Source organism: Globicephala melas, chromosome 20 (assembly GCF_963455315.2).
Source record: "Globicephala melas chromosome 20, mGloMel1.2, whole genome shotgun sequence".
Lineage (NCBI taxonomy): Eukaryota > Metazoa > Chordata > Mammalia > Artiodactyla > Delphinidae > Globicephala > Globicephala melas.
The window spans coordinates 43,806,040-43,858,827 of record NC_083333.1 but is presented as its reverse complement, the minus strand read 5'-3'; the positions used below and the strand labels follow the sequence as shown (position 1 = coordinate 43,858,827).

The 52,788-nt window shown below is 52.5% G+C and overlaps 4 protein-coding genes and 1 long non-coding RNA gene across 5 annotated transcripts; 4 read left to right on the top strand and 1 right to left on the bottom strand.

Annotated features, from left to right (window-relative positions):
* Window positions 1–6,114: 6,114 nt before the first annotated feature.
* On the top strand, window positions 6,115–7,697 carry HOXB4 (homeobox B4). Its single transcript, XM_030839736.2, has 2 exons — window positions 6,115–6,571; window positions 7,399–7,697. Exons 1-2 carry the CDS (start codon window positions 6,115–6,117, stop codon window positions 7,695–7,697), a joined length of 756 nt encoding a protein of 251 aa, XP_030695596.1.
* A 24,336-nt stretch (window positions 7,698–32,033) lies between these two features.
* Window positions 32,034–34,163, top strand: HOXB3 (homeobox B3). Its single transcript, XM_030839734.2, has 2 exons — window positions 32,034–32,481; window positions 33,340–34,163. Exons 1-2 carry the CDS (start codon window positions 32,034–32,036, stop codon window positions 34,161–34,163), a joined length of 1,272 nt encoding a protein of 423 aa, XP_030695594.1.
* Window positions 33,556–37,899, bottom strand: LOC138842469 (uncharacterized). The gene is made up of 5 exons (XR_011377071.1): window positions 37,867–37,899; window positions 36,087–36,165; window positions 34,571–34,629; window positions 34,107–34,157; window positions 33,556–33,568 (listed from the first exon to the last, which is right to left on the bottom strand). It is a non-coding gene; the product is annotated as an uncharacterized lncRNA (long non-coding RNA).
* Window positions 37,900–39,638: 1,739 nt separating this feature from the next.
* Window positions 39,639–41,496, top strand: HOXB2 (homeobox B2). Its single transcript, XM_030839735.3, has 2 exons — window positions 39,639–40,017; window positions 40,787–41,496. Exons 1-2 carry the CDS (start codon window positions 39,639–39,641, stop codon window positions 41,467–41,469), a joined length of 1,062 nt encoding a protein of 353 aa, XP_030695595.1. The 3' UTR covers window positions 41,470–41,496.
* A 9,745-nt stretch (window positions 41,497–51,241) lies between these two features.
* On the top strand, window positions 51,242–52,574 carry HOXB1 (homeobox B1). The gene is made up of 2 exons (XM_030840008.2): window positions 51,242–51,809; window positions 52,246–52,574. The coding sequence occupies exons 1-2, from the start codon at window positions 51,242–51,244 to the stop codon at window positions 52,572–52,574; spliced, it is 897 nt and encodes a 298-aa protein (XP_030695868.1).
* Window positions 52,575–52,788: the final 214 nt, after the last annotated feature.

The following is a 52,788-nucleotide window of genomic DNA, read 5'->3' as shown; positions in this document are numbered from 1 at the left end:
CAGGGATTACCCCCAGACGGGGTCCAGGCAGTTGGAGTCCAGTAACCATGGGCCAGGACTGGACGGAGTTTAAAAACTCCCATCCCTCTTTCCCAATTGCTTGGGTTTAAGCACTTGGATATTGAAAGAAGGTTAGCTTGTTAATTCTCTCACTCTCTCCCAAACCTACACTTGTATGTTCTTCCAGAATCCCTCTCTTCCTATTTCAAGGAGGGAGGGGAAATGAGAAGGAAAAATACTGGATGGACTCACAGAGATCTTTTTAACTGGCAACCTTAAATGAACCTTGAATCCGTGCATTAAGCTTAGCTCATAAGTAAAATGCTTAGAGAGACTAATTATAACACCAGGGCATATGCTTATTTGGGGTCTTTACGTGACGGTTTGTTGCCTTATGAGATGTCATCATATTCTCTTCTAAGCATTTAATATAGGAGGTACTCTCTGGGTGTTTGTCCGCCAGAAAAAAAGAGGACCTGGGAGTTTTTATAAAGATGCATTTTGAAATATGGCCAGAAGAGACCACAGTTTAATGTCAAATTTCAAATCAATTTGACCCCAATATTTTTAAAAAATTAAACCAATTGGGTGTGGGTCCTCATTTCTGCTTGGCCTTCAGGCAAGTTTTTCTGGGGAGTCAGGCCATAGGGAATTCCTAGGGTCTGGAGGAGGTAGAGGTCAAAACCTGAACTGGAGAATCTATCTCTTTCTGTTCCTCCTCAGTCTCTTTTCCCTCCATTACAGGACAGTATGTTAGCAAGTTGATAGTTTTGTGGAATAGACTGGAGCAGCCCAAGGTCCTGGGCTGGAGGGGCCTCAGAATGAGAAAGAGGAGTCCTCTGCCATCCCAGGCCAAGCTGGGTACCTTGGGATGCTCTCTTCCGGCCTCCCCGCACTAGGGAGATACCCCCTTGCAGACACTCCCCCTAGACTTGAACTGGGTGGAGGGGAGTCACCTGATCTACTTCTGCTGGTGCCTTGGAGGCTGGAGAAAGGGGGAAATGTGTTGCTGGCCCATCACCTATTTCTGATCCTGGAGGGACAAACCAAAGAAAATCTCTTGAGTATTTTTAACACCTCTCTGATTTCCTCCTCAACCTCCTTGTGGTGGTGCTGGGGGCAGGCAAAGGAGTTACTGTACAGATGAAAAGTAGTTTTAAATAAAAATGCAGATGGGGAGGATACTGTTTGATTTTTAAAGGACAACTAAAGCCTCTGAAAGCCAGTGCCCCAGCTTTGACCAGTGCAGTCCAGCCCTTCTCTCAGAATTCTATCTTCCCCAAACATGCTGGCCTGTGAACCAAATCTCAGCACCAGGAGGTAGAGGGGTCATTCCTGGGGCCCTGGAGCCTCTAAAGTTTTGGCAGAAATGGGGGTCTCTCTGGCATTGAGGGGTAGAACAAAGCAGATGCAGTGTGCAGTTGGGTGGGAATACAGGCGTTGTCAGTACAGCCATTTATAGGGGAGGAAGGAGGGAAGGGGGCTCTGGCTGAGGCCTGCTCTCTGGGACCCAGATCCCCACATTTCCACTTCTCCAGGTGCCAGCCTCCATCACAGGCCGCAAAGGGAACCCCCGCGGAGTTCTACCCTTTCCCTCTTGACCCCCGAACGAGAGCTGACAAAAAATATAGGAATGATGGAATATCAAAGAAGAGGCGGGGCCGGGCTGAGTTCTATCCGAATGGGACTTTTTGGGGGTGGGGGTGGGGGGAAGGGGAGAGAAGTTTCTGGCAAAAAGAGCTGGAGAGGATGAGCTGAATCAAATTCCTTGCTCTGTCATTTTTCTCCCAAGTAATGACCTGCGCAAAATTCAATATGACCGAGCGAACTGCGCGAGCGTATTATAGTAACTGCCTGCTCGTGGGGGAGGCCCGAGAGGGGTGAACCGCAGGTCACGGCGTCTAAAAATTATTAAAATGTTCGAGAGCCTGGTGACGCGCCTAGCTGTTTAACAAAGACTGCCAAAGTATGAGATTAATACGAAAACTTGCGCTTCAAAAACAAAAACACACCAAAAAAAAAAAAAAAAGTCTTGTTCCGGCCGCCAAGGGGGCCCGGAGCTCCTCTGCCCGCCGCCGCGGTTCGGTTTTCCGAACACACAATAGTGGACGAGAGCGAGCTCGTCGGGGGCCGCGCGGGCCCGCGGGCGGGTTGGCGGCCTGGAGGGCGCGGGGAGCGGCCCGGTGAGTACTCCCGCCCGCGCTCCTCCGCGCCGCTGGCGGTGCGGGCCTCCTGGCCTCAGGGTCTCTCTCCCTCGCTCAGTCCCTCCCTCCCCGCCGACAAAAAGTAGCCGATGCGGCGCGGGCTGGGCACGCCCGGGACCGCGGAGGGGCTGAGCAGCGAGAGGTCACTCCAGCAACCTGTAGCTGCAGGGAAAAGGCGGCCGGCGGGCCAGCGAGCCACCGGGAGCGCCGGAGAGGTGGCTCTGAACGCGGGTGGAGCCTTGGTTCTTACTATTATGCGTATCAATGTTAGTGCTCTTCGGGGGTGGAGGGAGAGGCAGCTTCCTGCTCTGAACCCCGTCTTGGAAGTCGCAGATAAACCGAGTCCTCCACCCATCGCGGTGGGACTGGCTGGGGTGGGGGGTGCGGCGCCTCGGTGGGATGGGCAGGTGGCGGCTCTCAGCGCCCAGCGCTCTGTCCCCAGAATCAGCCACACACAGCCCCGCGGGCTCTGCTTCCCATCCCTCTCTTTTGGGGTGCTTGGGGCACCTGGACCGCATCTCTTGAGAAAGTGTAGAGCAGCAGAGAGGCCCCGGTGGCCAGCGCATTGGCCCTCCCCAAATTCCGAAAAGCGTTCGAGTTGGACGGGTTTCAGGGAGGCGAGTTGAGAAGGACAGGAGGTATGGGGTGGGGGAGGGGCCTGGCCAGCTGGAAGGGGTCGTGGAGCCCCTCACTAAAGTGGCCCTTGACAAGACTTGGAAAAGCCCCTGCTTGACGCTGGGGGGCTGTTGGGGGTCCTATCCACACATTTTGTCTGTGGATCCAGGGTCAGGTGCCAGTCTCCCTGGGTGCCTAAATGGGGTTCTGAGATTATTTATTGGACCCTCTCCTGGCAAAGATAACTACAATATTAGTGTGTGTGTGTGTGTGTGTGTGTGTGTGTGATTTTTCAAATATAGGTGAGTCCAGCCTGGCTGGGAGAGTGTTGGTGTTAGAAAGTTAGAAATCGGGCCCAGAAGCCAACCTTGGTAATCTAGATTTGGGATAGAAAATCAGAGGGTCTCTGGGCTTAGTTGCTGGTAGGTGGAAACTCTCCTCCTATCCACCTGCAAGGGTCCCAGGACTAGGGATGGGCAGAGACCTTTAGAGCATGGTGGTTAGAGGGTTGCTTTTTGTTTTGTTGATGTACTTGTTAAAGAAATTGATATTATTCTGATTTGTTCACTAGGGATGCAAGTATTCTTCAGACCTAGAGAGATGAATGGGGAGTCTGGGTGCAGAAGAGGCTTCTGTGAACCCTTCTCCTCACCCTGTGAAGGCCCTCAGCTTTCACAGTCTAGGACGCAGTTCCCTTCAGCTCCATCCTCAGTCTCCCAGCTTAGTAAATTCAGTGGTTACTGGCAGCCTCAGGAAGTCCCTTCAGAAATTCCAGATCCCCCAGGTTTCCCAGATCCCCATTTTGGTTCCACTGCCAGCAAGCCTAGCAGGTGGCTGAATGAGCAAGTTTAAACTGAGAGAGCCTGCCCAGAGCTAGGGAGGTGGGGGAAATGGGGTTCCTCCTCACACTTTACCTATTATCCCCCTTTTCTGGCCCCAGGAGGTATGGGAGGTTGGGAGGGGCCGGAATATCATCTGGCTGCATGTTTTATGGTTCCTCATTGCCCTTCATTCGGAAATGAAACGCCTTTGATCTTTTTCTCAGGTTGTAAACGGAATTGCCCATCATTAAATATCCGGGGCCCCATCTGCTTGGTCTCCCAGCATTTTTCTTTACAGCTGTTTCTCTCTCTTTTTACCATTGAATTTTTCTCAAAGGACTTTTATGACCCCCCCTTCACACCCAGCCGCCTCTCCCTCTTCCTTTTGCTGAGAGGCGCCTTGGAAAATATCTAGATATTCGTTTGATCGAAAACTAAAGGCTGCAAGGAGCACGGAGTTGCCGATTGGGGTTTTGTTTCTTTTTTTAAAAAAAAAAAAAGTCCTGGGGGGAGGGGAGGGGCGCGAGGGCACCCAGAAGGGCCTGATTCTGACTACGCTGCAGCCTCAGGATGACCCTTCCTCCTTTTGTGCTTAGCTAATGTTTACATCTCATAATTCATGCGCCGCCGAGTTGCGCAGCGGCCCCGAGGTTCGCGTCCCTTTGCGGGACCGGCAGCTTCTATTTCTCTCTAATAGAAGAGGAAGAGAGTTGAAAACCTTGTAATCCCAGGAATGGAACCGCAGTGACTTTTCCTGCTCCCAGACCTCAGAACTTGGAACAAAACGAAATCAAATCGAAGCACTCAAACTACACTCCAAAAGAAGGACGCGTGGAAAGTAGGAGAACTGGAAAATTTCTGGGCCAAGAAGATCTATCTGTCTTCTGTATATACCCTGTAGATCCGAATTTGTGTAAGGAATTTTGTGGTCACAAATTCGTATCTAGGGGAATATGTAGTTGACATAAACACTCCGCTCATTTTTTTCTTCCTGAAGAAAAAAATATTTTTTTTTCCTAAATGAGGACCATCCAGTGACTGACCACACGAAGACTCCTTCCTTCTTCTTTCTCTTTCTTTTTCTCCCTCAACTGCTTAGAGATGGAGGAATCATCTACCTGAAATCTCCCCCTGCCTGCCCTTGGGAGCCTTGGTCCTTTTTCACTTCACTTAAAAGGTTAATATTGTTGCTGATGTTTTTATTTTATCCTCTCCCTCCAGCCCACCTATTCCCTATTTTGGGCTTAGGGAGGCTTCACTGAAAATCCGGTAAAAATGACTTGTCTTCAGTGTGCGAAGGCAAAGTAAATTTGCTTTTCAAACGGATGCAGAGGTCGCCTTTCCGTTTGGGTTCAGAACAAGATGCCCTGGAAACACACGATTACCAAGGGGTGTTATTGTGCGGGGATCACCCGTCTCCTATCCTCAGCATCACAAGGATGTGAGATTTCTGCTCGCTGCGCGGGCGGCCGCATTAGCGGCAATTACAACGTCTCGACGCCCGGTTAGCGTTGCTCCGGTGCTTTTGGAATTAGCAAATTTCTATTCAGCGTGCTCTCAAAAGTTGGAGGTTTTTTACTCTAGTGCTCATGTTTAGTGTGGGAAACCAAGTCGTTTCTCCCGGCTTGGGCCGCGTGGGGTACGGGGAGGAGTGGATAGGAGAGGGAAACAGACGGACTGACTGACACAGCCAAACTAATAGCGCAGCTAAATGCGATTTGGAAGGCGAGGTCTCCCCGAATTAGTGCATGAATTTCCTATCGATCCGCCCGCGGTTCCATTCATCTCTGACAAGTCCCTCCGTGCACCCGCCTGGTTGCTCCGATGCCTCCCCTCTCACTCCCTACCCCTCCCCGTGCGGCTGCAGAGAAAAGGCCCACGCTCAGTGCCTCTCCCCCGTGTGGGTTCCCCTCTCAGGCGGAGCCCCTAGTCCGTCCCTCACTTAACTCCCCCGCACAGACGCCGGGTAAAGGGGCTCCCCCTCGCCACGTCGTGAGGAGGGGCTGGGGCCCTAAGGAAGGCCTGGGGGGAGGTGAGTCAGGACAGGAGGGGCCACACCCGAAGCCCCAGCTTCTGAGGGGATCCAGGGATTGCGCTCCGCCCAGCGCCCCAACAGGCCCTTGGGTGGCAACCTGCTCACTCGCTCTCCATCTCCCTCCCTCCCTCTCCCCAATCCGGGTGAGGAGAAGCGAGGAGGCGGTCGCCCCGCAGGAGCCCTATGTAAATCCTGGTGTTGGGTGGGGAGGGGGGGGGAAGAGAAGAAGGGGAAATAAACCTCTTTGGCTGGAGTAGGGTCCGGGTGAGCAGATTTCCTTATCCGGGAATCGCAGGCGGGGCGGCCATTGGCTCCGAGGATCACGTGGGCCCCTAACTTTGTTCACTTGACAGTAAGTAGGAGGGCTTTCGGAAACAGGAAAACGAGTCAGGGGTCGGAATAAATTTTAGTATATTTTGTGGACAATTCCCAGAAATTAATGGCTATGAGTTCTTTTTTGATCAACTCAAACTATGTCGACCCCAAGTTCCCTCCGTGCGAGGAATATTCACAGAGCGATTACCTACCCAGCGACCACTCGCCGGGGTACTACGCCGGCGGCCAGAGGCGAGAGAGCAGCTTCCAGCCGGAGGCGGGCTTCGGGCGGCGCTCCGCGTGCACCGTGCAGCGCTACGCGGCCTGCCGGGACCCTGGGCCCCCGCCGCCTCCGCCGCCGCCCCCGCCGCCCCCGCCACCGCCCGGGCTGTCCCCTCGGGCTCCCGCTCCGCCGCCCTCTGGGGCCCTCCTCCCGGAGCCCGGCCAGCGCTGCGAGGCGGTCAGCAGCAGCCCCCCGCCGCCTCCCTGCGCTCAGAACCCCCTGCACCCCAGCCCGTCCCACTCCGCGTGCAAAGAGCCCATCGTCTACCCCTGGATGCGCAAAGTTCACGTGAGCACGGGTGAGTGCGTGGGCACCCCTTCCCCCTCCCACCCCCGGCGCTTTACACCAAAGGGACCTCGAGGCATTGGGGGGGGGGAGCTAGGGGAAGCCAATTGTCCCCGCTATAAACTCGCCATTGCCGGAGATTTACGGTCGCCTGTTTTCAGAGCCACATAATTACATCCCCCATAAATTTTTATGGCCTGGTGGGCCCCGCGCCTTTGAAGTCGGTTCCCCATCCTCTTTGCCATTCTCACCAGCGACTTTTTCGCCAGGGAGATGCAGTCTCAGTGAAATTGGAAATTGGGGAGGGGTGTAAGGGGGGGAGGAGAAGGGGGGAGGAGGTAATCTGTATTTAAGCTGAGAGTTGAGTCAACTCCCTGTATTTTTTTTTTCCTTTCTTTCCTCTAGTCTGGCTCCTTGGCTTGAGAAGTGGGCAAAAGTTTTTACTGGGGGCAGGCACTGCTTGGAATCTGAGCACAGAGGGTGGGAACTAACAGAAGAAAGGTTTAATGAAGCCCCCTCCCTCTTTCACCCCTCATTCTCCCATCCCGGGCCCCAGGCCACGTGCGGGGAGAGAGGAGCGATTAAAACCTTGTGAAGATTCCTCACTCCCCCCGGACACCCAAACAACAACGTCGTGACCACACAATCCTCCAAAACTTAGAGGTCTCTTTCTCTTCCTGGGGTCCCGCTTTCTCTTTCATCCCCACCCCCTCTGGAGGAAGAAGAGGTGGCGGGAGAGGGAGGGAGGGAGATACTGTGTTAGCTGGAAGAAAGGGCTCTCCCTCCTCCCTTTCGGGGCAATAAAACTTTCTCTTTCTCCCTCTCTTTGTGTGTGTCCAGTAAATCCCAATTACGCCGGCGGGGAGCCCAAGCGCTCTCGGACCGCCTACACTCGCCAGCAGGTCTTGGAGCTGGAGAAAGAATTTCACTACAACCGCTACCTGACGCGGCGCCGGAGGGTGGAGATCGCCCACGCTCTCTGCCTCTCTGAACGCCAGATTAAGATTTGGTTCCAGAACCGGCGAATGAAGTGGAAAAAAGACCACAAGTTGCCCAACACCAAGATCCGCTCGGGTGGCACCGCAGGCGCAGCCGGAGGGCCCCCTGGCCGGCCCAACGGAGGCCCCCCCGCGCTCTAGTGTCCCCCACGTGGGAGCCGCGAACCTCGGGGCGGGGGTGGGTTGCGAGTGCGGGGGGGGGGCGGTTGGGGGAGACGCGGGAGGGGACCCTGAGGCCTGGGTCCGAAAAAGCCTACCTGCTCTCCCCCCACTTTGTCTATTTACACGAATAAATGCAGAGGAGGGGGGAGGGGAAGCTTTATTTATAGAAATGACAATATGGAGCCAGGCGAGGCCCCCCAGAAGCAAGGTTCAAGTCTCTTGCTTTCTTCCTTAAAAAAAAGAAGAAGGAAGAAAGAAAAAGACAGAAAGAGAAATAGGAGGAGGCTGCACTCCTCATTTTCAGCTTTGGTGAAGATGGATCCACGTTTCATCTTTAATCACGCCAGGCCCAGGCCCATCTGTCTTGTTTACTCTGCCGAGGAGAGGACGGGCCTCGGTGGCGACCATTACCTCGACACCCCGCTAACAAATGAGGCCCGGCTCGGCCGCCGCCGCCGCCGCCTCTGCTGCTGCCGCTGCTGGAAGACAGTCTGGATATTTTTTCTTTGTCCCCATTCCTGAAACCCAGCGAAAGCATCCTCTGACTGCCAGATAGCGCAGTGTTTTGGCCACGGTAACAAACACACGCACACAACCTCTCTCCCCCTCCGTGCCCGTTCACGGGGACGCTGGCGGCTCACCCCCTTCCACTGCGGGGCTGGGGTAGGGACCACAGGAAGGGGACAAGTGGAGGCGGGCGGGGGGATGCGTGCCTCGGCTACGCAGAAGCAGGGCAGGGAAATTGAGTCCAAGAGAAGGAGAGGACCCAGAGACCAGGAGGGCCTTCCTCTGGGAGGTCAAGCCGTGCCTGCAGGGGTGAGGGGCCAGTTGCGTTCTGGGAGCCGGCCACAACCCTCTGGCCAATCTGGAGTTGTACAGTGGAGGCCTGTTCTAGACTGAAAGTGAATGTGAAACTAGGAAATAAAATGCCCTTCCCACCTGGGAGATGAGGTGACAGAGACCTCTCCCATAGTTTATCATTGTTGCATTGATTATTATTATTATTAATTATTTTATGTCATGTGCGTCCTCTCTCCTATGCTCTTTCTGACATTCCAAACCAGGACCCTTCTTAGTTCTGGGGCTGCCTGAGTCTAGAACCCTTTGTTGGCGTGAAAATGTGTGTCCTGTACAGAGTGACAATAGAAATAAATGTTTGGTTTCTTGTGACCAGCACGGCGTGTTTTTGTTGAAACCTTGATGTAAAGATGCAGATAAATGCCTCCCAGAGTATGTTGTAGGCACCCCAGTCCATTCGACTGCACGTTTATGTGGTTGAGGAATTTTTTCAAAGGATCCGATGGGAATTTGTATCTCAGAGGACTCCAAATTGTGGTGGCTGGTTTGTTTTCCTTTTGGGGTGGGTGTGTTTTGTTTGGGGCTTTTAATTTTTCCCCTCTAGTCCAAAAATGGATTGAAAGGACTGGGAGGGCTGACTCCAATCCCTAATGGGGGGAAAATGTTTCATTGTAGAACACAAGAGGCTTAAGTATGACAAAGGCTTTCAAATAGTGATTTATTTGTCATAAGCAAATAAAATGCGGTTAAAGCTGTCTCCTTCTAGACAGACGGCTCTTTGCTTATTAAAGTTCCGAGAGAGGATTCTGAGCGGCCGGCCTCTTTCCTCCCGCGTAAGAAGGTATCGTTTTCCTCTGAGGTGTTTAAGGCTTTAATGAGTCTAATTTTTTTGCACAGATGTTTCTGGGTGTTTTCAGGTTTTCAGAGTATTTTTATATTACAAAGGAGCTAGCCAGTGCCATAGCTCAAACTCTGACAAGCAAATAGATAATCAAGAAGACAAATGGCCTCTTTTGTGAAGCCCTGCTCCTGTATTAATTTTCATTTTCTTTCTCATAGAAAGTATCGAAAGTATGACTGGGGACCAAATAGCTTTCTGTCTCTGAGGTCCCAGTCACCCCTAGAATGGAGTGGGGGAAGGGAGGGGTGCAGGTGACCCTCAGAAGCGCTGTCAGGCTTGGGCCGCTTTGGGGCTGAGCCCAAGAGAAGTTCTAAGGTCTGGGGGCTCCGGCCTCGGGGCTCTGGTCCGGTGGTGGCTCCGGGTACAGCCATCTCGCCTCCCACAAGCTCAGGGCTCGGTAGAGCAGATGCATTTAAAAGTCATTTTTCGGTCCCATCTCCCTTCAGAAAATAAATATAACCAATTCCACCAGCGCGTTTTACTGTGATTTCTTTTGCATTCTTCCGGTGTGCAGCTCCCGGGCGTCTGAGGCTGTGTAGGGCCCGGGAGAGACTGGGCCGGGGTCCACCGCGCGGGAAGGGGCGTTTGAACCGCTCGTTTCAATGCTGCGGGGAGACTCGTAGCAAATCACCCGGACCTGGAGGTTGAGAGTGGCGAGCTTTGTTTTCGGTGGAATCGCGGTGTGATGTTTAGCTGCCAAGGGGTGCGGCGGCCCTTCCCTTCTAGAGGGGAAAATAGTTCTTAAAAAGCATATGCCCCCCCCATGTCTCTATAGAACCAAATCAAAGCTGCTCTTAGGAAGGTATGAATAGAATAAAAAAGATTTCTATGGAGCTTAAAGTTCACAGCCATTCTGTGTAGACAAGAGCTAAGAAAAATGTGAGAATTATACAGAAAACCATTAATCACTTCTTTAAATACGTATCCTCTCTCCTTTGTTATTATTCAACAGCAAATCTCCGCAGACCGGCTGTTGGGGGAAAAAAGTGTTAGCCGCCACTCCCGGATCTGCAAGGGGGAAAAAATTTGGAACCATAAAGCTGAAAACTTTTTTCTCTCAGTTTGGAAGAAGCCGTTCGTCATGAATGGGATCCGCGGAGTTCAGGCGAGAGGAGGCGAGAGGCTCAAAGGTAACAAAGCCCCCGCCTGGGCTGGCTTTTTTTTTTTTTTTTTAATCGTTTTATGAGCTCTTTTTACTAGGGAAAGAAGAAACACTCTCTCGCCTCCTTCTTTTTCTTTTTCAACTATCTTTGCGGGGTTTTTATGGTGGACGGTTGGTCAGGTTTGATGCCTTTTATGATGACAGATGCTTGGGTCAGGGACTGACACCTGGAGAGTGTTTGAATTGATTGGGACTGAGGTGTTAGGCACCAGAAAAACCCCAGAAAAGGTTGTTTATGAGGCAGCTCAGAAGCGCTTTCTGGTTTTAGAAAATGCAGGAGGGCCTTGGGAGCCCCAGCGTGTGTGTGTGTGTGTGTGTGTGTGTGTGTGTGTGTGTGTGTGTAGCGAGGTGAGGTGCACATGTGGCCCATGGGTTCCGTGACTCTGCTTGTCTACACTGGGGGCTGGTGTCCTACAGGTCTGTTTACCAGTGAGCAGTTGTCACTGCCACCTCCTGGAAAAATGGAATGCCCCAACCTCAGAGCGGGGTATAGGTGGATGTCTTCAGTTTTTCTTTTTGTGTCTAGGTTGGGATTCTAGACAAATATTTGCAACTCTCTGGAGCAGGAAACTGTTCTGTTCACAGGCAAGGTTCGTTGATGCCGGAATCTTCCTCTTCTTCCACTCGGCTCCCTTCCTTCTTCCTGGAGGCTCAGAGTTTAGTTTGGTTTCCTTTTGCTCTCTTGGTCTGGGGGCTCTGTTCTCCCCTCTGGGGCCCCGCTTCTGAAGGTGAGGGAGCCGGTGAGCTCTGCCTCAGACCAGAATGTGCTGGCCTTTTTTCCCTGGGGCTCACTGAGGCTTTGGAAGTAGGAGGCTGGCAGGAGAGAGAGTTCATGGAGAGGCCACGTTTTCTAGGCGATTAGCTCAGTATTAGAACCACAAAATGACCTCGGAAGCCCCTTGACCTCTCTGAGACTGGACATTGTGTTGGCTCTTGCCTCCTGCCCAGAAGGGAAAGTCACACCTCCACAGGGAGGGGTCCTTGGGCTGTTGTATGTCCCATCTTCTCCACCCCCCACCAGCCCCCACAACCCCTTCTTTGCTATCTTGAAATTGCTGGATTGTTTTTCTGTTACTGTCCATTGGGGAGAAAAGGAACAAAAAAATTTTTTAGCTCGTGTGGGGGAGGGAAGTAGGGTGCTGGTCTCTCTCTGTGCAGAGCTCCTTCCCTCAGGCAGACTCACCCTGCCATCCATGTCCAGTTCATCCCTCCCTCTTTCCTGTTTTGTTGGAGGGAGCTGAGGGAAGAAAGACAAAGGGAGGCAGATATGAGAGGTCCAGGGGCTTCAGAGGGCTAGGGAGACAAACCCCTGGGTCCTAAGGAGACACAGGGCCCCCATTGTGGTTACTGTCTCTCGAGGTCTGTTATCCAAATCCACAAAATCTTAACCCATTTTCTGAAGTCCCGTTGTTTAGGAAGCTATTTCTATAATCACTCTCACCCCTTCCCCACTCCCCAATCCCACCCCAGCTACTCACAGAGCCCAAGGAGTACCTCCCCACCAGAGGAGCAAGAGAGATGGGACAAGGGTCAGTGCAGGCTGTTCTGACCATCGCCAGGGACAGCTGTGCCATGTTAACCAAAGTTTCCAGCAACTTTCGAGAGATGTGCGGAGGATTTGCTAAGAAGTGAACTCTGAACACAGAGCCTTTTCAAATCTATATTCTACTTGCTGTATCTTAAAAATCTACACCAGCAGCCATCCTCTTAGGAGGGGAGAGAGACAAAGAGAGAGACAGATAGACACACAGACAGACAGACTCCAGCTGGGAAGAAGGAAGTGTTCCCTTGAGTTAAGACTAGGAGAGAAAGAAACTTGCTGGGATGTATGTGGGGTGTTGGTTTGCGTTTTGTAAATTGTCTCCTATGTCTTGGGGACTGTCTCAGGCAAGAAGTAACTGGTGTTGGTTGGTATCCTCTCCTTTGTCCCTGGGAGGTTTAATAAATGCAAGAGCTGGAGGCCTTGGTAAGAAAAGAGAGCGAGCAGAAAGGCAAGCTGGACTGCTCCTGGGATGAAAATATTTGGGGCGACGTACACCCATAACACATAAGGGCAGATAACCAGTTGTGAGCCCTCTATAGGCTCAGGTGATAAAGATCTGGTCACCTGAGTCTTTACAACCTGCTTTCTGCAATGTGACGATTAGAGGTCCACCAAAGGGAAAGAGGAGGAAAACAATGGAAAGAGAAGGTTGGGGTTCCTTTGAGGGTTTCAGCCCCACAGGTGGGAACTGAGGGACCTTCCCCCTCCCTCACTCCCAGACCCCAACCTCTGCAGAGCTGAGTGCTACGGGCACGCTCCCCAGCCCCTTGGGCTCACCTTCTACGATTCTAGCGGCCACCTCTATCCTCCGAATCTTTGGACCTCTCTTCCTCCAGTTCCTGGGCCCTCACCACCCTCGCTCCTACTTGCACCGGTCTGGGCGGAGTAGGGCTGCCGGGTCCTGCCAGAGCCTGTCGCCGCCGGGGCAGCCCCAGCGCCCGTGGTGGGTCTCCCTGGGAAGCGGCGGTCCGGGAGCGGGGGGGGGGGGGTCTGGTTGGAAAGCGGAGTTGGGAAGTTTCCCAGCGTGAGTTGAGCGCTGACGGATTTGTGATCGGCCATAAAACAGGCACGTTCAGATTCGTAAATCAATCTCGCCTTTCTCACAGTGTAAACGTTCGCTTTATCGGCAGCAAGAAAGCACTCTGCTCACGCCCGGGCGCTTGTTTATTTGAACATGGACATTCCCAGGATCCGAAGAGTGTGGGCATTTTAATAGAACCTGCCCGGCGTGCCTTCGTGTCACTGGCTTTTCTTTTGCTCGTCCTTAAAAATAATTTCTCCGTTTCAGAGATTGCTGTCTTCCCATGCTCCAGCATATTCTCTCTCCTCTTTTCTCTCCCCCACCCCCTCACTCCCCACGCCCTAGTATTTTTCTTTTAGACTTTAGTGGACTGCTTTTCTTTGGGGGACCAGTTTTAATGGATTTCTGGCCAGGACCATGCAGGGAGTTGCCCTCATGGGAGCCAGGCGCAGGGCTGAATTCAATACCAGCCTGGGTTTTGTATCTGCACAATCAAAGCCGACCACCCCCCTACAGAGCCCAGGCCCGCCGGCGCCCCCACCCGAGGGCTGGGAGAGGGATTCCGAAGGGACCAGGCCGGCCCAGTGCCCGAGGCAGGGGCTGCGCTGCCACTACCCGCTGGACCGGACACCACCCGGGGGTGGCGGTTTCTTTGGGGGTGGTCAGGGCACCTGGGTCCTCAACCTTCTCCCCATCCAGTTGCTTTTGGTTCAGACCCCTCCAAACAAACCGCTGACGGCCCCTGGGCCCCATGCCCCCCTCCCCAAAACACGTCTGTTCTTCCCAGTCCACCAGCCGCTGCCGCTGCCCCAGAGCTGCTGAAGATAAGGCTGGGAGTGTGAGCGAGGGGCTCCTTCAGGAATGTCTTCCCTGCTTCCCTTTGCAACCCCATCCCGCACCGTGGCCAAATACTCCGGTTCTGGGATTCTGGTCGTAACTGGTCTGCTTCTTCTGGCGCCAAGCTGTATGTGAAGGTTTGGGGGCATGTTTTGTTTTGTTTTGTTTTGTTTTGTTCATATCTGAGATGAAGAATTCTGCGTACATTTCTCTCTCTAGGCCAAGGGACTGGATTTCTCCTATCATCACCAGTGTTTTAACACTTTAATATGCAATCCCCCCATCTTTTTCCTATTGATCTGTCTCCATTGTCTGCTGCTTGGAAGCAAGGGGTACTAACACCTGGGAAATGGGGACAGGGCTGTCAGGCCAACTTCAAAGCCTCTTTCTTGCCTTTCCCTCTCCTCCCCTCCAGTTCAAATCTCCAGCTGTCTTCACTGGTGTGTTGGGGGGTGGGGAGGGGTGAGACAGGATGGGTACAGAGAGACTGAGTGTACATAGGTACAGAGAGACTGAGTGTCCACTTCTTTTGTGTAGGAAACTTAGTCCAGGTCTTTTGTCTCTAGAGCATATTCTCAGTCAGTCAGTAGACTTTGGTTCCCTATAATAGTAACAACACAACGAAAACAAGTCCCCCTTGTGGTTACTCTCAACTCTGGAAGCTCCCGAGTCATCTCTTCACCCTGTCCCTTTTCTGCCCTTTCAAAAGGTACCACAAAAGATCTTTTTAAAAAGAGAATTAAAGCCAGAAGCCCCATTCTTTACACATATACAATCTGGACTTATGAAATGCTTCTTTTGAAGCTGGTCTCTTTAGAAATTTTGTTGGTTATTTAAGGAAGAGGGGGAGTGGCTCCCACTAAAATACCCTAGGAGTGAGGGAGAGAATAGAGTTGGGGGATGCAGAGAGAGGAACTGGTTGCTGAGAAATGCAGGGGCTTGGAGAAGGACTCTGCGCCCATCCCACCCCACCCCCCAGAAGCCCCTGCAGACTATTTCCGCACCTCCACGAACTAAGCAGAGCAGGAGGAGAAGGGAGAGAGGAGAGGTGGGCTGTGGGTAAGTGTGCGTTCTGGGGGGGCTGGTTAGGGAATGCAGATACAGCAGATACAGATGTGAATGTGGGAGAGAGAACTAGCTACTATTCCATTTGTGGGTTGGGGGGAACCTATTTTGCAGGAAAATTTCTCCTCCTGAAGGGGAAGGTCATAGTGGTCCTTTGAGCCTGAAATCGAAAGACCCCCTTCCCCCTCCTGGTCACGTGATTCATTAAATAATTAATGCCGAGGTTGCAGAATAGATATGTATTCGTCAGGAAAATCGCAGGCTCGGTCTCCCTGTTTCTGACGTGCAATTCAACTGTCCTTTGAAAAACAAGCCTGTACCCCGAGAAAAAAAAGAGAGAGGGGGAGAGAGAGGGAGAGAGAGAAAAAGAGAGGGAGGCAGCAATAAAACAGCCCCGCAGCCGGAGCCACACCGCGGGCTGGGGTATTGTAAGTAGAAGGGATTTCTCACTACCTACCGCGTCTTATATGTCCATGTAAATTTATTGTTTGTTATTAATGTTATTGTCGTAGAATGTGACAAATAGCCATCTTCATTTCCTGCCATTTCTCTTCACATGGTCCTCTGTGTGTTTATACCCATTGAGGCATTGCATAGAGATTTTAGGAATATTCCTCTTCTCTATCTCTCTCCCTCTCCCTCTCCTCCAACCTTTTTCTTGATTTATAGCAATATGGGTGTCAGCTTCTCGGCCGGCATGCCAGCCATTGTGTGTGTGTGTGTGCGTGCGTGCGCCTATGCGCGCGCGCATCTGCGTGTGTTTGTGAGTGAGTTGTGTTGTTTATGGCCATGTCTTCGATAAATCATTTCTCACAGAAAATGATATGGAAGCTGGGCTATTTCTGTGGCCGGGAAAGAGTCACTCTCGGAGGCACTTCCTCTCTCTCTGCTCTGTTCCCAGAAGTTGGTTATTTCAGACGATTTTCAGTAATATATCAGCAGTTAATATGAAAGCTCTATAGCTGGAGGTCTTAAATTGCAGTATCTGTGATTATCAGTTAAGGTGAGATCTGTATAAATTTGGTAAACCAAAAATGCCTCATTGGCATATAAACCCAGTCAAAGACCACGATCTAATATAAAAATTATGTTTGTGAGCCTGATAGAGCCAACATTCCTGCAGCAGCAGACAGAGCTTCATTTTTCAGCGGTTCCCCTCCAGGAGTCTGGTTGCTCTGACGCCGGCTGGGGGTAAAGAACCCAACTCTGAAGGCAGAAGGAACCTGGGGGCAAGAGAGGTGGAGGCAGGGGAAAAAATTACTGAAGTTGAAGGCAAAGATTTTTGTAGTCGAGGGGGACCAAGTGGATCCTTTGCAACTGGAGGGGGCTGGAGGGACTCAGTTATAGTATTAAAGCTTAACCTGTAGGACTGATGTATTGAATATATGACAGGGAGCTGAGGGTGGGGAAGGAGCTACCCAAACTGGGGGAGACAATGGAGGCAGAGGCTGAAGGGCAGGGAGGGAAGCCGAAAGCTCTGGCTTCCCACCCTCCTGTCTAACAAAACAAGGAAGTGAATTCACACCCCGGTAGCCTTCCTTCGACCTCCTGAAACAAAGAAAGTTTCCTCAGCAGTGAGGGACTATATGTGTCTGGGGCTAAAGGAGGGAGAAGTTCTCTAAGTTGTTCTAGAAAAGAAATGTTCCAGGAATCAGGTGGTCTCAGAAAGTTGGAGAGTGTTTCAGGACATGGGGTGTGTTCCTCTCACTAAACCTCCATCCAAAAAGGGAGCAAATGGGGTACAGATTGGGAGGGGGAGAGCTGGTAACTTTCCCCTCTGATTTCATATGGAGGTCTCAGTACCTCCCCAGTAGGGAAGGGTCTGCTGGTAGAGAGCAAAGCCAGAGGCGGCTTTTGGGGATATTATGCGCTGCGCCCCGAAGTTGTTATGGATGAGGGACAGAGCCTTTGCCAAGTTCAGTCGGGGCTGCTAGCTTCTCCGTCCCTGGTTGGAGCCTGGCCAACTGACTTTATAGCCACTATTATCTGTGATACTTAACTCTGCCTGCTAGTGTAAACCTTTGAGCAGGAAAATTAGTGATGCCGCGCCCAGGTGTTAATTATTCATGGCATCAGCTGCGTCCTGGAGTGGTGGCTTAGGCCCCAGTGCTGGCGTCCAGGAGCTCACTCCCACGCTCTGCTCCAAGTGGGCGCTGAGCCCTCTTCTTGTTAACAGGCAGCTTTTAGGGTGGGTGGTAGGTGAGGCCTCCTAATTTGGGAGTCTGGGTTGAAAAGGGTTTAGGGAGAAAGAGAAGGAAAAGTCCAAGACCCTAGGCTGGGATGGGTGGGGACATTACGTGGCCTCGCTAAAAGGGCCTGGGGAGAGTCTGGATTCAGGGGCAGCTTTGACAGGGCTGGAGCTCACGGGGCAGGTGGGCAGGGTCAGAGGAGGCAGCAGAGAGACCTGAGGGATAGTGGGCTCCATACCCTTCAGGCCCCCCATCCTTGGGTGGTGAAGAATACCATACACACTCAGAGTGGGAAGCAAGGATTTCCTTCTCCCTCACCTGGAAAGTGAAGGGGGGTAAATGTGGAGAGGGTGAGTTCACCCCCAATCCAGTGCTCCAGAATGTAGGCCAAAGTCTTAGAATGCCGGAGAGAGGGGGAAGGATTAACTCTTCCTCTGAGAGGAAAAGGGACATGAAGGGTGGAATGGTGGGTGTTAGTAGCTTCTGAATTCAACCTGTTTTGGAGGATGGGGAATAGCAGGAGAAGGCTGAAGGATGTGCTCCTTGGGACAGGCCGGAGCCAGTGGGGAGAGCTGGGAGCCAATCTCACAGGCCCCAGCCCCTGTGATTCCAACTCCTTCCCCCTTCTCCGTCTCCCCTCCTTCTGCTGCCTCTGCCTGTGATGTGGAGGCCTGGTCTCCCCGCTTTTCCTCTCCGTTCTCTCAGCCCGGTCAGGTCTTTGTCTCTTCTGGCCCTCCGGATACCCCCTCCTCTTCCCTTTCCCCAACTCACACTCAGACTCTGCCCAGGAGACAAAAGCAGAGAAACCATCCCTCTCCACCATTATCTTTTAGTCAATCGCTGGCCCCTTGCTAAACTTCCCTGTGTGAGGCCTGATGCCCTCCATCCAGGCATATAGGCCTACCCTTCAAATCAGCAAGTTTGTTGTTTTTTTAAAAAATATATGCATTTGGTTCATTTAGCTACGAATCACCCTGCTTCTTACCAGTTCTGCACACACACGCACCCCATTTGCTTTTCTGCTGTGCAGGAGATGGGATAGAATGTATTTGATGAAAGGGGCTTTAGGAAAGCCGCTGACTCTGTCTTCTCCCCAGACGCTGCTGGTGTCCACTTTCTGTATATAATTATAGTGTTTATCCCCATGCCTTTAAGAAACTGGGCTGTTAATGCTTTAATGAGCACAGGAGTTAGATAGAAAGATGAGGAGAGAGAGGTTGAAGTAAAAAGAGAGGGCCCAGAGAGAGAGCAAGCAGCAGGATCCTTTTCTGAGGTGGGAAGTCAAGGCAGAGGCCAAGGAAAGGATGACAGAGAGAATGGAGACAAAGGCCACTCAGAGAGGCAGGGAGGCTGTCCTGGCAGAAGACATCCCACAACTTGGATGGGTACGCAAACACACTCACAAAACCAGAGTTAAGTGAGAAGGGAGGTGGAAAGGAAACCACTCACTTTGCCCCCTTCTTTGTAGAAGAAGATGTCTCCACGGCAGAAGGACGGGTTCCCCACCCTCGCCAAAAGGACAGGGTTCTGAGGCCAAGGGCTCCACACTGCTCAGAGGGGCAGCCTAATAAGTGAGGCCAGAAGTGACTTCCGGAGACACTCCTAAGTCCTTAGCAAGGCACAATTCAAATTCACTTAAGACAAAGAAGCAGAGTGTGAGAAGACAAAGGGACTGTGAGAAAGGGACAGAGACCACAGAGAAGGTTAGAAAAGGCAGAGAGAGAGAGAGAAAGGGAAAGGAAAGGAAGGGAAGGGAAAAGAGAAGAGAGAAAAACAAATAGAGACAGAAATGCAGAGAAAGACCCATCCCCTTGGGGGGGGGGCGGGCGGGCACAGACTGAGGAGAGGGCTGTAGGGTCTGGAAGTTCCTCCAGACTCTGTGCTTTCTTACCAGCAGCTGCCCAAAGCCGAGGCCATCCCAGAAACAAGGGGACTAGAGTAGGCCCTGGGGGTGCTAAATCAGGTGTGAGGCAGCTGGGGCAGGAACTGAAGTGTCTGGAATGGCCAAGATGTCTTGGTCACTTCAAACTCCTCTTCCACCACCATCTTCAGTAACTTAAAGGTTGGAATCTCCCAAAACTGAATCCCTGGGGTGGGGTGGGGTTGGGTGGGTGGGCTGGTGGTTGGTGTCGGTCTCTCACACCCAGACCCAGGGAATCCTTCCTTGGCCTCTCTGCTGCTCCTGGGTTTGGTCTCTTCTTTCCCTCTTCGGGGACAGGGAGAAGAAGTTGATCTTCCAGCAGCCTGAGAACTTTCCCTTTCACCTCCAATCCGCATCTCCTCTCTTGAACCCCACCCCCACCCCCGTCTGAACAAACGGATGCTACCCTCGCTTATCTCCTCCCTCCCCGATCTTTCTGGAAAGAAAAGAGAAAGTTCCCACCAGCCTAAGCAGCTTTAGACAACTCCAGGGAAAATGGAAAACGCAAACCTTTCTCGCCTCTCCAATCCTCCCATCACCCCCTGGCCGCCGCTGGGCTCCCTCCGTCGCGCCCCCCATCCTCCTGTCCCGTCCTGCCCACAACGCTCTCCCTTCCCCTCCCTCCTCCGCCGAGCCGGACATATGGAACCCATTTCGCCGGTGACATTGAAAAGCCGCTGCGCGCCCGCCTTCCGCCATGGCGCCCCCGGCTCCCCGCGCCTCGCCTCGCGGTGCCCCCGGCAGACGCGGCTCCTCCCGCCCGGCCGCTCGGCCCGCTCGCGCAGCGAAACCGCGACCCAGCTCCGAGCCGGGCCCGTCCGCCTCCCGCAGCCCCACGCGGGCCGGCCGCGCGCCGCTTCGAGGGCCGAACAAAGCGGCGGCGGCGGCGGCGGCGGCGGCGGCGGAGGAGGACTGGGGGCGCGCTTCCGGGCCTCTCCCCGCGCCGGCCGGTGGGACTGAGATGCGGCCGGCCGCCCAGCCCCCGCTGGCGCCCCGGGATCCGGGCCCGGCCGGCCCCCCGCCGCTGCCCGCGCCCTAGCGGAGCCGCACAGGTAGGTGTCGGTGCCGAGCGGGCGCCGGGCCGGGCTCCGGGTGGAGAGCGGGGGGTGCCTGAAACCCCCGCCCCCGGGTCGGGAAGGAGGAGGATCGCAACACTGGAAGACAGAGATGGGGGCGAGTTAAAGAGGCGGTGCGGGCGGAGGGTGCGGGGAGGTGTGGAGGAATGTGGGGTGTGGACAGGACCCGGTTAGGGCCTGGGGAGCGCTCTCGCTAAGGAAGGGCTGCAGACGGTTGGAGGCTGCAGACGGTTTTCCGCTGGAGTTGGGAGCTTGGGGTTGTGCAGCAAATGTGAGGGGTATCTGCTGGGGTGGGGGCTGGCTGGGCCCTGCTCCCGCAGTCCAGTCGCCACCTATGGCCAGAACCTAATAGCACCTCGCGGGTTATTTGAAGCTGAAACTACAAGGGGTTGCGCTGAGGCCGGGTGTTAAACTGAGAAGGTAGGAGAGGGGGTGATTTATGGCTTCAGAGAAGATGTGTTTACTCCCTGCCTGCTCTGGAAACCAAAAACCAAAGAGAGCAGAGGCGGGAGAAGCCTCTCTCCTTGGAGTGGAAGGCAATGCCAGGTTGATTCGCTGGGATTTATTTTCCCAGATGTGGGGAGATGGTGGGAACTGTCCCTTTGCCGGGACAGAATGTGAGGTATAAGGAGAGTGTGAAAGCACACACACGTAGATGTGTTTTGTGTATTGTGTGAGTGCACATTGTGTTCGGGTTGGGGTTTGTTGGGTACAGCATCGCTTTACAAGTGAGCACACAGGGAGCCCGAGGGGGGACTCGGTGTTCTCAGGTCTTGGTACCCTGGCAAGGGGTAGCTCTGGACACACTTTGCCGCCTTGTGCCCTCGCCATGGAGTAGTGCTCCTTCAACCTGTGCTTTCTTTCCTCCCACAGCCACGCGCAACAGCGTCCACCCGGCCTGGTCCCTGGCCCCTGCGTGCCATCTGCCCATGCTGCCCGATACTCACTTTGAACGTTTAACTTTGCCATGGGAGACTGAGGAATTAGTGAGCACAGCTGGGTGGGGAGGAGGAGGAGGAGGAGGAGGAGGAGAAGGGGAGGAGGAGAAGGGGAGGAGGGGAGGGAGGAGGGGGGGGAGGAGGGGAGGGAGGAGGGGAGGGGAGGGGAGGGAGGAGGGGAGGGGAGGGAGGAGGGGAGGGGAGGGAGGAGGGGAGGGGAGGGAGGAGGGGAGGGGAGGGGAGGGAGGAGGGGAGGGGAGGGGGAGGGGAGGAGGGGAGGGGAGGGAGGAGGGGAGGGGGGGAGGGGGAGGGGGAGGGGAGGGGGGGAGGGAGGGGAGGGGAGGGGGGAGGGAGGGGAGGGGAGGGAGGGGAGGGAGGGTGGGAGGGAGGGGAGGGGGGAGGGGGGGAGGGGGAGGAGGGAGGGGGAGGGGGGAGGGAGGGGAGGGGGGAGGGAGGGGAGGGGGAGGGGAGGGGGGAGGGGGGGAGGGGGAGGGGGGGGGGAGGGGGGAGGGGGAGGGGGAGGGGAGGGGAGAAAAAGACCTGCAGTGGTAGGGGATGTTGGTTTGAGGCTGGCTTGGGTTCCACCAGTACTGCTCAAACTCCCCCAAAGTCTCTGTTTGGGAGGGGATGGGTGAGCACAAAGGGGAACAGAGCAAAGGAGCCATGCACCGATGATGGAGGTGGGGAGAAAAAATATTTTGACCCCCAGATAGTTATTTCCGCAGGGCCAACTGGTGGGCTCTTGCATTTCTGTCCAGACGCCCGGCTTTGCCCTGGAAATTGTTTTGCATTAAATTTTCTCAGCGGCAGAATTATCTTTCCTCGCCTCCAGCTAAACTTGCATTTTTCCACCAGACACCTTTGGCCCCGCACCAATGAAATCTGAGAGGAAGCGGCTGGGCCCTAAGTGGCTGTAATTTAATTGATTTTATCATAAATCATCAACTTGATGAAGAACCCGAGGTTTCAGTGAAGTAAATTGATATTAATGGGAGTTTCTTGAAATGCAAACTCCCTGAATTGTTGGGGCATCTTGAGCAGGGGAGGTAGATTACATGTGTCCCAAGAGCAGAGAGCCTGGACCTGGAGCCCAGCACAGCTTTAGGGGGTCGGGAAAGCAAGCTGTGAGGGGCAGCTGCAGGCAGACCAATTTCTGTAGGGGAGAAGGCAGAGAATGGAACTTTGTTGGGGAGGAGGAGCAGAGTCTGATTCCATGAACCCTGCTGGCAGTCTTGGGAATGCTGGTCTCCCAGTTGAGGGAGGCAGTTGGGGAAGCTGGTAGGTGTGTGGGCAGTGTTGGGGGTTGGTTGGGTGAGAAGGCCAGGCTGGTACAATGGGTGCATTGATTCCTGGTTAAAAATTGTCAGCTTTAAGCCTTCCTCTTCTAATTACACAAATTAATTATTTACTGCTCAGGTTGCTGTGTCCAAAAATAGCACTTTTGATTTGAAGAATAACCCACCCCTGACACAGAAGAGCAGTAAAAACCAGTGCACCAGCCTCTGAGGGGACAAGGAGGACCAGGAGTGTGGCTGGTACTCAGTTGTGAGGGTGTAAGCATTGAACTCCCGAGAGGAAATAGTCTGCCTTTGGCCAAGATGGTGCCCATTATTGTCTGAACTCAGTTTATTACTGCTTATTGTCACACTTTTACATCAGTACACAGAGAACCACAAACTGTCAGCCCAAAAAATGGACCTTGGAAGATCATTTAGCCCAAGCCCTCCCCTCCACACAGGATCTGGCTTTACAGAAGGGGACAAGTGAGGCCCAATGAATTCTCTGCTTCAGAGCACACAGCCAATCTGGACCACCTAGAATCCAAGCCTCCTGACTTCCAAGCCTATCCCAAGTATGACTTTAGACAAACCACTTCCTGGCTCTGGACCTCAGTTTCTCTATCGTTGACAATGGCAGGGTTGGACAGGACACTCCCTGAGTTCTTTCCAGTTCTGACCTTGAGTAACTCTCTAGTGCTTGGGAGCAGCTCCCTTTTGTGTCCTGGAGTTCTGTGGGCATCTGAGTATAGGTCACTGCATGCATATTTGCAATATACAGGGAGTTTGCATATGCCCAGAGCAGTGCATGGTTACTCAGACTGGCTCTAAGAAATCCACTGCAATCTGGACCATTCCTCCTCCTGAAGGTGTCCTTATTCTCAGCAGAGGAGAAGCCCAGGCCTAGAGCAGTGGAGATGGAAGGCAGTGGGAGGGGCTAGCTGGGTGGGTTGGGCCGGGATTGGCATTTGGAGGGGGTGCTAAGGAAGGAGGGGCTCAGCCTCTCAGAGCAAGGCACTTTCCCCGCCAGGCATGGGAGCTGAGGCTGGAGTTGTTGGCAGTATAGCCCAGGGACTGATTTGTGGTTTCAGAATTTAGATTCTATGACAGCAGGCCAGCACCACCACTACTTCCAGCCTGATCCTGATCCCTGGGCCTTTGGGTCCCCTCTTCTTGGGAGAGGACACACGCAGGCTACCACAGCACTATACCAGGTCTCCTCCCAGGGCAGCCAGGACAGAAAGCCTGCAAGGTGGATGACCCCTGTCCTATTCTTGCTCTTATTTTCCATCTCTTCTCCTAACTGGGAAAAAATAAAATAAGATTCAAAAGAGATGGGGGCTTCTCAGAAGTTGCATGGTTGTGAGAAGGGAGATTTCTTGTAGGATCAGGGATATGAGGAGGCCAGCAGAGGAGGAGAGGCTTCCAGGTTGCCTTGGGAAGTGTGGTCAAGGATATGAATTCTGGTGGAGGAAGTTGGAAGAGATAAGAAACAAATTCATCTTCGGGGTTCTGGAAATCAGAGTCTCTGGCCAGATAATCCATTTCTTAGAGCCTCACCCCAAACCCTACTTGAGAGAGAGAGAAAGAAAAAACCAAAAGGGCCGGCAGGCCCAGATTCTGGCCCTATCCCATTCTGACTTTTTATATTCGGAGGCAATTCGGAAGGCCTTCTGCTGATTGGTCATTAATCCGGTGAGTTATTGTCTGCTAAACAGAGGTCACTGGGAGAGACATCCAATCTGTCAGGAGAGACCTGCGCAGTCCCTCGCAGCGGGCTGCGTCCTGTTCCTCTCTTGTCTGCTTCTCTGTTCCTTCCCTAGCAAACCCCACCCCCACCCCCACCCCCACTCCTACCCCTCCCCAAGCTGTCCAAGATTCTCCCCTCTCCTTCTTGCCTTCTCCACTCTGCCCACCTTTGTCTCGACATCCGCCCGGGGTGGGGTTTGCCAGGGCAGGACAGAGCTTCTAGATGAGGCGGGACCCCCAATTCAGTCGGGCTCATTCCCATCCAGGCGCCGCCAGCTCCCAACTCCCGACTTGGCCTTAAGCACCATCAGCCCCTGGCGCGGCCTCCTTGGTCACCGAGCAGACTTTGCAAACCCTCGTGGCTGCCCTGTTTTGTCCTGCCTCCTTTTCACGCTCCCACGCCTGGTGTGAGGGGAGAGTGCAGCTCGGATTTTTCTTCTCCAATCTTAGCGGCCGTTTTCTTCTTTCAATCTCAGCTTCTACTGAGCCGGGTCTACACGGGCCTCCGCCCAGGCGCGGAATCTTCTCGTTTCCTCAGCCCCTTTGTTCCCTCCCGCTCGGGCATCTTAGAGAGGTGGGAGTTGGGGATCCAAATACCAAGAGCGATTTGCAGTAGCAATTCCCATTTTACAACACCCAGCTTGGAAATCTTTATTAATATTTAAAAGCGGTGGAGATTCGGGTGTGTGTGTGTGAACTTTTCACGACTCTGCCGCGGCCACAAAGTTGGGCAGTGAAGCTGAAGAGTGTGGGACCGGGAACCCAGACAGGACCAGAAAGAAAGAGATCGCTAAAAGCCTTGTCGCCACCCCCTCCCCGACTCCCAGGTCCCGGCTTCTCAGGGAGCCCAGCGGGCCAGGCGAATTTGGGGCTTGCTGAGCTGGGGGCTTGGGGGAGGGGGGAATCCTTGGTCATCCCAAAGGCTGATATCAGAAATCGATTTTAAGGGAGCCAGCCAGTTTGTGCTTAGTGAGAGGAGAATTTTCGTTTGCTCTTTGATGGTTTTTTGGGGGAGAGACATGATCCCCCAAGGCCTTGAAGGATGGGCACCCAGTGATCCCTCAAGGGGGTTTTAAGGGCCCGTCCCCTGGTACTGGGTACAGATTAGGAGTGGGGGAGGGGAGTGCGGGAGCGAGTGGTCCAGCTCTGGGGAAACTGAATCTGAGAGGAAAGAATGTCTATGAAGGGGGACATTTTCTCTGATTTTTGCCTTTATTATTAATTTCTGCCCTTATTAGATTACAGTAAGTTATCTGTGTCTTAATCTTTCTCTCAATTTTTCTTTTTCATTTTCTCTCCCTCTCTGTCTTTCACACATGGTAAGGTGCTCAAGTTTCCTTCCTTGAATCCAGGAAGAGATCGTTCCCTCTTCTCTCTCTAGTCTGTGCCTAAATCATGACTTCACTGTCAGGGGTGATAAATCCCTCTCTCCTCCTTTTTCCAGACCTCAAAGTCTTCCCTCAGACCCCTCTGGTGTTTCCCACCCCAAGGTCCCTGCCCAGGCTCCTTACTGCCCCTGCCCTATCCCCTGAAGTTTGGAAGGTCCCTAGCCTGCAGCAACACCGCAAACAAAATGGGTGTCCTGGGGCTGCCAGTTCTACCATCCACCCGCCACCTTCCCAGCCCCAAACAGGGGCAATTGGCCAGCCAGAAATCTCCGAGAAAGGGATAAAAAAGGCAGGAAAGAAACCGAACGGGGATCTAATTGCGTCGCAAGCATTTCGAATGGGCTCTGCTCTCAGAATTCCTTAAGAAGCCCCCACCCCATTTCCTACCACATTTGGGGGTATGTGTGCTCTGAAAATCTTCTCCAGGTTAGCTCTCTTGCTCCCAGCCATCCTTTTTGCTCCTGCCCCACTGCACCCCACCTCCTTGTGTAGCCAGAGGGGACCACATGAGTTGAAGCTCCGAGTGGGGAGGCGTCCACTGCTGTCTCTGGAAAAGTCCTCTCCCCTCAGCTCAGCTTCAGGCCGATCCTCCTGCAGGCCCGCAGCTAGTTGTGTGCCCCCTGGGCTCTCTTTATTCCTTGGGGCAAAGCTGTGCAGTCCCACAAGTGAACAGGTCCTCCTCTTCTCTTAATTTCACGATGACCTTCTCTAGCTAGTGGTAGAAACAGCTAGGAGAGTTGGAGGGTCTGAGGTACACTCTTGACTTTTTAATTTGGGGAGGAAAAGACCCAAAGGTGCTGTTCTCTAAAAGCCTCTAGAAGCCGCCATGGGCGAGTCCCTGACCCACCAGGCCCAAAGCTACATAAGGTCCAATCCAGCAGGTCTCTAACCAGGGTCCAGAGATCTCAGGACAGATTCTTTGTAGCCCTGACTGCTTTCTCTGAGGGTCCTGGCTTAAGCACCAGAACTGGGTCTGGCTTGGGCATTTTCTTTCCTTGATACTATTAATAAATACAGAAAATGGCTTCCACCTTCCGTCTTCACCTCCCCACCACACTTCCCTCAGCCACCAACTCTCTAGGCAGGCGGCAGGATCCTCAGGACATCACAGTGGGAGACTCTTCATGCAGTTCCTTGCTAGAGGGTAGAGAGGCCATGGGTCCCCCCCTCCACCCCCATTCAGCAGGGCCCCAGGAAGCTGGCTGCTGCAGCCCACGAAGCCTGATTTAGTGGGCCTGAAAGAAGTGGGGGCCGGAGGGAGCCAGGGACCACCCCCTACGAGAGTAGGAGAGTAGATAGTAGGACCCTTTCTCAGCCCAAAGAAAAGCCTCTGAGTGGGGAGCTATGGGGTGTGAGGGAAGCTTTGCCAGACACAGCCACCCTCTCCTGGAGGGGAGACAATAGCTGGAAACCATCTCTCACCTTTGTTCTCCCAGTCCCTTCTCTCCTGGTGCATCCAGATGGGAGAAGGCAAAAGCCAAGGATTCTAACCAGGATGTCACAAGGTAGTGGCTGGCTCTGTCTACGGAGAAGTTAAGAGAACAAGTTTTCCAAGCTGCCTTTGTAGAATAGAGAGACTGTCGGCCTTCTATTTTATCCTCTAAGCCCGAGTCAGCAGTTCGGCAGAGTTGCAGACACTCCTGCTTTTGGAAAAGTCCTGGTGCTCTTTTTGTCTTTTTCCTCCTCCAGGAACGGCTCTTCCCCACCCCCACCCCAAATCTGCAGACACCTACATTCTTGCCTCCTGTCTTCCTCCTACAGGCCTCCTCGCCTTTTCCTGCCCTTGTAAAACACACTCGAAGAAAAGTTGAGCTTTTGTAGTCTTCCTCACCTGTTCCAAGAGTCCTAAATCTTGTAGAGCTAAGAGAAATTAACAGGTTTGTTCTGAATAATAATAATATAAATAACTATCCTCCATCTCTTCTGCCAGTGCATTTAAAATTAAGCCATTTTGCGGGTTCTTCTCATCTTCTTAGAAGTACAAATGCCCTTATCACCTCTTAGCCCCTTCTGCCCTTCCAGAGGTGAGAATCTCAACAGAAACTTCTTCATGCAGTTCTTACAGCCTCTCTATTGGCAGCCGTGTCTGGAACTCAAGCTAAACACAAGGTCCTCCTTTTGTCACCCTCTCCTCAACCCCCCTCCCCCTACAAGATGGTCTGGATTTTTAAAATAATCACTCACCGCTTGTTGTCTGCTCTCAAATTGGGGGGGGGTCTGTTAAAAAGAAAAGAGAGGTCTGGCTCCCCACCCCCCCCTACAGGTTGGAAACTGGGCCAGGAGATTTGCCGGGAGAGAGGAGGAATAGAGAGGGTGTGGGGGAGAGAAGAAACAGAGACTGGGAGACTATGGGAGACTCGGAAGGAGGGAGACAGAGCCAGAGGGCCAGAGACGCAGCCACCAGTCCCGCAAGAGTGAAACTACTTTAAAAAAAAAAAAAAGTCCCAGTGTTCCCACTGCGAATGAATGCAGAGGGGCACCCAGGAAACGCCCCCCCCCCCAGGGCCTCCCAAGCTACTTCTCCAATTAGAGGAAGGGTTTACTAGTGGTGCTGGGGGGAGCTGTGAACTCCACGGGCTTTGCCTTATCTTTGCGCTCCTCTTCCTCCCCCGCCAAAATCTGAATTTAAAAATTTACCTGTCCTTAAAAAACGAAAACAAAACTCAAAACCTCTACCTCCTTTCCTTTCTCACTCTTTTTTTTTTTTAAATTGAGGGGGGGGGTTCAAAATGTTCCCCCTCTCCCATCACCACCATCACCTTCCTTCCTTATCAGGCATCTAAGCTTGCTAAAGGGGGAGAGGTGGGGGTGTGTGTGAGCTTGTGTGTGTGTGAGTGAGTGAGTGTGTGAGTGTGTGTGTCTGTGTGGTTTTTTTCCCTGTGCAAAAGCAGAGGCCATTGTTACGGAGAGTAGGGCGTACCAGTCTTATAGGGCAACCACACTGTGGCGGCTTGGCCGTGCCGGAGCCCGGAGCTGGATTCTCAGCGAGCTGAGCCGCCCGAGCACCTTTTGGTCTTCTTCTATTTTTTTCCCGCTCCCCCACCCCCTCCCTCCTGCGCACCCCCGCTCCTAAGCCGAGTGAATTGAAGCGGACGCCGCGCGGCTCCTCCGGCCGGTCTGCCCCTCAGACTCCCCAGCCGGGGTGGCTATTGGGGAGGGGGGCGACGCCGCTTTAAACAGTGGTCTTTTTTTCCTTTGCCTTCAAGGAGGGGAGATTTCTCGCCTGCCGCTCGCGCTGGGGCTCGATGTGAATATATATTATGTCTGCCTGTTCTCCCCTCATCGGTGGCTAAGGTAAGCTGGACTGAAATAGGCTATCAGTTTGTGAATGGCGGAGAGTATGTCTCAATGATTTATGGCCCATATGACTCCAATCTCGGTTCAAGAAGAGTTCACAAGCTTTAAGCTTCCTTCCACGCAGCGACTCTCTCTCTCTCTCTCTCTCTCTCTCCCTCTCTCTCTGTCTCTCTCTCTCTCCCTCTCCCTCTCTCCCTCTCCCTCTCTCTCTCCCTCTCTCTCTCCCTCTCTCTCTCTCCCTCCCTCCCTCCCTCTTTCTCTCCCTCTCTCTCTCTCTCTCCCTCCCTCCCTCCCTCTCTCCCTCTCCCTCTCTCTCTCTCCCTCTCTCTTCCTGCTTCTCTCCTTTTCTCTTCTCTTTTCTTTAAGCAGTCAGATCAGGGCTGAATTTTTGCCCCGCTGCTAAGAAGAGCCTCATCTTTTTCTCTTTTCCTTTTTTGTTGTTTTATTTTTCTTCCTTCTTTTTTTTTTTTTTTAAGTCCTGGAAGGTGGCCTATCCCCTCTCCCAGGGCTTCCCAGCTATTGTTACTCTCCCAGGATTTCGGGGGTGTGCCTGGAAAGGTGGGTTTCTTGGGGTGGCTCACCGCCCTTCTTCAGCGAGACCCTGGGGGGAAGCCGGGAGCCACGTCTCCTTCCCTCCCTCCCTTTCTCCCGAGAAGCCATATGGAGCCTGGATTTTTCCAACATGGAGGCAAGGGAAATAGACATGTTTGGCTTGGTAGAGCTGCTCCCCACCCCCCCTTTTCCTGGATCCCCAGATCTCGGATCCCCTCGGCACCTTTCCCTCTTTTCACTGTCCCATCAGCCAGGCCTCTGCGCCCTCCAGCCGAGTGTGGCCTGGCAAAGTCCCGGTGCGGAGTTGCTAAGATGCCTTTTAATTCGGTTACCTCCAGCGCCCAAACTTGCTGCTGCCCTAGGGCTCGGCCCTCGGCCGGCTGTGCTTGGAACCTGCCGCTGCTAACCGTTTCCGTGTCCTGAACGCTTTCTCTTCGCCTCCTTGGGACAACATAGCTCATCGCCAGCCACCGCGGCAGCAGCAGCCGAGACAGCCCGGCGGCGGCAGCCAGGGGCTAACTCGGTCCGCAAACCTTCCCGGCCCTTTCTCGCCGCCAGCGGAGTCTCCATTCTTTCCTATCACGTCGCTGGCTTCTTGCTTCCCACACTCTCCTGGCCTCGGTCCTGCGATGGTTTGCGAGTTTATTGCAGGGGGAGCGACAGGAATTTCAGCCCCAGGCGTCTAGTCAAATTATTGTTTTATCATCATCATCATCATCATCATTACTGCTGTAACAATCATTTAGACTAAATAAAGCCAGGGCCCAGCCAGCCAACCCCCTCCAACAGTTTTATTTCATTCTCCTATCTATTAATAACAAACTCAACTGATGCCTGTTAATTAATTCCCCCTTCAGCCAGGGCTGCTCCGAAGCTAATTTTGGTTAAATCATCAGAGGCTAATGGTAATAATAATAAAGGGATTGGGTCAGCCTGGTCAATTGAACTCCAGTTCTCCTCCCTGGAAGGACCTGCTGCTTTGCAGACCCATGCGTGTTTCCCAGAAACAAATTCTTCCCAGAACCCAATCAGAACTCAGGGCTACCCGGCTCCCTTTTGAGTATAAATCTGTACCATTAAGAAGGGGGTTTATGTGGGGGGGGATTTCCTTCACCTGCACTCCTTTTTGTTTTATTTTCCTATTTTTAGTTTTCTTTGGAGTTGACCAGCTGGGCTGAATGAGATTTAAGTAGTCCAAACTCATATGTCAGAAGAGAGGGTCAGTCTGAAGATTTTATGAAAAGTGATGGTGAGGGGTTGGTAAGATAGATGGGGGGATGCAGTCAGAAGTTTCAGAAGAAATACACAAGATCCTGTGACAGCTTGAACCTTTATTTTTCCAGCACACTTTTAAAAGCCTGCATTAAAATAATCATTTTTTTTTTTGGCCTCAGAGAACTTCAGTAAACAGGGGCACCCAGTTTCCAACCCAGAGGATAATATTGTTCAAGTTGCTTTGTTTACTTCCTTTTTTCCTAGGGAAAAATTTTCTGTTTTAGAAAGCACTTTCCCATCTCTCAGGAGAAGTCCAGCAGTTATCCAATTTCTTTCTTCTTTTCTTCTTTAGAAAAATCAAAGGAAACAGACTGTCAAGAAAAGGGTGGGGAAAAAATTAAGCCTGATGAAAAAAAAAACAGAGGGTGGGGGGAGACCTGGGCCAAATGGTCACAGCACCAACCAGCCCCGCCAGGAAAACAATCCTGTTCCATTTGGGGGCCCCATGGGGGCTGCTGGCTGTGGGGTCCCAGACTTGGCTAGAAAAGACTCAGACTGGAGGTGTTGGTACCTGCAGCAAGGCCATGGAGGAGGCTCAGTGCCACTGGCTCTGCAGGTTAAAAATCTTCAGGAAGTTTCTAGGTCAGGCTGCAGTCCTCGTGAGGTGGGAGGGGAAGGAGAGTATCCCTCACACCAGAAGGTTCCCTGCTCACCTTGCTTCTCCCTCCTGCCTCTTTCAGAGATACTCAGTTTTTTCTCCAGGCTAGACCCTGGATGAAAGGAACGTAGATGGAGGCAGAGGCAGGAGGCCTCTCAGCTCAGAGGACGGTGTTGATGATGCTTTTATTTTGGAGTCTGCAACCCCCCCACACACACCTATCCCAGATTGGGGGGGCGGTGTAGAAGGAGGGAAGAGGAGAGGTCAGGGGCTAGTGTTCAGGCAGGAGAGAAGCAATGTCCCTTGCAATAGTAAGATTCTATATCTAGGCAGTCCCCAAAGGAGTAGAGTCCTTATTTTTTGAGTGGAAATGAAAACTGGTAGCTTTTTCTTTTAAAATTAAAGCGTTGCAATAAGAAAAATCCATTTCAGGTCAAGGAAGTGGCCTCAGCATCTGCTGTGAAGATGTTGGGTGGGGGAGTAGAAAAACCCTATTGATGTCAGTTCCCTTTTCAGTTCCTAAGATGGATTCGAGCCCCAGTCCTCTTCTCCCCCTGTGTCTCTTCTCTCACCCCGCAGGTCAACCGCTACGAACAGACCCCGGGAGGAGGGGGGCAGAAAGGGGAGGGGGGTCCGACGAGCCACGTGACCCCAGGGGTGCCAATGTCCGGTCGTGAGGGTATCAAGCCCTTGCAAGTTGCCACCCACCGCCCGGGCCTCGCCCAGCGATGCAGAAAGCCACCTACTACGACAACGCTGCGGCCGCACTCTTCGGAGGCTACTCCTCGTACCCTGGCAGCAATGGCTTCGGCTACGACGGTCCCCCTCAACCCCCCTTCCAGGCCGCCACGCACCTGGAGGGTGACTACCAGCGCTCAGCGTGCTCGCTGCAGTCCCTGGGCAACGCCGCCCCGCACGCCAAGAGCAAGGAGCTCAACGGCAGCTGCATGAGGCCCGGCCTGGCCCCCGAGCCCCTGCCCGCCCCGCCCGGCTCACCCCCGCCCAGCGCTGCACCTACCAGTACCACTAGCAACAGCAGTAACGGGGGTGGCCCCAGCAAAAGCGGCCCCCCCAAGTGCGGTCCCGGCTCCAACTCCACCCTCACCAAACAGATATTCCCCTGGATGAAAGAGTCGAGGCAAACGTCCAAGCTGAAAAACATCTCCCCTGGCACAGGTACCGGCTCTCTGGCTTCCTCGTCGTCAGCGTTTGTCCAGGCCAGGAATGTCACTGTTATTCTAGCACCCAGCCCCTAGGCGCCCAGGCGGCGGCCTGGGAACAATATCAGGTGGCGGCGTTAGCGGCGATTTCCCTGTACCCCCCACCACCTGATGACCCCTGACCCCGCCAACACCCGCTCCCTCCAGCCCCCTCCACCTGAGCTTCTGAGAGGTCCAGAAGTCCAGGTGCTCGGCCTCAGCCGTTCGCAAGGCCGCAGAGTCAGACGCTGCCAGTAGACGCAGAGTCGTCAACGATTGATTATTATTAAAGATGATTACTGTGGGCATTAATCACTCGCTTGGGCGGCCCGGGGTCCCGGCCTCCAGGCACTACAGCCTCTTCGCCCCACATTTCCGCGCCCTGCCCAGAATGTCCAGACTCCCCCCCGCCCCGGGATTCTCCTCAGGCACCTGCCGGGTCCACAGGACCGGGCGGGGTCGGGGTGGGGGTGGGAGGAGTGTCTTCCACACCTGGAACTGGGAATAAGGGGGAGGAAGTGTGCGCGAGAAAATCCAGGCCTAAATAAATGGCCATGCGGCTCTGTCTGCGTGACATGATCAAATTTTCATAAGCTGGGGCAGCGAGAGGCGAACAGGTCTCTTAATAAATGCCACTATTATAGAGTGTCCGCTAATGCGACGGGCGGGTGGGGGGGCAGTGGAGAGGAGGCGGCGGGGACGCGAAGGGGAGGGCGGCGGGTGCTCCGAGTCCAGGCCTGGATTTATTAAGAAACGATGCATTCAATTTCGGCGTGTTCAGTAATTATCTTTTATTTCATTTTCTCCCCTTCCCACCCCTCCCCCTCGGATCCAGCAGAGGGCTGCGGCGGCGGCGGCGGAGGCAGTGGCGGTGGCGGGGGCGGCGGCGGGGGAGGGGACAAGAGCCCCCCGGGTTCGGCGGCGTCCAAACGGGCGCGGACGGCGTACACTAGCGCGCAGCTGGTGGAGCTGGAGAAGGAGTTCCACTTCAACCGCTACCTGTGCCGGCCGCGCCGCGTGGAGATGGCCAACCTGCTGAACCTCAGCGAGCGGCAAATCAAGATCTGGTTCCAGAACAGGCGCATGAAGTACAAGAAGGACCAGAAGGCCAAGGGCCTGGCCTCGTCTTCGGGGGGCCCCTCCCCCGCTGGCAGCCCCCCGCAGCCCATGCAGTCCACGGCCGGCTTCATGAACGCCTTGCATTCCATGACCCCCAGCTACGAGAGCCCGTCCCCGCCCGCCTTCGGCAAAGCCCACCAGAATGCCTATGCGCTGCCCTCCAACTACCAGCCCCCCCTCAAAGGCTGCGGCGCCCCTCAGAAGTACCCCCCGACCCCGGCGCCCGATTATGAGCCTCATGTCCTCCAAGCCAACGGGGGCGCCTACGGGACGCCCACCATGCAGGGCAGCCCGGTGTACGTGGGCGGGGGCGGCTACGCGGATCCGCTGCCGCCCTCTGCCGGCCCCTCCCTCTACGGCCTCAACCACCTTTCCCACCACCCCTCGGGGAACCTGGACTACAACGGGGCGCCTCCTATGGCCCCCAGCCAGCATCACGGACCCTGCGACCCCCACCCCACCTACACAGACCTCGCTTCTCACCATGCGCCTCCTCCTCAGGGTAGAATCCAAGAAGCGCCCAAGTTAACACACCTGTGATGGAAGAGGGAGGGCTGAGGGGCAGGTCCTGGGGTGGGGGAGACCCAGGAAGGGCGGGGGCTGTGGAGTTCTGCGGGACAGCCTGGAGGTCTGAAAGAGAGGCAGGGAGGTGGCAGCCAGGCTTCCCGGGAAGAAAGGGCCTGGAGTTCCTTCCCATTCTCCTGGCCTGAGAAGTTGCTTTTTTAAGTCCTGCAGCTCTTGTTAAGTCCGCCTGCCCACCCATTGGAAAGGAATCTACAGCAGATTGGAGATGACCCTATCAATCCTAGGCCTCCAGCAATACCCAGTTGGAATTTCACCCTCGAGAGTGGGGTAGAGAAAGAGGAGATAGGGAAACAACGCAGAGAAGCACATTTTAAAAAACAGACAAGATGGCTAGGCCATCACCAGCCAACCAACCAACTTACCTTACATCTATGTGGGTAATTCCCCCAAATCTTGATTTTTTTTTTTCCTGGCAATTCTCCTTTTTTTTAAAAAAAAATTAAAACACATTTCAAAACCAAGGGCACAAAGCACGTACCCCTCCCACTTCCCTGAATCCTCAAATTTCTGTCAATCGATTTGCGGTTGATTGGGCACTCCCTCCATTTCTAGTCCCACACTTTTCCTGCTCTAGGACATTAATATCTATACCCCGCCCCCATCAATTACAGTCTACAGAGGGCTCAGGGATGGTGAGAGATCCTGAAAGTCAGAGCTGTCTATATTATAAATATATATATATATTTTTTCTTTTATGGCAAAGCTGGGAGGTGAGGGCAGGCAAGTTGTCAGGACTGAAGGTTTGCCCATTCTGCTGCTTCGCATCTCAGCTCCAGGTCCATCCCCCTCTCTCCACAGAAAGCAGTCGGTGACACGAGGTTCTACACTTTTCTTTTCTTCCGTTGCTCTCTTGACTTAACGTGAAAACAGGGTATATTTTAACAAACTGTCTGTCCCAGGCGGGGTCTGCAGCTGGGCCTGTGTGCCTTGCTCAACCGGGACAGGACACTTTTGTTGCACTTAGAGTTTACATTTTAATGGATATAAAAACAACTGTGAGAGATGCCTGGGCCTGCAGGAGTCCAGCATTGCTCAAAAAGTGTGTGTTCTAGTGAACATTTTCATATATATTTATTGGTTATAGCCTGTTAAAATATTTTCCTTTTTTGTATTATTTATCCCCCTACATTATGTATTTATATGAGGAAAAAGGAAAAAATTGTACTTTTTTTAGTATTTACTTGTTATAAAGGATGTTGTGTTCCCTGTCATGTAAAACCAGCTATTTTAGTTATATTGTACTCTAGAAAAGAGCTGTAGATTTATGTTAAACTCGTACTTATGAGCAATTGTAATTAGTTCTAAAAGGCATGAACTCAGCTCCTAATTGTCACTGTATAGTCCTGAATTTGTAGAATTAGAGTTAATTCCCTCTTGGAACTTTCTTTGTTCTTCTGTAGTTACTTTTTTCCTTACTTAAAAGGGTTGTCTGTCAAACAATTCTTGAATAAACTTTCTGTTATCAATTTTATCTTGTCCTGGTGGTCCAATTTAGATAGCAGAGCAGCAGGCTGCTGACTGCCAGATTTCCCCCAAGGGAAGAATGGTGAAGACCCTATCCTGGCCTTTTTATTCCCCTGCTCAGGCCCCTACCTCCCCCATCTGTGTCTCAGGTTTATTTGGTTTTTCTCACGCAAGCTTGGAACATTCTGCCAAGTTCTTTAGCTAAGATTTAAGTAACAAGTTTGGGGGGACAGGAGACTTGGGCGCTCCCTCTCCATCTTTCTGTTTGGCTTCTTTGCCTCTCAGTTTTTCTCATTGATTGGTCTTTTGTCTTTTTGCTTCTTTGGCCACAACTTCCTCACCGCCCCCCCACCCCCTCCACCCCACCCCACCCTATGGACAACAACAAAAACCTGGCCCATTACTGCTTCTTACACGCAACCTAAACTTCACAGTTCTCTTCCGGAGCGACAAAGAAGTCGTCACGTGACCCGAAGCCCAACCACCATTGGGTCTAAAATGAAAACAAAGGAAAATGATTAATCTAAAAAAAAAATCTGAGGCCTAGACTTCTCAGGTCAAACCTTAAAACTAAAGGGAAATTAAATCACTAAATAAAACTCAGGGCGGAGGGAGAGGAGGCGTGTTTGATTTCCACTGCCAGGGAAAGGGGAGAGGAGGAGGGTAGGAGAAGCTGTTGGATCCAAGCGTAAATAAAATGGTCCCCAGGCTAATGTGCTGCTCTGTTTCCACGATCCTTGGGAAAACTTCATTTCTTAGTCGTGGTTCCATAAAACTTTTATCACATTGGAGCAAGGATAGAGAGAGTCTGTCAAAGATGAAATGTCACTGCCGCGTCGCTGGAGCCGATAAGAGCGAGGAGACAGGCTGAAATATGGAGCTAATTCGTTGAAAGAGAGGCGATGGCTGCTTGCTGAAGAGTTGCATAATTCTGATTGTAAGCGATGCGCCCGCATTGCTTAATTAGGAGCATATATTTGTTGATAGTGATGGGGGGGGGGCGTGTCGGTGAGAATCGTTCCAGGCCCTCAGCCTTAAAGCGAGAGCTGATTTTCATTTTTATGTTGCATCCTGGCAGTCCAAGGTTAGTAATTACAGTCTTTATGCAACAATAAATAACAATAAAAAAGCAACCTGAATTCTACACTCCCCCCCCCCACCACCAAGTAGGATTTTAACTGGACTAGGCTCACCTAACCAGCAAGCAATTTAGCATTGGGTCAGGCTATAATTTGAAGGCATAAGAGCGTGCAAAGTTTGATTGGGATCAAATAACGCTCAAGGGTTTTTCTTTCTTTCTGTCTTTCTCTCTCTCTTCCTCTTCCCTGAGTAACATCTTCTGAATGATGTAACTAGGTGAAGCGCCGCGTTTGGCTCTGGGGGTTGAGTGGATAGATTATTTATCTAGCAGGAGAAGGGCAGGCCAAGTCAGAGAGTTTAGCTCAAGTTTGAAAAACTGAGCCTTGCCTTGAAATTGTCATTGCAAACAAGAAAAATAAGGGCTGCCTTGGCTTGGTGTCCCCTACCCTTCCTTCTGAGGGATGTCAGGCCCTAGCTAAGCAGGGGGAAGGGGAAAATATCTGGGGAAGGGGGATATATCTGCGCTGTAAGATTCACAGCACAGCAAGGGGGCAGGGAAGCGGTGTCTCGGGGGAGGAAGGTTCTCCTGGTCCCTTTTAACACCCAAGTGTTCTGCTGTTCTCTAATCTGGCCATAAAATCTGTCAGCAGGGTTAGAGAGAGCCGTATTTCCTGCAGGGGCAGCCGGAGTTGTTGCGGAGAGAAGCGCTCAACCCTGCAGCCAGCCGGAGAGGCTGTGAAAAACTTGCAGGGCTTTTCAAGGGGGTGGCCGGAGGAAGAACCCTCTCCCAGGCCTCACTGCACAACTTCCAGACAACTACTCTTCAGATTCTTCTCTGCCTACTCCCCACTCCCACCCCCATCCCCTCCTCCAAGTAGCAAAAATTACTTTATTTGGAGCTGAGCTGGACACAACTAACCGTCTCTGGCGAGTTTGCCCAGTTTTTCAGAGCAGCTCTCTTGGATCTGAACCCTCCAGAGCTTGCCGCCCCCTGCCCTGCAGCCCTTGCCTCCAGCTCCCCTTTTTTCCTCCTGGCTCTCCTCCACCCCACCCTTTTCCTCAGATTTCTCTGTCTTTTTTTACTCACCCACCACCCACGCGGATGAATACTCACCACCACCCACGCGTCTGTTACATTGACAGAAAGTTTCTAGTTCCAGCTCCCGGCCGAGATGCCATTTCTCTGCTAACCAGCCTTCTCCTTCTTGCTAGGAGGCAGCGAGCAAGGAGGGGGAGGGGAGGCCAGAGCCGTGGGAGTTCTCCAGACAAACTTTCCACCCAACCCAGCGCCCTTCCTCTGTCCCCATTTCCCATCTGTTTCCCTGCTCTCCCAGAATCACCCTTCTCTTTTGCTAGCACCCCCCATCCCCAGGCCTTTTAAAGGGATGTGGAATTTCGGCTGTTCCCTCTGCTTTCCCAAAGAGCCAAATTCTTTGATGCCATCCGAGGGAGCTGTCAGGGGGCTAAGATTGATCACCTCATCTCCTCTCGGTCCCTCTGACCCACTTATTTAAAAATCTTACCCCAGATCGACTTTTCATTTTCTGTTTTGAGATCTAGTTTCCCACCGATTGCTTGGGGCCCTGAGTCTTGTATCCCTTCCCTCCCGTAAATTACAGCACTCCCTAAAGTTCACACTATCTTGATCCTCTGAAAAGAAATAAACAACAACAATTCCCCCCAGGGGCCAGAAATGGAATATCGTCTCAGTAGTCATTATTTTTTCACCCCCTCCATGTTTAGGGAATTCTACCTTGTCAGGGATATTAATTAATACAATGGCAAAAATGGCAGGGGGATTCCTGAGGGAAAAGCCCCACCTCCAACCCATACATTGACCTGAGGTTTGAGAGTTCTCTAAGTTGAATCGGTGGCTACCTTGGTTCTTGTTCCTGTTGCTGGATATAGATGCAGATACAGGCTTGAGGCTTGAGTGGGTGGGTGCATATGCATCTTAGACCCTGTCTGTTGGGGGTGTCATATAGGAGTGCAGATGCCTCCAGGTGAGGAGGCAGGTAGACATAGGGGCAGGGGTAGTGCTGCAAATGCTGGGCAGAGAAGGCAACTGAGACCACACAGCTATGTAGGCCAGAGGTGCAAAAGGGCCCCTCACTATCTCTCTCACCCCTCTGTGTCAGCCTAGGAGTGCTTGTCGATTTCCCAAGATTTATCTGTTGTTTTGGGGGGTGGGTTGGGGATAGCGCTGCTGATGCTTGCAAATCTCTTCCTTGCTGCACGGTAACACCGACCTTTCCCAAAGGCGAAAGCCTCTTTTTACTACCTCTTCCTCTCACATTGAGATCCTCACTCAGCTTCTTTGGGGGGGGGGAGGGGAAGAGAATGCTGCTGGCCTTGTAAAGAAAGCTTTAATTTACTCTATTAAAAATATTTGCAGAAGAGGACGATTTCTCCCTTAGGTTCTCTTGTTTCCTGGGATTCCAGAACCTCCCATCCTCTGAAGGGGATGAGGAAAAGGTTCCTTTAGCTTTTCTGGAGAAAGTGAGTCATGCGGAGAGGGAGTGTAGGACTGGGGGGTTCATGGTGTCCAGGTCATGGTCCTCTACAGTTTTTGAATCAATTAAAGCAAATAACGCTCTCTGTTTTCCACCAGGCCCAGACAAGCGATTGGCCAAGGCCGGTCCCGTGACCATGAATTCCCTGCAATTTCGCCGGAGTCCTGGGTTTAATAGAGAGAGTCCCCATACGCTTGTATTTATCAGCAATATACAATTATAAAGGCCCAAAATTAAAAAAAAAAAAAAGCAAAATCTTCCCCTCCCAAAATCGCTCCATCACACAGACCTGGGGGGGGCAGGAGGGGGGGTCCCTTCCGATCCTCCCTCCTGACGCCCCCCCAGCAGGCCCCCTCCCCCACCATTGAAAGCCATGAATTTTGAATTTGAGAGGGAGATTGGGTTTATAAACAGCCAGCCATCGCTCGCCGAGTGTCTGACTTCCTTCCCCGCTGTCTTGGAGACATTTCAAACTTCATCAATCAAGGAGTCGACATTAATTCCTCCTCCTCCTCCTTTCGAGCAAACCTTCCCCAGCCTCCAGCCCGGCGCCTCCACCCTTCAGAGACCCGGGAGCCAAAAGCGAGCTGAAGATGGGCCCGCTCTGCCGCCGCCGCCGTTCCCCGCTGCCCCCCTGGCTCCTGAGTTCCCCTGGATGAAAGAGAAGAAATCCGCCAAGAAACCCAGCCAATCCGCCACGTCTCCCCCGGCCGCCTCCTCCGTCCCGGCCTCCGGGGTCGGATCGCCCGCAGGTCGGTAAGCGCGGTAGGGATGGGGTGAGGGGCAGCTAGAAAGAAAGGGGGAGAAGGAGCGATGGGGGAGGTAGAAAAGCTGGCGAGCCTGTTGGGGTTCCTTGCCCCCGTCGGTTCCAGGGACAAGGAAGCAGAAAAGACCGCTGGGGTTCAGGCCTGGCCGCTGCCTGCACTTTTTTTTTTTTTTTTTTCTTTCTACAGCAGATTTTGGAAGCTGGTTGGGGAAGAGCATTTTTTTTCTGCTAGAAGAAAGGGATTTGATTGAGGTTCACCTTTATCTGTGTGGAGGAGTGTTGTTGGCTGGGGTCGAATCTGGAGGCAGGAAAAGATTCGGTCCCATCTACCCCAGCTCTAGGAGAAGAGGGAGATTTTGAGACCTAGGGAGCTAGGGAGGAAAGGAGGTGAGGAACAATCTTTCTTTATGAACCCTCTCCCCAGGCTGAGTTGGAAAGTGCCGAAATTAGGGGTCCATTCAGAGGACCTGGGAGGGGGCTCTGAGGTTCTGGGGGAGAAAGGGAACAGCTTCCTACCCCATGCGTGGCTCGTGGGCGGCTCTCTGAATGCTTTGCCCTGACCCGGGCCGAGTCTGGAGGCGAGACAGGGACGGGAAAGAAGGCCAGAGCCTTGGGAGCGAGCCGCTTTGGTAAGCGGTAAGGGCGGGGGTGCTGCTGCTATTGTTTTGGGCTGATGGGGTGGTTTTTATTTCAACCAAGTCGAGGTTGGGCTAAGGACACGGCCAGCGTTGACGCCCAGCCCGCTTTCCCTGCAGCTGGGCCGGGACTGCAGGAGGCCGCGGGCGGCGGGGCGCGCAGGCTGCGCACTGCTTACACCAACACGCAGTTGCTGGAGCTGGAGAAGGAATTCCACTTTAACAAGTACCTGTGCCGGCCGCGCCGCGTGGAGATAGCGGCCTTGCTGGACCTCACCGAGAGGCAGGTCAAAGTGTGGTTCCAGAATAGGCGCATGAAGCACAAGCGGCAGACGCAGCACCGAGAGCCGCCCGACGGGGAGCCAGCCTGCGCCGGCGCGCCGAAGGACACCGGCGAGCCCGCCGAGGAGCCCGTGGCCAGCCCGGGCCGCCCCACCGCCTCGCAGGCGGTTCGGGAAGCCTGCTGTCACCCGCCCGAGGTCGCGCCGGGGCCTCCTAGCGCCTCGGGACCCCGGCCTTTGGCAGCTCGCGTGGAGGACGCGGGCGCGCGGAGGCCGGGCGGCGCGCTGCGCGGGGCGGGAGGGCTGGGGTCGGAGCCGTTGCCAGAAGACGTCTTCCCGGAGCGACAGGATTCACCTTTCCTGCCCGACCTCAGCTTCTTCGCGGCCGACTCCTGTCTCCAGCTGTCCGGAGGCCTCTCCCCCAGCCTCCAGGGCTCCCTTGACAGCCCGGTTCCCTTTTCCGAAGAAGAGCTGGACTTCTTCACCAGCACCCTCTGTGCCATCGACCTGCAGTTCTCCTAATAACCCGCTTCCTCCTCCCGGCCCTCGACCCCCGCCTCCCTCGGCTGCCGAGGATCCCCTCCCCAAGCCGTGTAGACTTCTTTATGTGTTTTGCTAAAATTCAGGTATTATTGAATTACCGTTTAATCCACTTCCTTTCTTCTCTCTTTAAAATATTGGGCACTCGGGCGTCTTTTAAAAATCACACAGAAAAAATCCGTTTGGTAGAGTCCTTCCAACGAAATCTCAGGAATAATTAAACTCTGGCGCGGGGGCGGGGGGGTGCTTTCTTAAAAGGAACTAGAGGAACCTATTTTCCTCTTTTTTTTAAGTTTTAGATCGTAGATTATTTATTAAAATTCTTTAATAATAGGAAAAGGGAAAAGTATTTATTGTACATTATTTTCATAGATTAAATAAATGTCTTTATGATACGAAAACGAGTGTTTGTGTTGGGACCCAGCCCCTTTCCTCCCCGCACCCCCTAGGCCGGCCCTCACTCCCTCAGGACCAGCGCCAGGTTTGTCTGGCCCTGGGCCGACTAAGCCCGGATGGTACAAAAGGGGTCCTATTTGGCCGCCCGCAGCTCTGACGAGAGTGGGCGTTTGTTGCCACCCCGTAACAGATAACCTTTGGCTCTGCTTAAAAATAAAGGTAGGGGGAGAGGGTGCGCTGCCGACTGAAGTGGGTGCCAAGAGAAGAGGCTTCGGGGTCGCGGTGGGAGGCGCAGAGGTTCAGCTAGATTGGGAGGGGTCCTAGGGTTTCCTAGGCTTCTCGCCTCTGCCCCAAGCGGGGTGGAGGAGCTTTTCCCAGGACGCCTGGGGACCCGACTCCTGGGGTCGTGGGCAGGGCCAAGTAGTGGAGTGCGGTCGGGAGTTTTCTTGGGAAGCAGCGCCTGTGCCCAGGGATGGTAACTGACCTCCAAGTGGACAAGAAAGGAGACCGGGTGGAAAATGTAGCGGGGTCCGGGCACCAATGCTCTTCGGGCCCCTCAGTCACCCTAAGGCACCTGGAGTTGGGAGGAGCGTCCGAAGAGCTGCCGGGCGACAAGCCCCGGGAAGCCCGGGCTGCGTTGGGAGGCGCTTGGCCTGCAGGCAGCGAAGGAGGAGCGAGGAACGCGGGAGGGAGACAGGAAAGCAAGGAAGATGCTCAAAATGGCGCTGGGGCCGGGCGGCAGGGAGGGCGAGGGAAGAGATTGTGGCCGCCATGACGGCCGCCTCGGGATGCGCGGGGCCAGCCCCGGGCACCGTCCCCGCACCCACCTTCGCCTGTCCGGATCGTCCAGATGCCAGTGAAGAAAAGAAGCCAGGGAGCCTCCTTTTGGTTTTTGTATTGTTTAAAAAAATCAGCCCAACGGATGCTAAGGACGCGAGATGGACGGAGGGTCCGCGAGGGGGTGGGAGTGGGAGGGGGCGAACGACGGATCTTGTTGGCCCGGGTCTGCGTCGCCGAATCTGACTTTTGATCCTTCGCTCTGGGATTTGATGCCCGGCCAGAGCTTTCTCCACGTGCAGACGTACCTGTCTTTGCCCACAAGTTCATTTGCCATCTCAACACTATCGCCTACCCCCCACCGCACCTTGCCAGGCTTCTTGCAAACCCGGTAAGCGGGAAGCAAGGATCGATCGCCCCATCTGCCTCCTGGTTTGTTCCGGGGAACGTGGAGATTTAAAGGGCCCTGGAAAGCCATCCATCCTCCTTAGGTTTATTTAATATTTCTCGGGCTCAGAAACAGACACCGCAGGGCTACCTCCCCAGCAGATGCTGCCGTTCTTGAAAAGCAGTTTATTTCCCAGGCCTCCCAGACTTTCCCCTGAACCAGCAGGACGGGGACTTGGAGTACCAGGCACCGAGAGGCAACAACTGTCAGGAAAAGCCAGGAGCCGACATAGGTCGTGACATATAGGACTAGACAGGCCCTTGCATATTTTTTTAACCTGGTCCCTCAGTGTGGGAAGCACACACATCTTATTCCTCTGGAATTTAATCCCTTAAACTGTCTTAATATAGAATTCATCTCCTGCATTAAATAATGTTATGTCACATTAAATTGCACTTATTTCTTTCATAAGTAAATTAATATAGAACAATTAGATGTGTTATTAATAATGATATCATGTATCTTATTAGTTTATTTTCCCTCGTAAAATATATAGGTATGAAATAAATTCAATATATTAAAGTAATAATACACAGCTTATTGGCTTGTGTGTTTATTTTCCCCATAAATAAGTGAACATATAATATATTAAAACCACACTATACATCTCATTGGGCTGTGTGTTTATTCCTCCATAAAATATGCCCATGGACAGTGTTTAACATCTTTAAAATCACAGCACATGGCTATCTCTACGCCAACAAAATAAAGACATTTCAGCTGGGGTTTTGATTTCTGTGGACAGCCAAACTAGATAATTTGGTCTAGTTAAAAATGCTCTTTCAGCTGTAGCAAAGAGCAAGAATATCAGAAGGACCTTGCTGATTGCCCACCTTCCAGCTTTCTTTGGTCAAAAGGAGAGCACCCTTGATCAATGCCAAAAATGCAGGGTCTGCTCCGCTGGAGAGGATTCACGGCTTGGTCTGCAGTACTCAGGGGCCTCTGAGGTTCCGGTTCTCTAAGAGACTTGATGGACCAGCAGCATCAGCAGTATCTGTGGGATAGTTAGAAATGCAGAATCTTAGGCCCCACTCCAAATCTTCTGAATCAAAATCTCAATTCAGCAGATTCCCAAGTAATCTATATGCACATGAAAGTTTAAGTACTGCTGGATCATAATGCCACCTTTCTTCCTGCCTTCCTCCCATGCTTAGGAATTTTTGACCCACTTTACCTGGCCACTGCCTTGCAATCTACCCCAACCTAAACCAGTGGCCCAAAGGGCACTGAATTTCAGCTCCTGCCTGAGGCTGCATCATTCCCTGATCCTCCCTGCCAAAGTGAGTGGAGGGCCCAACGAAAGGCTCGATCTACCTGTTTAGATCTAGGTACTTTGTGTGTCCTGGGGGTGAGAAGCAACCAAGTCAGGGAATCAGGAGATCCAGCATTTCCCTTGACTGATCATTAGAGAGGAGTTAGAACTCTTTTCACAGGCAACACACAGCCTCTCTCTCTTTCTTCTGTCCCATGTTTCACGAAACTCACCATCTCTGATGCCACCAGAGCAGAACAAAGAGGCAAGGTATTTCCAAAAGGAAATGACTCCTCTTTTCTATCCCAACCAATTTTAAATTCAAAGGAATGCCTGGCAATCCAGGATTCATAAGGGGCCAGGATTCATAAGGGGCCAGGATTCAGGATGCCTGTGTTCCAAATTAGCTCCTTTTCCTTGTTTCAACTCTAGGGTCATCCCCTTTAACCTGAGTTTTCCAGGCTGGCTATGGAGAAGGAAGGAGAAGAGGATGGTTTCCCAGATAAGGCAGCAGACCCCCCAGTGATGGCAGGTTAGAGGGCAGGGCCAGGTGGCTGTGCTCACTTATCCTATCCTGATGGGGCAGGACTCCTCTTGAGTGGTATGTAGCACAGACTGGTTATAAACTGGCTGTGGTTGGAGTGGGAAGGCTTCAGAGCAGTCCTGAAAGCTGCTGGTCAGTCTGCCCTGCTCTTGGTGAGTCATTCTTTGAAGAAGAATGGCCCATTAATATTATGGTGAAAGCAAAAGACCGTTAGATTGAGGAATTATTTGCAATCATGATAACCATGAGTCATTAATTTTTTTTTTTTAACTTACGCCTGGGTAAGTCCCTTCCCCTTTCTGGACCTCAGTTTCTCCAACTATAAAATAAATGGAAGAACTAAATGCCTCTAATGTTCTCTGCATCAGTATATGCCGAAAGTATATTCATTAGTCTTCACAAACAATGTATCACATATTTATTATGGCTGGTATCGTGTGCTTTTAAATGGAGGTGGTGACTTGTGATGTTTGAGGATAACCCACGTCCCAAGTATCTGGTACAGCCATTTTAACAAATTTTAATTTGTATCTTTACACAAACAGTCATGCCCCGATCACTGTTTAAAAGCAGGGAGAGAAATCTTTTCAACAAGCATGTAGCTGGTTGTAGTGCTGTGGGCCAGGTGCCAGGTATTCAATGAATATGAGTATTAAGAAGTGTCCTAAAAAGTCCCAATAAAGTAGTTAAAAGTGTTACCAGTTCTGCTGTGGCTTCAGAAATGACATTCTTCAATTTAATGTGATGCAGTTTGTAGTATTTGGACAACACTTCAGCGATGCTGGATTTTCCCACAGTAGGAGGACCAAGAATGCAAATTTCGATGGGCTAAGAGAGGAGAATAAGCATCATACAGGGAGCTCTGAACCATCTGTAGCTAGACAGTGTTCTTTATTTCAAGGGTCGGCCCTTTTAAGTCTCGGGATCCTGCAGGCTGACTCTCACTCCTCCATCAAGACCCCAGAGTCGCTTCCTCCTGGTGTTTAATGAGCATCCACTATGTGCCCTGAGCTGGGTACAGGAGACACGACACTCAGGAAGGTGTGAACCAAGTACTTGAGCATCACATGCTACCAGTTTCACCTTTGTGATGCTACTCCTGTAAAGGCAGCAGAGAAATAGAATTTCCGGTCCACTACACAGGGTGCTTAATTTATTGCCTGATGAACATTGTTTCTGAACTAAACTTGGTCTTTAATTAAACTTTTCTTTTTAAAAACAGTTAATTAAAAAAATAAAAATAAATGAAAACAAAACAAAACCCAAAAAAGTGTCCTAGCCAAGTTTTCCCCTGGCTTTCATTCTCTGCCACCTTCCCCAGCATTTGGTTATGTTTACTCTTGTTTGAAAAAGAGTAGGACGTTTTATACAAAAAGAGGCACCAAACTTCTTTGCCATGGTGTATTAGACTTTATTTATTTTTTAAAATGTTTATTTATTTATTTTGGGCACTCCACGAGGCACGTGGGATCTTAGTTTCCGGACCAGGACCAGGGATCGATCCCCTGCCCTCTGTAGCAGAAGTATGGAGTCCTAACCCCTGGGCCTCCGGGGAATTCCCAGTGTACTAGACTTTAAAAGTCCCCTGTAGTCAGGTTTTATCTGGTTGCTAGGGTATCAGAGCATAGGTACAAATTCTGGGTCTCCCTAAAGAGCTCTGCTGAACCCCCTGCCCACCTTTCCTCCAGGTCTCTGACAAACACTCGCTGGCCCCACTGTACATCTTCCTGAAATATGGTCTATCAAGTACATGTCCTCAGTTTGCAGAAAGGAGACTCTCGGGCCCTACATCATTCCTTTCACCTGCTATGGCTGGTGTGGCCCAAATCCTCCACTGACCTCTCCAGCCCAGCTCGGCCCTCCTGCTCCCCCACCCCCATCCCTCTCCATACTCAGTGGTGAGGCAGATATCTGGTGCCTGAAGGAGATCTAACAAACTGCTTCCTCCTCTGAGGAGAGTCAACAGTAAAAGTGCCTTCCTAAAACCTTCTCTAATTCCCAACCACCACAGAAAAATCACAGTCTGGACAGTCATTCAGATATAAATTCACCTTGATGGGTGTTCAGTAAGTTCTCCACCGTGGGTAGTTTAGCTGCAACCACCATACCTGGATAGACCCAATTAAGTAGAAAGTTATTTCAATTCTTCATGTTTCTCTAATCTTTCCTTTTAGAAACATCCCGACTCTCTGACTTACTTTTCCCTCCAGGTGAAAGTTTATATCCTATTCTGACATCACAGAAGTCAGGTTCAACCCCTACCTTGGCAAGGACAGTTTCTAAGCTAAACCCTTCAAGGGAAGAGAGAAAACATCTAGAAAACTTTTCTCCAAAATTTGGAAGGTTAGGAAGTTCTGGCTAATACCCAACCTGAAATCTTTCTGCTGCGGTTTTAATCATTTAGATGTGTTACAGATGATACAATAGTAGGCTTTACTTTTCAAAAAAACTCTTCAGTTTGGACGAAAATCCTTTGCCTAAACGGAGCCAGCCTTCTGATTCTCAATGAAATTTGCATATGATAAAGTACATGTTGTACAATATATGGTGATATGTTACATAAATACATAGCACATGTGCTATTTCCCTATCACATATTTCCATATTTTAATATGCTAGTTATATTAAAAAACCGAAGACTGACTCACTATTTCAGACTGTGCATGGAATGCCAATATCATACACTTACAGAGTTCTCTATGGTTTATATTTTCTTGTTTGCTTTAATCCTACTAACAATGCAGTGAAGTAAGCAGTATTAAACCCATTCTTCTTCTCTGAGGCTGAGATTCAGAGAAACCGGGGAACTTGTCCAGGATCATAATGCTAAGGAATGGCCAAGCAAGGATTTGAACCCAAGTATTCTGGCCCCAAAACTAATAGTCTTCCCAGTACATTATGCACCACTCATAGCCTATGGTTCTCAACCAGATTTGTGACATTTTAATGAGCTTGTAGTAAAACAAACAGCACTGAATTCAGATTGCATCCTCCCCCAAAACAGCAACAAGAAACCATTTCTTATGGAGAAAAAAATTATAACCCTGAATATCTTTTAAATTCTTAAGTTCCAATCTTTGATCTTGGACTTTGGTCTTCAAGATCTGGGCTGGGGAGAGCAGGCAGAGAGGCACTTAAGGGCCTAATGAAAGAACTGTTAGATTGATTCTGCCAACCCCCAGCTAAAGCAGCTTCCTCCATAGAAAAGGCCAGAAGTAGGTGCAAACTTCTAACACTTCCCCATTCTGATTAGAATGGTCTCCCTGCCTTAGTGGTACAGGGGTCAGCATCTCTCAAAGATCATTTCAGTACTAAACATGTCTGTGTTTTCCTTGCTCTCCTATATGTCTAAATAGATTATAGAAAAGAGGAAATCAACTATATTTCACTTTGGTGTTGGATCTACCCAGACCATCTCTGGTGACTTTAATTTGGTCAACCAGATAATCCTATAGGCCATAGATTACTCCAGATGTGGATTACATTGTTTGTTTGTTTGTTTTGTGTTGCACTCAGCTATGGGCTTAGCAAGGAATCCGGGCTCCATAGGGTTTCTCCGCAGGCCAGAGGCCAGTGGAGTTTCTTTTAAGGAGGAAGAGACTTGGGAACCTATGGTCCCATGTTGCTTTTTCTCCCAGTCTTTTCTGCTGGGGCTGGGAGAGCCACCAGGAAATCTGAAAAGTTTTTATCTTTCTGCTACACAAGAGAAGGTAGCAAGGCTCAGGGATGAATTGGAGAGCAGAGTGAATTGGGAGAGCTGAGACCAAAGCAACCACTGCACTTGACAATATAACTTGAGGCACATTTTCTCCGCCCCCTTCCTTCTACTCTTTATAATAGACTATTGGTGACTTCAGCTGTTACTAGGGAGACTGCATTTCCCCAACTCCCAGAATGATTTCTACTCTTTTATTAAACTGATTTGGAGTTTACTTCCCCCTTTAGACCTCAAATTGTTCCCTTAATTAGGAGGGCGAGGGATGAGGGGAGGAGGTTCTCCCTGGATTGAGGGAAAGGTGGAAAGTGGAGTCCCAAGTCTCCCAGAAGCAGGACAGCCAGGTCAGATATAGACCTAGCTCAGATTTGGGGTTTGAAGAGAAACCCTGGTTCCCTACTTCCCTCTTCTCCAAATGCCTCTGTGGAGAACATCTTAAAGTGAGAGGAAACTGTTGGGAGCATCTACAAACCCAAAAGGGGAAATAGAAAGAAATCTTGTTCTCACCTCAACACTCCTTTTCTCTTCAATCCCTCTGTAGGCCGCCCCCACCCCCCACCTCAATTCTCCTTTCCTTTGTCCGCCCTCATCCCTTTGCACTGAACATTCTCTCACCCTCCCCCATTGCATCTCTCTTAAAGGAGTTGCCAGCTGGTCCCCTCCCCCCAACTTGTCCTGCTCTGAGGCAGGGTCTGAAGCAGAGTACCCGTGAGGAGGGAGGGGGGCAGGGGTCCTGTGAAATGCTCTAAGCTCTTTCATAGCTGAGGGCTAAGCAAGGCTTACAGTTATTAAGAAAAGAGAAAGGCACTGTGATTCTGGTGATAGAGACACAAAGTAGGAGAGGACAGGCAAAATGAGGGGACTGGGAAACAGAGAGAGGGAGCGACACAGTGACTGAGAGGGACAACTTTGGGCCTCCTTGCAGAGGGATGAGTACCCACCCTGCCTTCTCAGGGTAGGGAAACCTGAGAAGTTTTGAGGGTCCTCTCTGGACCTGTCCCACCTGCTTCCCCTTCCTCTCCTCAGCTCAATTGTTTACAGAGATCCTCCCCTGAACTCTTGCCCTCCTGGACTTGCCCTAGCCCCGGCCCCAGGCCTCCGGCCAGGCAGACACCCTGACAGGTTACAAATGAGCGTGGGTGTTAGATTGCGCCAAGCTCTTGTCCTCGGAGTCTGGAGGAGGAGAATCAATGGGCTCTACCTAAGAGCTTCCCTTCCAGTTCCATCCGTGTCTGAATAGAGTGAAGGAACCACTTCCTGTTCTCCTCTCCTCCCCCAGCCCTAACCCAACAGACACACGGAGCAGAAAGGCGTGAGACCCCGCTCCTGAGCCCGGAGCTCCCGTTCTCTAAGCAAACTCCTTTGACCTATTCTAGAAAGTCCTCAGAAACTTGAGTCATCTTTAAGATGTAATTGGTATTGAATTTATGGATTTGAGGCTTGGGTGTGTGTGTGTGTGCTGTGGGGTAGGAAGGAACCAGAAGAATGCACTACGCTAGTTTTAATCACTTCAGAAAGAGAATAAAAATTCCCTCCTCTTCACCTGTAAGTAAACATTACCTAGCTCTGTGCTCCTTGTGACTCTCTGGAGAGATACGGGGGGTTATCTGAGTCTGAGTGAGTGAGCCAGCTACAGCTATGGATGGCTAGAGAGAGGATAAATACATCCAGAGAAATGAGCTGATGGATAGGTAGGGAACGAATATAAATATGGAGAGAGACGGACGAACAGAGAGATGGATTGAGACAGAGAGAATACAAAAAGAAGCCGAGGGAGAGAAATGCATGTGTGAATGAGGAGAGAGTGGTTATGCGGAGAGATGGAGAGAGGAGCGGGGCATTTCTCATCCTCTCCACATTTCTGTCATCTTGTCTTGCTCCTTGATATGCCAGTTTCCCACCCCTCACTTAACTCTTCCTCTAGATTCTGGGCCCTGCCTCACACCCTTAGGTGTTTTTCCACCCTCTTCTTTCACAGTCATCCATTTGGCCCAAAATAACATACCTCACTCGGCTGTCCTAGCCCATCACCCCAAATTGGGAGAAAGAAACTCAGAGCGGGAGTTCTGGGCAAAGAAGCCTGGATTCCCCATCTCCTGGTCTACAGACTTGGTGAGGGGGGAAGGCTCCTTTGGGTGGGGGGGTGGGAAGAATGAAGGGCAGCTGGGTTGAATTTGTCCAAATCTAATAACCTAGGAGGCTATTGAAGGCCTTGGGGGTTGGGAGGGGAGGAAAGTCCTGAATATTCCTCTAACTTTTCCCCCCTCTCCCTCTGGTCCCTTCTTTCCAAAAGTCTTTGAAGAAAGATGTTTTTGACGCTTCCACGTCACCCTCAGATGGATGGGCTGCGGGTGATTGAAGTGTCTTTGTCATGCTAATGCTCGGGGGGTGATGGATGGGCGCTGGGGCTGCCAAACTCTGGCCCGCTGCGCCCATTGGTCTGGGAGAGATCACATGCGCCCCTCCACCCCCACTCCCTACCCCCTTCCTGGGGGAGCCCTGGCCCAGGCGAGCTGGGTTAGGCCATGGATGCAAGCTTCGGCGCTGTGACATACTGCGGAAAGGTTGTAGGGCAAGAGGGTGTCTCCCCCAAACGGGCCGACCCTCCTGCGGCCTCGACGCATGGACTATAATAGGATGAACTCCTTCTTAGAGTACCCACTCTGTAACCGGGCACCCAGCGCCTACAGCGCCCCTACCTCTATCCCCCCCAGCTCGGCTCCCTCTGTTGACAGCTATGCAGGCGAGACCCGCTATGGTGGGGGGCTGCCCAGCCCTGCGCTCCAGCAGAACTCAGGCTATCCGGCCCAGCACCCGCCCTCGGCGTTAGGGGTGCCCTTCCCCAGCTCCGGGACCTCAGGGTACGCCCCGACTGCCTGCAGCCCCAGCTACGGGCCTTCTCAGTACTACCCTCTGGGCCAGCCGGAAGGAGATGGAGGCTATTTTCATCCTTCAAGCTATGGGGCCCAGCTAGGGGCCTTGTCCGACGGCTATGGAACTGCTGGGACGGGCCCGGGGCCATACCCTCCGCCGCAGCCCCCTTACGGGAACGAGCAGACAGGGAACTTTGCACCGGCCTATGCTGAGCTCCTCTCCGAGGACAAGGAGTCGCCCTGCCCGTCAGAAACCAGCCTCCCCACAGCCCGGACCTTTGACTGGATGAAGGTTAAGAGGAATCCACCCAAGACAGGTAGGGCTCAGAGGTGGCTACCCCCTCTCTGGGGCTCAGAGCGGCTCTGCTGCTTCTGCACTGAGGTGTCCTGGGCTGGGTTCCTGTCTCTGCGCCGCCGGGTAGAGGCAGGTAAGAGCACTCTGCCCGGTCTCAGATCAGGTGGGCTCTCCCCACCCAGTGAGTGCCCGGTTCCCATTAAGAGTAAGTCTCCACACATACCCGCACTTCCGGATCTGTGTGCCCAGCTCAGGCCCAGGACCCGGTGTCCTGCGGAGGGATGGGGGATGGGAGCGTGGGGAGGCTGATCCAGGTCACCTGGAGGGGTGCTTGGTGCTTCAAGAGCTGAAGCGGGACAGCGTGGTGAATGGGGGTGCGGAGCTGGCCAAGGGGGAGGGGAGGGGAAAGAGAAAGAGGTGAGAGAACTGACGTGGCCTTTCTCTCGCCCCGCCCCTAGCGAAGGTGTCGGAGCTGGGCCTGGGCGCGCCCGGTGGCCTCCGAACCAACTTCACCACGCGGCAGCTGACCGAGCTGGAGAAGGAGTTCCATTTCAACAAGTACCTGAGCCGGGCCCGGAGGGTGGAGATCGCCGCCACCCTGGAGCTCAACGAGACGCAGGTCAAGATTTGGTTCCAGAACCGGCGCATGAAGCAGAAGAAGCGCGAACGGGAGGGAGGCCGGGTGCCCCCAGCCCCTTCAGGCTGTCCCAAGGAGGCAGCTGGAGACGCCTCCGACCAGTCCACGTGCACCTCGCCGGAAGCTTCGCCCAGCTCCGTCACCTCCTGAACTAAACTTCCCAACCGACGGGGCTCCGCGGCACCCGAGCGCCGCCGTCCAGCCCTCTCCTCTGCTCTCCCTAACCCTGGGCCTCGGCTTTACTACTCAGGCGATCCTCACCAAGGCTGGGGCGCCAGTTTACAGCTGCTCTGGGGAGGAATGGGGGACCCCTTTTCTCCGGTCTGGGCAAGGTGCTGATGGCTGGGGAGCCTACCGGAGGACC

Excerpts from the sequence above, each read along its gene's own strand:
- HOXB4 (XM_030839736.2), top strand. The coding sequence starts at position 6,115 with ATGGCTATGAGTTCTTTTTTGATCAACTCAAACTATGTCGACCCCAAG. Across the intron at positions 6,572-7,398 it reads CAAAGTTCACGTGAGCACGG|TAAATCCCAATTACGCCGGC; the intron begins GTGAGTGCGTGG and ends GTGTGTGTCCAG.
- HOXB3 (XM_030839734.2), top strand. The coding sequence starts at position 32,034 with ATGCAGAAAGCCACCTACTACGACAACGCTGCGGCCGCACTCTTCGGA. Across the intron at positions 32,482-33,339 it reads AAACATCTCCCCTGGCACAG|CAGAGGGCTGCGGCGGCGGC; the intron begins GTACCGGCTCTC and ends CCTCGGATCCAG.
- HOXB2 (XM_030839735.3), top strand. The coding sequence starts at position 39,639 with ATGAATTTTGAATTTGAGAGGGAGATTGGGTTTATAAACAGCCAGCCA. Across the intron at positions 40,018-40,786 it reads CGGGGTCGGATCGCCCGCAG|CTGGGCCGGGACTGCAGGAG; the intron begins GTCGGTAAGCGC and ends CTTTCCCTGCAG.
- HOXB1 (XM_030840008.2), top strand. The coding sequence starts at position 51,242 with ATGGACTATAATAGGATGAACTCCTTCTTAGAGTACCCACTCTGTAAC. Across the intron at positions 51,810-52,245 it reads GAGGAATCCACCCAAGACAG|CGAAGGTGTCGGAGCTGGGC; the intron begins GTAGGGCTCAGA and ends CCCCGCCCCTAG.